We start from the raw sequence: 65,601 nt of genomic DNA, 5'->3' as shown, positions 1-65,601 counted from the left end.
TCAGTCTAGGACACCTTAATGGAAAATTCCTCTTGAGGTCGTTCACAGATTTCGCTCACCTGTGTTCGTCGAAGGGTTCCGGGACAACTGGTTTGGGGATGGGGATTGTTAGATCTATCTAACTCTACTTGGATTCTGTACTTTTTACCCAGACCATTTCCTGATAACTGCACTCCGCCTCGTGTCATCTCGCCTGATATAAGACCGCTCTCCACGCGTTTGCAAATTATGTCCCTCTATTCTATTCACACTGGAATGCTTGGCGATTTCCATCGCTTAGGCCACCAGTCGCTGTGGTGTGAATCTTAAGCCCCGTCTCAGGATGTCCACATTTTCTAAATCTATCCTATGTCTAGTGTCTAGAGCATGCCCTGCCATTGCGAATCTTTGACTAACGCCTGGTATTCCTCTGCGTTTCTCGGTGGTCTGTTAATATAACGCTTATGCTCACCGGGTCTGGTGTGCAATTCCCTAGCTTTCTGACCTATATAAACCTTCGGGCTCATCATGAAGACAAATCCTCCCTCCCTAACCAGTCTATCGTTATTGTTAGTCATTCCCTCTAACCAACAAACAGAAACATCGCACTGAACACCCAGGACTGATCAAGTCAGCTAGTCATAAGAAATCTCACGGATTGATTCTCTGACTGCGTTTAAACCCAATTAACCTTCTTTCTTACTCACTTGGCCTGATGAAGCTTTTGCATCAAAAGCGAAACGTTGCCCTGCAATAAACCGTGTGGGCTGTCGAAGAAATTTCAGCAACCTTGTGAGTATTTTCCTTTATGAAAATCCACCGATTGTTTACCAAACCTCTCTGAAACGTTGACATTCTTGTATTTTCTCCCGTTAGGCTAGTCACACTGCCTGGCATCTGCCATCATTCCTGCATTGAAAAATCTCATTGAGAATGGAGTCAAACAGTCGCAGCACGTGATTGTATGATTTAGATCACGCGATTTATACAGTTCTTGGTCAGCTGTTCCATGTGGTCGATCAAACACCAGTGAAACATATCAAGTGCTCTTGACATTTAACAAATCATAATTCAGCTGCTCAATGCCTACCTTCATCAGCGAAATTTGATAGGGTTTGGGTAGCACTTTGACAAAAATAGAGAGCTAATCAGTCATGTTTTTGGTACTTTAGAGCGACTAACATTGGAGCAAGTTCGTTTTCGCCGGGGTAGTTCCCGCCTATTATTTGGTTACACAATATTGCTGTCCCGTATGGACCACTCTTGAATAACCCTGTTGACCATACCGATCAAAACGTTAGCCTTTTTTGGAAGCTTGGAAACAAACGGATAAGTTGGTAGACTATTCTTTAATCTTTCTTTAAAGAAGATACTGTTTTCCACAGATAGCCACAATTCTTCACTTGCAAACTGGGAAGAACGGAACTTATGTCGCAAAGAATTTAGTTAGCATGAAACAACATCAGAAGCAAGTCTCAACTGAGTTGATAAGGAAAAAGTTTAGCTAACAACATGATGAACAAGAAGCAAACTTCGTTGAGTATGGACACACATGACGGTTGTATATATATACTATCCAGAAAAGAGACGAAAAGATTAGATGCTGAGCAATTTTACCGAGCATTCTACTGGGTCCCGCGTATGATTTTTTAAACCTTCGAAAACTCTAATAGAGTTGGACGAAACCTTTGGTTTCAGCGCTGCCGTTTCTCAGGAAATTTGGGTGCACACTGGGAAAAAAAGTAGTAGCCTAGATGTCAGTGTGACTTCTGTTTCTTCGTTAGGACCAACTGCACCACTAATCACCAATATAAACTGGCAATAATGCAAGGTAGCAATTAATGGTGTCTTATTTTGGATACTATCCACAGGCTTCAAACAGGAGGTAGCGCGAAGTAGCCACTTTGTTCACTTTAAACGGTCCATTCGAAAGGGAGAAGAGATAATGAGGAACTATACTCCTTCGTTTTGATTTGGATTTCAAGCAAAGAAATCTGAATGCTGAGGCTTTTACGCTGCTGATGTTTTTTTGAAATCCATAATTTTTGAATGTGTAGACTGAACATTGTGGAATCATGAACTAGATGAAAATAGTCCGGACTAAGTTGTATCATCCCTTGTTCACTTTTTAAACCATAAATTCTATATACTATCCAGAAAAGAGACGAAAAGATTAGATGCTGAGCAATTTTACCGAGCATTCTACTGGGTCCCGCGTATGATTTTTTAAACCTTCGAAAACTCTAATAGAGTTGGACGAAACCTTTGCCTTCAGCGCTGCCGTTTCTCGGAAAATTTGGGTGCACACTGGGAAAAAAAGTAGTAGCCTAGATGTCAGTGTGACTTCTGTTTCTTCGTTAGGACCAACTGCACCACTAATCACCAATATAAACTGGCAATAATGCAAGGTAGCAATTAATGGTGTCTTATTTAATTTGGGTGCACACTGGGAAAAAAAGTAGCAGCCTAGATGTCAGGGTGACTTCTGTTTCTTCGTTAGGGCCAACTGCACCACTAATCACCAATATAAATTGGCAATGATGCAAGATATCAAGTAATGGTGTCTTATTCTGGATACTATCCACAGGCTTCAAACAGGAGGCGCGCGAAGTAAGCCACTTTGTTCACTTTAAACGGTCCATTCGAAAGGGGGAAGAGATAATGAGGAACTATACTCCTTCGTTTTGATTTGGATTTCAAGCAAAGAAATCTGAATGCTGAGGCTTTTACGCTGCTGATGTTTTTTTGAAATCTATAATTTTTGAATGTGTAGACTGAACATTGTGGAATCATGAACTAGATGAAAATAGTCCGGACTAAGTTGTATCATCCCTTGTTCACTTTTTAAACCATAAATTCTGTATTGCCAATTGGATCTGCTAAGTGCCCTTGTCGTTGTCACGGTCGTAGTCACTGCTCAACTTGTTGTACTAAGACAGCTCCCAAGTCTTGTTTCCATCGGTTAGCTGAGGATACAAATCTGACAATAACAATACAATAAAGCAACAGGAGAATATCTGTAACTAACCGATCACAACTCAACTCACGGCGACTCCGCCTAGGGTAATGGGATCGACAGCGTTCGAAGAGCTTAGGCTATTCGCTAGTATCATCCGTGCAGATGATCGGTGTACATCGAAATATAACGTCCTTATCAGAACTAGATTTGATTTGATGATGGTGGACCAATTGCGGTCTGTTTTTTTTCGTGGCGACTAAAAATTGGCTTACAATCGAACATCACCGGTGGAAATAGATATATTTAGTGCGCATCCAATTAGAAAGGGGGAATGGATTAAATAAACGTGATTGGAAATTTTTTAAAGTGCCATTCTAATCTGTACATAATATGAACGAAAAGGCATATGTGACAGTAAACTAAACTCATCAAACTCCAGCTTCTAGGAGGGTTTCAACGAACACAACTCTCTAAGTGTTCATTTTTACATGCTGTTCGCGTTTAGATGAAAGCCCTACCTTTCTTTGATGAGGGTCACTTTTTCAAAACTTCCGAATGCACTTCTATCCCGTTCCAATTTACGCAAACGTCCTTTTGATATCCATCACACTGCACTGATGCATCGGTGGTGCCGACAAAATCGACTGTTGTTTCATTTGAATGAGACATGACAAATCACGTGTTTTATCCTTAAAATGTTCGCATTTCGCAAAAGGATATTTTAGGTTCAGTGCCACCTTACGGATTCTTGAGATTCCTCACACTACTTCCGTATCCTGACAATAATTCTAAGTTAAGTCAACGCTACCAAATGAGTTAGCTGAACGCAACTATGTCCGACAGTGAAACTTTCTAACGGATTACTCTAGATCCTGTGCGCAAGTAAATGTTGAGGCAAAGGAAATTTTTACTAAGTCGAAAGATTCAGCATAGTGGAAACACCCTCCAGCAAACCTTAGCCCCTGCATGTTCAGTTCCTCCGAACAAGGAGACTTGAATTTTGAATACTGATAATACCATCTGCAACAGCAGAGAAAGAACACAAATAGGACTTTGAGCCGCCATGAGAACAGGTGAAATATCTGTTGTTTGGAGGCTTAACAATTTTTTTCACCCCAAGAAAAATACAATATAGGAGGCCTTATTGTAGAACACTTAAAATTTTCTGAGCCAAGTGAGATATTCTGTTCTACGGGGACCAACAGCAAAGGATGTTAGACTGTATCTAAGTTTTTCACGCCCTATGATCATGTCTGAATAACCTTGGCCAAGTTTCCCGCTCCTAGACGTGTATTCATGAGTATTTTATGGAATATCTGCTGAAGTAGCAAACGTTAGCCTAGCGAAGTTGGTCACTTTTACTTGCAGCCATTTGGGGTAGAGATTAATGCTTCAAACCACAAATGTTCACGAGTCACTGGGAAAGTAGATTCCGTCAACCTTGGTTCAACAAATGGGGGTCTAGCTTTCGAGGCATGCGTTGAGCCGCTATTCCACCAGCACACACTGGACGCCCTTGAAATAACTCTTGAATTTGTAAGCATATTCACTTCTGAACGATGTTATTGGTTCGATTCCTTTACGACCAGATATAGTACTCGCTTAAAAAGCGCTGATAACGGCAAAAGTGGAGGCCCATGCGGTCACGCTTTGATTGGAGATAACTGGGACAGCCGTATCAAACCTAGAGGGGTAATGTTGAGACGATCGCTTTGATAACACAAATTATTCTACGTTATGAACTATATAGACAATACTTAGTCGTGTGCAACATGCACTGTTAGTCATTCAGATGCACTATGATGTCTGTTCCAGGCTTACGTGCGTTTTAGTAGCCAATATATTTTGCGGTGTCGAACCTACCGTAATTTTGATTCAACCATCATCAATCCAATGTTTTAAACATTCCAACTGGGACGAAATTCTCAAGTGAGGTCATAAAACAGTCTCGAAAGAGCTGTTTGAAGCTGTACATAAAAAAGCCCCATGCGTTTTTATTAGTGCGCATATCGAATTGTAAAGCATGTGGTTTGTAACACCGTTTGCTCAAATTACCTTGCTACTTGTCCCATCCAAAGTGGCAGCATAGCTGACGAAATATAACAAAAGATACCAAACTTCGCTCAAAATTATATCCCAAACATTCGTCCTTAATCTGTTTTCCAAAAATCTACCACATCGTCAGCGCAAATCCCCACTTAATATCACTGGAAAGTCATGCTCGTGGGTAGTCATCATGCAACCCTGGATTGCAAGCATTGCAATTACGGAGAGATCTGTAAATGTAACTATGAACTGGAGTAAACATGAAATTACATTTTCTTCCACTCGGGAAATAGTAACGGAAATAAAAGGAGCTGGACGGACAAAACAAGTTGCTTTTGCAGCAGGTTACCACTCGATCCTGCACAGAACTTCACTGGTTCGCCTAAACCCGGCCGAGACATTCCTCACAGATGTCCTGATCGTCTGATTTCGGTCAGCAGCTAATACAACCAGGCAGTTACTCGACAGCGGATGTGCATAAATGTTAAATGAGTCGTACGTCAAGCAGACCACAGTTATCCCGATGGGGATAATGGTTTACCCTGGAACTCTTCTTCCAGCCGACCCACGGTGACTCTCTTTGCAGAAGAATTCCACAGGCTAAGAGTAGCCACTCCAGGTTACCATCCCCCTTCAATGAAACGCAGGTTTGTAAAAAGCATTTTCCAAATATACCAGCAATCTGATTAACTGGTCAAATTTAGTCCTGAATTTTGAGTGAAAACAGACTGGTATTGATCCACACAGGCGCCACTTTAGGCGCCAGTCATTGCCAGATCATATCTTCTGAGAAGGACGACTAGAGAATTGTAATTATTTGTAGGTGACATAGTGCAAGACGACCACACCGCTAGTCAGCCACTTGTATTAGAATGCTATGCTTATGGTATGAAGTCCAGTATCTCCAACCTTTCTTCAGATTTACCCCACCCTTAGCTATTCAGTTCAGATAAGCTTCAGTTGAAGGATGAAATATAGATAAGATTGTTCTTGAAGCATTTCCACGGATGAAGCGAACACAACTTTGACCGATATGCGGACGAGAAGTTGCTCATTTGAATCGATAAAACACTTGACATTTTTGGCACTTTGACAAAAAGCCCAACCATGTTATTGAATAGTACTTTATTCCGGTTTCCTTAGCCAAATGATGGACGAGTTATGTGATGTATTCATCATCACTATTCATCAACACGTGAGCTTGTCTTGATGCTGAATACGAACAGGAATATCTCCTGAGAAAATGAATACGTTGTGAAAAGATTCTCAGGATCACCCTATTGGTTGTCGACATCTGTGCAACGGGCAGCGAACATTTCTCAGGATCACCCTATTGGTTGTCGACATCTGTGCAACGGGTCAGCGTACATGTCAGCGAAACGGGGTTGCAAAGTTGTTTTTTTTTATTTTTAAGAATAAATTCTTGAGTTTTACAAGCAACCTGATCGGCACCTTGAGGCGCACTCAAATGACTGCTATATTTGACACACTGTCAGGTTAATCTGCAACATCAAATTTTGACTGTTTTATGTGAGATTCAAACGTTTTGCTCCGGCAGTTTTAACTTCCATTTAATTTCATCGTTAACACAGATATCGAGGAGATAATTTTTGGTAAGTACTTCTACCAAAGCAGCTGCTGGCACATCAGTCTGCTCAGAGAAGGTACTGCCATTTCACCTATCGCGACCTGACGAATTTTCTGTAAAAAATCACCTGCTTACCAGGTGACTGGCATTCAAGCTCCGCTATGGCGCTCGAGTTGAAGCGGTATTGAACTGTAATCTCTGGTATGGATTCCTAAGTGATGCCTAAACGGGCAATGGTCTCCACAGCTCTAAAACTGGGCCAAATTAGTTCCACAAGTAAAACCGTTATGAGTACGTCATCACATTAGTGTGGCTAATGCTTTCTAGTGGAACACCTGAAATCTGAGACGCGTATTAATAAAAAACGTATATCAACTAGACGCCTGTATTGTACGAGGTCTCGGAATTTCGTGGATGATGACCGCTCATGACCATAAAAAGTCGTATATCTATATTTACCCCAAACTGACTAGTCGGAAGTGAACTCAGTGGGGATTTTTGAAACTTTTCTTTAATAAATAAAAAAATGCTTGTTACACAGGCGATAAATCTTGGGACTCACCAGCTAATTAAAAAGAGACGTTGTGAAACGAGTGATAGAAGTGGTGCATTCTGTCTCTGAATTTGCATGTAGAAACGAAATAACTGAAAGACTGTATCACTGATTGTTCACGCATACTAAGGTTTTCAGTCCACAACATCAAGCTTCCAACCGACACTGGTACACTCTGCTCGGCTCACCGTGAGCGTAGACAGCGGCAGTCAAGAATTGCCAGAAAAACAACCTGTGTGGCTACTACGCTCCCAATCACTGAGATCGTATAAGACCAATGTGGAAGTTTCCAGTAAGTATACAACAAATTCCCCACAAGAGCGGCTGTGGCCGATACGATGAGGACAAGCATTTTGAATGTTTCACACACAGCTCCCGGTATCCATTTGCTGTTGCACATTCCAAATACGTCAATCAAGAATATGAGCCCAAGACCCGAGGTTCCGGCAATCAAAAGAATGAGAACGACCCACATTGGAATCGTTTTGAAACATTGCGTCACCAAATTGCCGCATGGCCAGTCCGGAGTAGCTAAGGCGTAGATCAACAAAGCGATGGACAAAGTAAGGAGGGGAAAATGTAAATGTTTGGCATTGGCGAATCCACCCGCCATTTTAGTCCACCAAACCCAGATAAGGTTTTATATCCTCAATAGTACTTCTCGATTCAGGATCACAAAATGGATGATAATCGCTTGAGAGGTTGGCTGAATATGTGTAATTTGAAACAGTCTGTTAAAGATAGGCGGTGAGGTGCACACATCTATCTAAAATCATACTATCTATAAGTCTTTCTGACTGACCAGGGGTTTATATGCATCACACGGCTTTGGGGTACACAGGTCATCTCTTTCGCCAAGGCGGAGAGTCTTTACTGATGTGTAACTGATGTTGGTGGTGTGCATACCACCATGTCTGTGCTCCTTTAGATTGCCCTTACACGACTTTCGTTGCATACCTGTGTGCATGCTTGTATGTGTACACGTGTACATCCATTACTACAATGGTGTCTACAGAACCACCGTTGTGTGAGTAGGTTTGAGAACTGATTGAAAAGTTTATTGCACACAGTAACGTTGTGCGTGCATTGACGAATCACGGTAAAAGGAGATGAAGTATGCAGGCCAGTATGTCGACAAGTGAAATACTTTCTGTGACTCACATGCACATAGTTTGATAAGAAAGTGAGTAGTCATCGGTGATATCACCGACGCTGTGGAGTAAAGAACACTGATTAGTACCACGCGAAAACGGTGCTCGTACAAACTGACCAATATGATCACGTGCTTACTCCTGACGCATTTTGCAACATTTGTGTTACTTTATCGATGCACTTTTACAAGTGCCCACTTAGCCGACCGGTGGCAAGCAAATTCGGTTCAAGTTATATCTGTCAGCCATCTGCTTATTTGAAATTGCAGTTGATGAGCTTCCTGTAATTTGGGGAAAATACCTGCTGATTAGTAGATACTAATCCTGATTACCACGGGCGCTTTATGTTGGATGAAACATGAGTTCTCGTCCGGGGTGGTCGACAGTTACGTGAACAGTTTCAACATCCTTAAATCGCTGCTTGAGATAAGATTCCATGCCGTATATCCCGGAAGTAAGAAGGTCCACGGCAGCGCCGTAACATTCAGTTACGTCAGCGAAACAATTTTGGTAGGGAGAAAACAAAAGTGGTGCACAAATGAAGGAGGCTAAAACGTAACCCGAAGAGCAACGATTCTTTGTTATGTGAATGAGTGTATTTAAGCAGCAGCGACTCTCGTTAAAGCGCGATCTTTAATAAGAAACCAATACGGAAAGCCTTGCTATAATTTGCATGGGTTCATATGAAAAGAAATCACAAACGGTCGTCACTGTTCATTATTTAATCCGAAAACGACGGTACCTTGTAAAAGATAATGTGAAGCTAAAACCTTTATAATTTCAGAAGTATAGCTATAACAACATTCGTCGGCAGACACGCAGTGGACAGTTGTTGAGGTTTGTTTCCCCCTTTATTCCGCTTGAAGCCTCCACAGACTGCTGCAAACCTGATCACATCATCTGACTGATCGTTTTAACTGTCAACAAATGTCACCAACAGGAAATATCACTATTTCTCACTCGAGATTGAGGTTGTAAACAGTGGAAATCATTTCCTCTTGCCATTGATGTCAAGGTTGCTGCAAGATCGCCATCTTTCCTGTGAAGTGTACTTGACCACGGAAGCCAGAGCCCTCATTGAAATGTCGATGAATTAACCATAATGTTCTCAATCAGCGTTTGCTCACTTTATTTCCGTCCATGTGCAGGTGGCTGAAAGGAATTCGTAGTGGTGCTCGTTTGCAAAAATAAAAGCCCTTAGTGACTGCGGAAAACTAGGAGGGATTAACTTCACTCCAGTGTTAACAGATCCCCTGATGTCATTTGTCATTTTTCAAATTCCGTGATGAACTGACTCCAAAGCATCAAGCGTGAAGTTGGCATGGTAGGGTTTGCGTGAAAAGATCCCGGAGGTCTGTTAACATGATGCGTTCTATGTACCCCCAGACTTGTGGGTGTGTAAGCGTGCTCAACAAATGCCGTCGGACAAATCGAACTGTTGGACAATAATTGTCACCAATAATTCCCATTCAATGTCATGATCGACAAGACAATTAGACGAGGACAATAAGGTCTCTAAACCTCTGGTGTTCAAATGGCTGCTGATGAAAAACTTGTCAATCTGAAATATGCGGACGATTATTCATTCGTCTTCAAAGAACAAGCGAAGGCAACAGAAAAAGTCGGGCTTAAAAACCGCACCATGCCACCGGCCAACGGTTGAACGTGACCATTGGCGCATTATTCAGTGCGGTGGAAATAAGTCTGAAACCAAAGAGCCTGATTCTGCTCAAAAGGCACCTACTGTGAGCAGCTGTATTAGAAGTGAGACAGTCATGTATTACTAACTGCGTCCTCGGGCAGGCCACCTTCCTGCAGCCAAGTGGGTCAGGCCATTGAGTCATTTGCTCCAGGAAGGGTCCCCCCAAAGACCCTAACAACTGCTGACTTGTGGTTAAGACGTTTAGTGGAGGGTATGGGTAGATTTTTCGAACAAATAGCTACACCCTTCCACCGCCTTGCGAGTTAGAGTTTTGAATCAAAGGTTGGAGGTAGAGTATCTCAACTAAACCACTTTCTCCGGCCTGATTAACTGGGAAATATCGTTCGTCCTTGCAGCCCTTCGCTCACCGGTCCTCTCGCACGCTCCCTAGCTACCCATCAAACAATGCAGTGCGATCAACCCAGCTGCATATCTCGTTGCCATTATTCACGTCTAAACCTTGGGTCAGAAAAATAAACCAAAATAATCACTTACCAAACTCAAAAGATCTGATCAACGTTGCAGCCTTCAATGTCCGTACTCTATGTCAAATTGGGCAACAGGTATCCCTTTTTGAGGCCTTACTTCTCTATCTTTCGACGTAGGTTATGTCCCCGAAACACGCATAAAAACCCAACTTTGGTTGTACTCCTCAGATTATTCACAATTCACTCTCCGGGTAGCCAGTGATCCTGGCGCTCCAAAGCTGAAAGCGCCTTACTGAACTGGTTTCCAGTAAATGGTCATCTTTGCACCGTGTGGTTGTCTGGCTCAATTAAGTTCGATGCAGGTCCATGCGGTAAACGATGTTTATCTGTCGTATCAGCGTGCGCTGCAGTTCGGAGACTGAGTATGAGTTTTACCAAGATCTGTCTTGGCTGCTTCGGTCGGCAAGACGGGCGGATATGGTAATGATGGTGGTTGATATGAATGCCCAAGTTGGACGACTAAGTTCGGAAGAAGTACAATTAGGTGGTAGATTTGGAGTCGATGCCCAGTGTACGGGCGAGTGCTTCAGTTTTGTGCTGATCATTGCCTGCTCCTGGCCAGTACGAACACAGTACAACACACACGCTCACATTGATGTACTTGGAGGCCTCCTACCACTAGCCACTTCTGAACTCATTCGGTTCGTGTGGCTAACAGTTACCGATGGAGAGCCTCAGTTAGGGACTGCCATTTCTTTCGGGGTACGCAACTTGACTATGGTCATACAATAGTGCAGGCCCGGTTGCCACTTCACCTTCTGTCAGCATTACGCGTACGAAAGCAGAGCAGTTCCATTCATCAACTGCGACAATTTTCAGTAGCTGAAGAATATCGAGCTGATCTGGCTAGAAAGCCATTGGGAACGTACAGTGATACAGATGACTAATAATTCTTGGAATCTGAATGAAAGCGATGCTCTCGGCTTTCATAACTGTTTGTCCAAGCCATCTGGCCAGACCAAATGAACACAGAACATAGTCGAGATCAGAAGATATTTTTCTGCCAGATAAGCCATACCAGCAACTACCGACTGTGATGGCTCACACAGATCCCTCAAACACCAGATAATCAGGAGCTTGAAGAATGGCAGAGAACGCCGATGCATTTCAAAGACCCAGGCGATGAAGAAAGCTCCCAGTGCAGGCAACAACCGCGTCCTGTTTCAACTGATTTCATGTGAGTTAAACAATATAGCGAAGAAGACGGAACGGCAATTCACCCCCTCAACAGTTGTCTTGAGCAGTGGGCTAAATACTTCAAAGAACAGACCACCTGGTTTCCTCCAACACAAACTCTGGAAGAAATATGCAGGACACCGACATCAACCCACATCAGCGACCGAAATCCAATGTGAGATATTAATCTCCAAGCACCAGACGGTATCTGGGACGAATGGTCTGCACGCCGCACAATTCAAAGTAGGTGGTGATATTCTGGTGAGAAGAAGATTTGGAACGCAAACCTAATACTAGCCAAATGAAGCACGTACACCGTCATTCCGGCTTTCAAAATGAGAGCAAGGACGTCATGTGAAAAACATCCTGGTGTCAGCCAGGTATCCCCGTTCCCTAAGGTACACTCTGACGTTATTTCGCACAGGTCAGTTGATTATCGGGAGAGACAGATTGTTGAGATTCAATCTGCGTTTAGCTCTAGCCCAGGATGCAACAACCACATCTTCACCTTGATACAATTAACCTAACAATGCCATTCCTTTAGACGTTCACGTTGGTAATTTTCCTTGATCTGAAAGCTGCTTTTGAATCTGTTGATTGTCAGCAACTTTAGCGATATCTGGTTATAAAAAATGTGCCTTTCAGATTTACTTAACCTAAATAAGCACTGTTTGGGGTAGGCTTCACAGCTGTAAAGTCTAAAGCTCTGCTACAACAATGGGTGGGATCAAACCCACACCACATGTTTGTAAGTGAGCCAATCGAAGTGGTAGACAAATTTGTTTACCTGGGCAGTTATATGATTTCCGGTGAACTGGCTGGAAATGTGAATACTTGTCGAAACGGGTAACTTTTCCAAGCCTCCGGCACCTACGGCACTGACGCCAGTTTGTTTGTTCAGTGCGGATTTGCAGTGGGGTGGTTTGACCCAAACTGATTTATGTGTCATAAACGTGGCTATCTACGTGCAGAGGACATATTGAAGATGTCAGTATTTGACCGTCGGTGTCTTCAGGGAATTATTCAGGTCTGATGAAATCATTGGATTACTAATACTAAGGTCATCAGATGGTCTTGGGAAGGAAGAACCCTCCCGCTCTACAGGTTACGCTGGTTGGGACATGTAGTCCGCATGCCAGAAGACCGTCTACCCCGCAAAGCTCTCCCACGCAACCCTGTGTTGAATGTAAGCAACCGAGATGTAAACTGTGTATGGCCTGGCAGCGAAGTATGAAAATACTAACCAATAAACTTAGTCGGGTAAATATCTGTCGTCTCCTTGGATGGAAGCCACGAGACTCAACTCACCATTAGTTAGTGGCAGAAATGGTCCAGTCGCGCAGTCGGTGGCGCTCATGCATCAAAGATATTGCCTTTAGTGCGTTGCTAATCAATTTTCGAACTAACTGAATATGTCGTCGCCTTCAAGGCATGCTCCCACTCTTCGGTGATCTTAGCTGTAATCGCTGGAACCAGTGTGGCCATGATACACGGTTTATGGCTGATAAATTGAATCGATTGATCGATTGATAAATGTATCAGGTTAGCTGCGGGCTTTTATGTCGAATAGCTTTGATACGCGGACTCTACGAGAGGCGGAACTGAAATTTCATCAGGCTATTGATAACCGTTGTCTCAATCACATTCCGTGTAGTCTAGTGCCGAAACAATTAGAAAACAAATATTCAGTTGTGCGAGAGAGACTTCAACTGAAATAATATGTCCGGCGTCAAAATCTGAGGTAGTTTGATCACGTGCTCTGCATGCCAAATCGTCTTCTACCAAACGCGTATTCATAGTGGTGGCCCAAGTTTAAAGAGCACAACATTTGGCATTGCGGAAGCGATCAAGAACGTTTGGTTAATGTCGATGCGGCTTGTATTTTTTGCAGAAGTCCGCAGCAAAATATAGCTGCTAAGTCGTTCATTTTCTATGCTTTTGGTTTGCAGTACAGCTTTGAAATAATTCATAGTCGCACAGCAACAAGGCGTTGATAGTCATTAGGGCTGTTTTGCTGATTATGACGGCAATGATGACTGGTAGCCAAATTCTTAACACAGCACTCATAATTCACGATAACTTTGTCTCACTTCTCAGTGAGATATAAAAACAAAGTGGGTGTCTGGATCGCCAACTTTAACAATGAGGATGTGTGGAAGCAAGCTGAATCTACGAACTAAATGAATACACCTTGCTCTGAGACTGGTTCAATGTACAGTCAATGTAAGACTTTTGAAATATTTGTCATGCTTTCTGACAATAACAACACATGACAAGTAACGATAGAAATAGGTTTACTTTCGTTTCCTAGTCACGTGGATTAACAGGCATTTAAAAATGTAAATTGAAGCAGTTTGGTTCGCGTCATTTTGGGGAAGAAAGCATAATTGATAAAAAAAATATTCCCCTCATGACAGACGGAAAGTCCGCCTATATGTTGAAAGGGATTGCCGTCTTTTATAACCACTTAAGTTAAGGATTGTACTGTCACTTCATTCGTCGTGAACCGTAAACTATTCACCCTACATCCGGGAAAATGAGTGTTCAAAAAATGCACATGACCAAAAATATTCCCCTTTATTCATCGTGCTTTAAGCCGCATTCTTCAATTCGTTCCAACAAAATCCGATTGTCGCTTGCTTGCGTGCAACGGATTTGATTATCAGAAATAGTTTCCATAGAAATCCACTACCATTACTACGGACAACAGCAGGCATACCTCGCAATTATTCTTAGAGCGTGTTTGTCCAGCAAACAGAATGTATATCTAGATGCAGGTTATGGGCTATTATTGCAAGTGTTGAGATTAGTTATGCAAATATTCTTGTTGTTGTTCCCTGACCACTGCTGTAGTACGTCGACTAAGCAACTATGTTACGGATATGTTGTGTAGACTCTAGAGTACACTGTCAATTGCAAAATAGTGAGGGGTATATATGTGATGTGTATGGGTTGTATTTGTCTCCCACTAGTGTTCCTTGCAGAAAGATCCGGATCAGTTCACTTGTCCGCCACTCATAGGAACACAAAGTTTAAAAGCCATCTACGCGAGGATCTTGTGTGCTGATAACAATTTTTGCTCAAGTAATCAAGCCTTGGGACATAATATTACTAAACAATGTCTTCGGAGTTCGTGAACGGTTCGGTAAGTGTCCAGTTTTCGAACCCAATTTTAGCTTTACTTAACTCACATATACTTAATCAAAAATTCTATTATTCGTATGTGTAGGATAAATATAAACGATAAATGTATTTCTCTAGAGGGAAATGTTGGTAGCTCAGGTATCGTGGATGGTGGTCGTTGGCTTGTTCGCTGAACTGGGCAATTTGATTGCGAACGTTTCATCACCAATCGAGGTGACATCATCAGTGCATTATTGTGGAGGGTAGTGGTGCGTAGCAGTGGGTTGGTGGTTGTGCTGGATCGTCCGAAGTAGCGCGTAAGAGACAAGGAAGAATTTGGAGACCAGAGATCATCAAAAGAATCTTTTTGTGGTTTTCACTGTCAAAGATTGGTTCTTTCAGTAGGAAGCCTACAAATCTTACAGGGCATTGCGTCTATTCATACTGGATTCTTCATTAAAATAAATCTCCATCCGTTACAGAACTACCGTCTTCTATGTCATAAATAGAAGAGGTTGTGCGGGTCGAGCATCTTTCTCCCCCGCTAGCCAGATTAAAAACGCGCTTTTCCGATTACTTGGATTTTGACCGCCGATTTGTCAAGAAATCTACCAGTGAGACGTGACCAGCGGTCTTCTCACAAGGACTATAGTGTTGACACTGAGTAAGCCCGTAAATTCCATGCATCCTTTTGCATCCCATTACTTCTTGCAGGTATACTTACTGGCTGGAAAACGCAGCTGTAAAATGAAGCTATTTTCATCAAATGCATGGATGGAAGAATGACAATTAATTGATAGTTCTGATAAGTTTACTGTTAGTTGATCAGGTAGTCGTTCATCTGTTCGCCAATTTTGACAAGTAGCTTACAAACGCTTGGTCACAATTCAAGGAGATCTTATCCGTTCGCACACGAGAGCTTCACAAGGTTCGTATGCTCATGTGATTGTCAGTGGTGCTGTAACAAAACCGCATCAGGCCCATGCTGATCCCGACGCAATTACATCATTTTATTTCACTGAATGTGAAGCCGCTAAAAAAGACAGGTCTTGGCTAGTTTTCACTATTCATGCCTTTGGACATCTAAGCTGAATGCGATGTTTACAGACATGTCATTTCTTGTGTTTTTGAGCATTACTTTGTTGCTAAAGTGATCCGTTTCAATGCTGTTTATTTAAAGTACTATCAACAAGTAGAGGAGGAAAATGTGTTGGATTGACTAAGACACAACTGATGGTGAGGTCCCAGAAAAATAAATCAATGGGTATTTTCTGGGCCTGGAAAAACTCTTTTTTCTGGCACAATTCCGACATCGGCGAACTAATTTTCGGACACATGGGCGTCTGTTTATTCTTAATACTGAGCAAGCATGTTTGTTTTGCCATAGATGTCGGGTCGACTTTCTGCCAAGTTGAGTTTTATCACTGCGTGTTATCGCTATAAAAACGGTCCATGCACAATGGAGCCTTCAATTTAGTGGATTCTGCATCGTATTGTACTGCATTGAATTTAATGTTGACTTTATTAATTGGGATCAATGGTAGACTACCCTACCGAAGTAACGATATGGAATTGGAGGATAGCTCTCTGTATCATTTTGCAGTGACCTTTTTATCTAAATATACCTTGAGATATGGAAAAACAGATGACCGACTAATCCAAAAATAGTGTTCTGACACACTATGTGCCACGCGAATCAATGCAGTTTTTCGCACAACTACATGGACAGAACGAGGTCATTGGTCTACAATGGGACTACGATTTGCTTCATCGCCCATACGGTACATTTTATCCGTCAGGCTATCAGACGCATTCGCTATGTGGTCAACCAACTCAAACGTTCCACATGAATGCTCGCCACGTGAAATGAAAATTGAGGGAAACTGATTGGTTGGATGAGTGCTGAGGATTTCCGGCTAGGTTGCGATATAACCATTCAGTTCTAAAAATAGGCCAAAAGTTGGGATTCGTGGACTTCCAACTGTCGGTGAGTGCAATTATGTTAGTATTCTGTTTACTACCGCGTACAAGACTGCCAAGTAGTAACAACCCTGGGTTTGGCTCGATTTGGACGCTAGAAGCAAGGGCTAGAAAGTACTCACCTGATTGCTCAGCACTAATTGCAGAGTTAAGAAGTGAATCTCAACAGTGTTCAAAGGGATCACATCACAATTATCTAATGTCCTTCAAAAATACATTTATTCTAATTGACCCAGGTATATACAAATTGGGGGTTCTTGTGGTGATTCGAAATCATACCGTGTACAGCATCAAACGCTATCGTTGACAACCCCAACTGTTATATTATCACCCTTGCGCTACATCAGACTGTCTCGGTGTGATTCGGTCGACTATTTTGACCCCTTCCCTGTGTCAAAGAGGCTTCATTTCCTACTACAATGGCACAGAGCCTCAATACGCAGTGATTTCAAATGGACGAATAGGAGACCCAGACAATGGTGCAATTTGTTACATCACCCGATCTTTGGGTTTACCGGTTCACTTCGTCTGGCATTACAAATTTTGTGCGACTTTTTGAGTACAGGGAAAATTAGTTGAGCAGGTAAATGCTACAATCCATGTACTGTTCAGCTGCGAACTAATGGTCGGCGTTTCGCACGATTTGGTACTTGAAAATTAGGGTGGGGATTTGCTGGCGAGTAGAGCTGATGTAACGCAGCCAAGGATGGCATGCTTTGTAGAGACTCATTAAATAATGCTACAATCCATGTACTGTTCAGCTGCAAACTAATGGTCGGCGTTTCGCAGGATTTGGTACTTCAAAATTAGGGTATGAATTTGCTGGCGAGTAGGGCTGATGTAACGCAGCCAAGAATGGCATGCCTTGTAGAGACTCAGTAAAGAGGCATTTAGGCATACCTCAAGGGCCGTCGCTTGGAAGTACACATTTGGTAGCGTTGCAAAATCTCACCTGGTCTTTAAACATGAGGGCAGACAAGAAAGGCGCGCGCGCCTGCAGCCAGCTTTTATCTGTAAACCATTAGTCTAGAACTCTGCGTCGTTCTGTCTAGCAGTTGAAGTTGACCCACCACGCTAATCTCGAACTGCATGGATAATGTCTCCTCTACTAGTCTGTCTCAGCATATTCTCACAAAACTGATTAGTTGAGTATTCAAACGTCCTTCCTAAAGGTATAAAAATCGTAGCAAGCGTTGCAAGTAACTAAAATACACTCATATACTGGAATGTACTAAAGTTGCATGAGAAAGTAGGTGTATAATGCAGTCCATATTTGAATCTGTACACCAAAACCCCTGAATGGGGATCTAATCTAAGTGACTGTCGAGCTAAGTGTTAAACTATATACACGGCGACCAGACAACAGGCCTCCATTGTGCTCACTCATATCCATTCCGTGCCCAGTTATTCGGCGATGCGCTTATTCGGTCAGGCTTCAAGTTTTCACGCCTGAATACATTTTATTGAGAAGTGGTCATCATAAGACTGTTCGGTAAATTGTGATACAGGCGAGATATATGACATAATATCCTCTATAGATGAGGGGTACCAAAAACTCTGGTTAGATATGCCACGATCCAAAAACGGAATTAAACACCGCAAATTCGGTTCAAATCACACGAAGGAATCCAAATCAGGAAAATTGATGTTTCCAACTTTTCTGAGTTTTCCTCAGGTTTTTGTCCTTAATTACTCTTAAGTACGGAGGAAATTTTACTGAGTCTTTCTCTATGCTGTGTTTGATAAGATAGCATCTGGCTCAGTAGTGACGTCATATTCTGAGCATTCTTACGTAAATCTGACTGAACAATATATACCGGAATTTCCACAGACAGAACTCTTCCATTTATGTCACTGCGAATGTCGCCGGAAAATTCATTTTATGCAGGTGAATTGGGTGGATTACTTGCGATGACTTTCACTTGTCAATTGAGTAGGCAGAAGCAACCAATAAATCACATTACAGAAGGAGGTTCAGAATGGAATCAATAAATTCACGAGATAATAGCATGGACGGATTTTGGTAGGATGAGAAATCTATGTTATAATAAAATAAACTACAATGGAATTGTCGGAATCTTGTTTTTAAGGAGGAGAAAACATCAAAGGGAATTTGAAATAAATAGAATGAGCCCTAATAAATAGACTTCAAAAAGTATGAAATATTGTGACCGTATCAAGTCAGTTCGCAGCTTTACCAGTTGAGCCATAGAAAATCAGCCGTCACCGACGCGGATTTCCGCAGACGAAGTAAGGCACTTGGACAAAATCGCATGTGGACTTTCAGACACTTTGTCCGGAACATGTGCGGTGTTCCGAATGCCGTCATAAGAAATTGGTTAGCAATTGGGCAAACTTTGGGTATATTCTGGATTCACATACTCACACACTAGAGATACTTGTGTGCCAAGCGCTAGCCTCTGGTCCTAAAAGCTAATAAATTTCGATTAGAAAGTGCCCAATAGTGAGAGTTTTGTGATTCGATGTGAGCCACAATAACGCTTTTAACGCATGCATGCCCTACACTGGCAGCTTAATCATCTACTCATTCATTCTGTAAGCAGTATTTGCTAGCTCCGGTCCTGTCAAACGGCATCTCTCTTTCCACCGACATCATCCACCTCTGGGTCTATACTTAACACATAAACGCAGCTAACCATTTCGACGTAACGCTTAAACTGACAGAAATCTGAAATCATTTATTAAATAAAAAATCACTCTTCCGTGAAATAGGAACACTCACATTTGTTACGGCGGCCATGTTGGTAACATTGTACACGTATGAAAGATTTCGGACAAAAAAACGAACATACAATACTTTTGCTGAAAATATTTAAATCCCCAGAGAATTGGTTGAGGATTTTTTAAGCGGCGTTATCAGTTACAAAGTAGTGTTTTTATAGTGAAATTGTGATCGGATCTCTAGAAACCCAACTACGTTTTAGCATTGTGGGCAATTTTGTTCGAGAAAATAAGTCCCAGTTTTTGAATGTACTGTGAGTCTGACAGGATAACCGTTGTAACGAGGAATTAGTGTTAACCTCACGAGCTCTCCATTTCAGATGTTCGAGACAACAGGATCAGTTTCTGACCTTTGATGATGATGGGGTTCTAACCCAACGACCACCACACATTGGTTGGTTTGATAAAAAATCTATACCAAGGTCAACTTAAGTTTGCCCTCAATAAAGAGATGTGTGCGATGCCTCTTTGTGTGCATAGGGTCATTAAAGGCAGAGAAGTCAGTGGTTCCGTTCCGTATCTCCATCCCTATGGTAAAAACGAATTCTCCTTTATAAACTTTCACCCATTTATTCTCATTCCTAGGATTTGGTGAAATTTTGGAATTACGAAAACCTTCATCGCATTTGCGAATAGGTCATCAGAAGATTATACCGGAGACGCCAATCGAATGATTGTGCGAACTGGCCCTGTAGGTTTATTTCGTAAATTTGAACCAAGAAGAATAAATCTCTAATGATCCGAACCCAAACTTACGCAATTTTACCAGACACAAGGCAGCTTTTTAACTCGCCGATATTGATGGCTATGGAAGGTCTCAGTGCCAATAATGAAAATATCTGCAAGCGATTCATGCTGTTGCATAAAAATTACACAAGATGGTAAACTTTTAGCTCACAAGCCAGTAAGTATTTTCCGGCGATATTGTGAAACTGAGTGGCCGGTTCGTTAGCTTTTATAAACTCATTTTTACTGATACATTTCTGATTGTTAAGTCAATGCAGTACTTCAATTGTTGCTCATAAAGTTTCAAAAGACTAGCGGGTTGTTGTCGCAGGAAGTAAAAACAGCAATCAGGTCAAAAACGGTAGAATACTCGGAAAGTATTTTGAAACAACCAGTTTGTATTTTGTTTTTCTAACCAGTAAGACGTGATAACCATATTCTAATTCCTGAGCATATTCATGAGTTCAAACGACAGAAGTGTCATGTACGCAAGATGGTGGTATCTGATCATCAAAATATTTTTTCTGATTCGGTTTCAATATATACACTACAGTGACTGGCTGTTAACCAATTGAAACCGCACTATACATGCAGATTTGTTCCTGGGAGATGAAATTCTAGCGTTGTTAGTGATCGCGAAATCTTGGGTAAATTGGCAAAACCTTTCCAACAAACATTTGTCTTACTCGTAACCTTTGTTCAAACTCTGGAAAAATGCAGTCAAGCGAAACATTGTGTAAACTAAATTTCGCAAGGTTCTTCTTAAATGAAAAAAATTAGTTAATGAAAAGCTTTGCAAGATTTTTCGCTAGGTGTGACCGTGTAAGGGCACCGTCCTTTATTCTCATGCTTTTAGGCAAGAATCAGGGGTACTTTTTGAAGAACAAGCAAGAAAGAACAGGCGATTCGGCAGAAATATACCCTGACGTATGATTAACCCAAAGAATGAGGCGATGATTTATCCATTAGGTGACAAAAAAACCACTTGATGAATCAAAACGTAGATCGACATGAAACGAATTATTTTGGACAGTTTGGAGGTTGACTGTTTGACCGATGGTGGAAGTGGTACCAGGGACTGTCTAATGGCCCCGAGTGATATAAACTGTCGATCCACTTGACAGACGTTCGGCGAGTCCATGCAAACTTAATCGGACATGTGCAACGTCGGACAAAATCTCACCCGCAGTCGCTCTGGCCAATTAAATTGTCGCAACACTCACAAAGACTAACGAAACCTGCCAGTAGCATCCGCTGTGAATCATCAAGTAAAGCACCCTAAATTGGAAGACTAAGGAACCAAACACAATCAGAACTAATTTGGAACTCCTCCAACCCATCAATGCTTGGTACTTCAAGATTTTGGCAACCACCCCAAACGACAAAAGCCGTTAATTAAAACTCACAACTGATCTAGTGCACTTAAATGAGGATATATTACTGATTGGTTTTCTGTCTGCTGTAAAACCTGGTCAACTTGATGACCTGTTCACTTGGCCTGATGAAGCTTTCTCAAACGCAAAACGTTATCTAATTAAAGACTACTAATTGTTTACCAATCATTTCTGAAAAGAGGAATTTTTAATCGTTTCTAACCATTTTCCAATTGATTTCGAAGTATCTGTTGTGGTTCAGTTGGCAGACCACTCATCCGATAAGCCGAAGTTTTGCGTCCTGATCAAGTACTTTTTCAATGCGTTTGCAATGTGTGTGTTAGAGTTGGCGTTTAAAAAACGGGTTCATACTTTTTAGTTAGATTATGGTGGTCACAGCTTGCACATCCTTCAAGGGTGAATATCGAATTTATCAATGGTTAATTTATTTCCTTATCGATTATCCATATAAGGCTGTCTCGGGTATTTGCTGATGTGGCTCAAACTTTTTAAACAACATAATTGATTTCGACAAAGTTAGGTGTGGAAAAACTCAGCGCATATGTTTGGTACAAAAATCAATCAGCTGATCAACAAATGCCGGTTGTGTTCGGCATCTGTGGGTTTAATCGAAAGTTTATGATCCTACTAACTTCTCACACAAAGTGGTCTGATCATAAAAACATTTGAACTGAAATGATTTGTGCACTGGAGTTTTTTGCTCCCGGTCAGAAGCATGTGTGTGTGCTCACACGCGATGGAATTTAGTGCGGTTTACGAAAAGCTACACTGTCATTCTGAGCAAATATTTACCAAGAATGCCCCAACGTTTAAAATATAGGAGAGTTCAAAATGAGCAAAATACAAGTGTTTGAAGAGACCTTTACAAGCACTCAAAAAAAAAGAGTTACAAGGAAGTTTCACTGCTTTGCACGTTGCATGAGTATGACAAAATCCTTCTGCTGCACAAGATGAGTAGAACATTTGAACACACTGACTGATTACCAAACTTTTGAAATATCTCTGCCTGGAATTCGGACCAAACCATCTCGAAATTGGTATTTCTGTGTTTACTTGCACCACATCATTTGGGACGTAATAACTCTGCATAATGTACGTTCAAATAGTCTGATCTCCAAAAGATTGAGGCCGCAGTGAGAGAATCTTTTGCTGGGAGCATATAGGTAGATATTTGCCAAGTTGGTCAGTGGGATGGCAGAACTTTGGGTTAAAGCAATTTTGAATTTAGGGGATATTACAAACAACAGAATTTGGTATGGGTGCGATAAAAATGTGGTAAAGGAAGAATTAAGTGCTGAAAAATCTTATGTTTCGCTATTTAGCGCATTAATGAGTACATTCCAGAAGTATGTTAGAAAGGTTAGACAACGATCGACAAAACCAAGGCAGTTACTAGGTTGTTGTTCAGGGTTTTCGGTGAAAGTGAACATTTTCGCTTGTTTAGACGTGATTATCCATGGGCATCTGGCATGCCCCGGTTATGTAATGGAGAGAAGCTCCAGTGTAGCTATGACCAAGTAATAACACAGCTGATGAACGTTAATAAAGAGAGGATTTATAATCTAGTGTTTCCAGATAATGTATGAAAACCTACCAAACTAATACAGGGTCACCGAACAAAGTCTGCCTGTTAAGATTCTGCCGTTTTTCGGGTCGTTAGGTGAAAGTGGACTTCGGAAGCGCACCGCAATTAGACTCTAATGTTTCATCATTCCACTTGGATACAGTTCGTATGCATTCACAAATGTCATCAACCCTGGAATAGATGAAGTAACTTACACCTGTTACAGCATCACAATCAGTTAGCACCGATCAGAGTACGACGTTCATCAGCGCCTTATTCAGAGGATATTCAGTGAAGCTTTTTTAGTTATGTACCAATGTATGCGAAATTTTTGGACAGCTTGTTACTGGTCCTACCCATTTTGCGGCATGTCGGTTCGCACTACCTCCTTATTTTCAAATAGCCAACTCATGGTTTGACTAGTATTCTTGTAGTAAGCCGCTTTTGAGAAATGGAGAAGAGGAGTGGAGACCCTCCCACTTGATGAGATAAGTATATATACGGAGCAATAAACAGCTTGATTAATTTGTATACATTTCATATGAAACCATAAAGGAAAAAAGGCAGCTGGTGATGTCAAAGTGCACCAGTCATATGATCATGTGAGTGAACTTGAGTATAGAGCTGATAATTTCTTTGGTATCTCTTTATCTGAGAGTAAAACACCTATAATCTATTTTCTGTGGGGTGTTGCTTCCCTAGAAAAATGACCTGGGCTGCTTAAGAGTTTTCAAATTGCATAGGAAATCACCTTGAATAGAACTGGTTCGTATTACGGTACTTACAGGTCTTCCAGCGTGAGGAACTCAATGGTTACCGTTCAGGCATCTTGATTTTTAAAATCGAATACCATCATTTTTAAACTGGTACCTTCGCACGGAGATGCCTTTGATCATCCTTTCGATAAATAAATGTACTTTGTTGGGTTGAAAGTCATCAGAAATCTTCGGACACAATTAGGTTATTGATGGCGTACAAAATATATGCACAACTTTACTTGTTAAATTTGAAATTTGAAATTTGAAACAGTAGGTGCGGTTAATCTATTACATTAGCGTGGAAACCCGGCACATATTGTGGAATGTTTGCCTTACAACGGTTGCGCAAAAGCGTGAGTTCCTTCAGATGATATTCTCAGAGAGCCTTTGTAAATTCTGAAGTGGAAGGTCAAAATCAAGGAATCACTTATAACGCGTCGCTGAATTTTCCAGGGCGGTAGTGCATAAATCGGCCTTTTTTGACAAGCACACACTTTAAAATTGGGCAGCTAGAGAGTGAAAGCAGAAGCAGGCTGACATGTCGTCCTAGGTGAGTATGCAACAGTGCGCAACTACCTTTTATCCCGATTGTTAGGGGCAATTTTCCTCCAAACGCGTAAAAATTTCTGTTAGATTTATCTGCCGCCCATATGGTCCTCACGTTTTCCCAAAACTGCGACGGTACTAACATCAGCAGGACAGATTGACGTTTATCACAGTGGTGCGTAGAGCGGATACTTAGGTGCGCCTCTGACGAAATGAGTGTTAAAAGTCTTGAATCAGACACATAACAAGTGCCGGTAAAAAGTATCATTCCTAAGTAGGAGTCTAGAATATAGCTGCACAACCCAAACACAAACCTTCGGTCTATTGGTAAAGCCATCTACTGGATTGCATACACAAAAGGTTTTGAAACAGTGCCTTTGGTTACCATGGTTCTGAGCACGCAAGAGTGATGAACTTATACCTCGTAAGCATGTTGCTCACTCTTACATGTATATATATACATTCATATTCCTCACTTTTATGTCTAGCGGTTGAGGAGAGTGAGAAAAGTAATCACAATCCTTGCGTTTATTCTACTGTGCCTGCTGATACGTTTTAAAGTCCCCTTGTTAATAGCAAAACTGTAGGTGGCTCCTGTCTCCATTAAGGCTAGTCAGGTTGGCTTGGTTAGATCGGAGACATGACCCTTCTATTGATTGTTTCATTTCATAATATTTGAACCAAAGATACAACGAGTGGTTTTTAAACCGCACAAGTTTGACCTTAACCGAGATTCCGGTTCCAGCCAATAATCGACTTATTCTTGTAGTAACGAATTACTAATAGTTCTTTAGAAAAGTCTCGACATCTAACAAGTGCTGTCGTCATTTTTGTTGTTCATCAAGTAAGAGCAATTTATTAGTTTTTGTCAGTGTTGTGCGATACGCTGTGTTACCCCAAAAATCGCACCAACCAAGTACGAGATGGCGTTTGTGTATCAAAGTCATTTGAAAGACATCGCCACAAAAGTGATTCGAACACGATTCAGCATCGTTCGTTGGAACCAAACTAGTTACAAGCTGGTATAGACGTAATGCACTAAGTGCATTCGCGGGTTTTGATTGTCATGGAAATTTTTGAATCCAGATTTATGTTCTCACGTTCATAAACCGGCAAATTTATCCCCAAAATGCTAACAACTTCGTGGTGGTCCAAGAGTCTCGGTTCTGATGCTTGTGTTACACTTGTCTGGAAAGGGTCTGGATGAAAAACCTAAGGATTACTCACAACATACTACAAGATATGAATCACAATATTTAAACCAACGAAACGAAAAAATGAAGCTACGCACAAGGTTGTCACAAATTCCCTGACAGCCAACAAAGAGTTTTGAAATTCTTGGTCCTCATCAAGTAGGCGCAGTCCCCGAATTTCTGTCAACCTTATGTTCTACTTGAAGCCAAATTGCGTGAAACAGATTCTGGTTTTGCGGGAAACTCAGCTGAAACCCAGCCAAATCTTTTTTTGATGTTTTTAGTTTGGGTTCAAGTAGAACGTTTGGTTGACGGAAATTCGGGGACTGCTCCTACTTGATGAGCCTTAATAATGGCGAAATCGGTCATGCTGTCGTAGAATTTTTAGCAACCTTATGAGTAGTGTCGCGATGCCCCGAATATTGTACCAATTCAAACATGAGGCGGCCTGGTGCAATACTTCAAGTAGCTTTAAAACCTCATGAACGAGAGATTTAGCTAAGGTCCAGCAGAAAGGATCCATGAGAGGTTAGGCCAGAAATGGATTCACTTCCCCATATAACAAAATCCCCCCATCAAATATTTGTTGGTGCTCCAGATACCAGTTTGCAACTTTGACAAATGGTGTGTGATCAGGTGACTTTTCAAACTGTCCAAATCAGCAGCATCCAGCTGGCTTTCACAACTGTGCTTCGGACACATAATTATACGTCTTGAGGTTTTCAAGAGGCGAATCTCACGAGAGTTGGTTCTGTTATGTACTTTTGTTCAGTACCAAACCATTAATTATGCATAGGTTTCGGAGGCCAAAACTCTACATACTTCTATTCAACGGACGTGTGGTAACGCAGCTGATTGGGTTTAATGACGGTTTTTGTTGTGTTGTTTACAACATCATATAATCTGCAGGCCGGAGAACGGAGCCACGTGATGTGATCCTTCTTTCCTTTGTTAGCAGTGTCCATCAAACCAAAATGTTTTCGTTGATCAAGTATCTAAGAGCAAGTAAATCCCAATTTTTGCATCAGCATTTTTTTCGCAATGATTTCATCTTTTTTACCCAACTGAGGGATTGAAAATATAAATCAACATATTTGTTTGGAATGACGGACTTTTGTCCGGCTGTTCATAGAACTTAAAAATTGGGCTTGATCACTAAAACTAGCTTCTAATGTTGAGTCAGTGTAAAAATAGTAATTACGAATTAAAAACTGCCGTAGAAAAGTGAAAATGCTGACAGTTCTCTGCGGGAAATTGCACAAATGTATGTTGTTTATCAATTAAAGTTCACATCCATTTGAGTGGGTGTCATTTATTGGCGTGGGCTACACTATTTCACGATGTTTTTGGAACAAGTAAGTGTTTTTCCATACTAGGGACATTCATCATTTGCGTAAATAAACCATCTGATTACTTTGGGCACCACACTTTGCATTCAACTTAAGAACATGCTGAGGTACTTGGTCCATTTGTACCTAAAATATTGATTGGTTCCCTTTACCTAACCCCATATTAGATTTCATTAATCTTCGTCCAGAGCGCGAAACGAAAGACACTCTTTTTGCCGTTAGGTTCATTCGACGATTGATCAGAAAACGCAGAAAAGATCCACGTTGCGCACATGCTACGCCTGCCCTCAAGTTGCTTGCCACGAAAAAGCACACATGGTGCATATCGTTTTCATTTCATTCGTGAGTTCAACTTGTAAATCACTCATCAAAGGTGTACATTTAAGGGTGGATAGTTCAAACGTTTGCTTTGTGGCTTGAAATTGCGCTCGCCATCGCAGGACATTAAGAAATTCCAGAGATCAGGGATCACCACAGTCGATATTTTATGCAAACACTGATCATCCACTTGACTTTATGATATAAAAGACGTTTTTGTAAATAACGGGTATAATTTTAACATTTCACACAATACGTTACGCATTTCATGAATACGTTCTTGAAATTCAGTGAGTATTGAATGTAGTTGCGAAGCATTGCTAAGCCGTCCACGACGGTGCTGAACACTTCTTGTTTGCTTACAGATAGTTTACAGATCACCTAATAACCACACGCTTTGTAGATAAGCGCACGCGAAAAAATGGGGGAAGTTGAAACTGGAAAGTGATTCACAGTCTTTTGTACAAAACAGTTAGGGGTAACTTGGACATAAAATCAATCAGTTGCCGCTGAAGGGTGTAGCATTCTTGACGTGTTTCAATGGAGCATTTTTTAAACCAAGGAAGTGGATTAAGCTGTTCCCTTCCTAAAAATGTTACAATTCGGGCAGCAAAAGTCGACGGATGAAACCGGTCTATACTGTTTTTTTACTGATATTTAAGTGCTGACTCTATGCAAATTATTCGATTTTCTTTGACAACACATTGGAGAAGCGAAGTGCACTCTAATATTCGGAAGTCTCCATATCCAGTACAGTTACTGCATATCAGTCAAGTAAACTCATCTCTCAACCAAGCTTGCACTTGCTCCATGAATAAGCGTACCGATGATCATCGCATAAGTAGTATTAGCACCAAAAGAAACTTGCCATTTTGTGCGAGTGATGCGCTCATTTTGGCGTTAAATTCGCGAGCCTCTGTACAGTAATAATTCTGCCAGATAACAAAACAAAATATTGAAACACGGTCGAGATTTGTCCAGCGTTTTACGCTGGTGGAATTTATTCACTGGTGTCAGACACGCTTGTTGTAGTCCTTAACTAAATATGAGCACCGGTGCATAATCTGTAATGTAGGGTACTCAGATGTTTTCAGAGTGTAAGCCATCTGGAAAACTTTTTACGAGGAAAATAAAATGTCTTTTCTTAAGTTGCTGAAATGATAGTGTTTTTCACATGTTAGCCTGCACAATCCTTAGGCGACAAGACGTACACGAAAGCGCTTCCTCTTTGGCTATTTGTAGTGCATTCGAACCTTTACTCTCAAACTAGATAAATTTTTTGTCCTCGACGCTTCGAAAGATTATTTGTCTTCGCAACACTTTCAGCTTAGCGCATTTTTACTTGGAAAAAGACAGCGTTGTTAGTTTTATTTGAAAAGCTCCTCAACCTGAGTAGGATTGCTTGTGAAATCGACTAAGAACCACATAAATGCAAATCAAAGTATTACGGATGTTTTTGTCCTCATTATGAAAAGGTGTTTAAAGAAAGCATAGACGCCTATGACAGAAATGCATATCTGACTTTTGATTGAAGATCAGATGGAATGCCCACCAAACACAAACCTGTGGAGACTTTTCATTTCCCGTCAAAACTGCTACACTTTTTTGAAAAAAAAACACTTGAAATCCAAAAAAATTGACCCTATGGTTACAAAACGTTCAAATCCCTAAAGTTTTCTAACCACTGGATACATATAAGGCCCAGAAGTGTAGGAATTCTAACCAAACTACCACATGACCAGTGTAGAATCGCCATAACGCGCCTAATGATAAGTTGGAAAATGAGTGCTACTCGAACACCCTAAGTTCTAAAACATTTAACTTAAGTTAAATCTCGGGCAATTAACGGAGGAAGTGGATACAAGTGGATACACTTACTCATGAGGGACGACGGCACCCGTACAGCAAATTAAGTTTTCATCGACGAATGTCGTTGTTTATGTCTTTTCAGTAGGAGTAGTAAACGAATTAGCGGAGCCGATGTTCATGGTGCAAAATTCTTACAAGCGGAGCCACACATCTGTGTAATAATCATACCGTTTAATTTTGACGCAAGACAACATTGTAAGATGTGTGAACAAGAGATTACCCTTGTTCTGTCGTGTAAAGCTGAAGTTCTGGTACCAGATCAATAACACAACAGCAGGCTAAACATATGGAAGTGGGAAGAAGTCGGAAAGACGAATCGCACTGGTTGATCCCGTAGAGCCAATATTTAGGAAAGTTATCTGTTGTTGAGCAAAAATCCAATAAAAAGTATATCTAATATTTTATGTGATGGGTTAGGAAACGCTAGATGTAAAGGCATCAACTTAAAACCTTTTGATATATTTGTGTTGGCAAATTCACGATACGATGCGCTTATCCACGGTTTTCGAACCTTACGAACGATCGTTCAAGTCCACTTATATGTAGCGGACTTTTTATGAAAGTGTTGGATGTCTTCGTAGTTTTGTTGATGGATTTCCAGTGCTTTACTTAAACAGTGCCCTTATTCCAGCAACAAAACGCCATATAACCATCTACAACAAAAAATACCAGACACTTTCTCAGAAAAGGTGTTTTTATGCAACCTGTCTGCCAAAAATTGTGGCTTTCGATACCCACCCCTCTGAAAATGACGAAGGCATGCTTATAACGGTAGCCATAAAATGGGCCTGTAGCAGTTGAGCGGATTTTACTGAAGATGTTAAGCAATACCATTAAGTTAATTTACCAAGAGGTCATACGTCTGGCAGATACATCCAAACGTTTTAAAAAGAGCGTGCTTTCGAAAGATTCAATGCTTCCACTTTATTCGAGAATCACGTATGACATGTCAGGTCGAAGCAACCATTTCAACCACTTTGACGTAAGGAACTGAATGTTCTCTTTGTGCACTTCTTCGGTTGCATTTCCATTATATTACTCACAGCTAGGCGTTATGACTACACTTGGCATTTCTAAGCACCAGAGCACGGTGTACAAAGCATGCCAAAATGAGATGTTTTCAGTCATATAAGAGAAAACAAAATACAATGCACCTGAGGGTTAGAAAAACCTCAACCCAGTAGCTTATATTCTGTCTCAATTTCTATAGCGCATGCCGTTTCAATGACCAGATTAAGGGGGATTTTCAGGCAACACTGTTTCTGAATCTCATAAGTAATTGGGTAGTCCTAACGATGTGAGGCTTTATCTCTGGGAACTGTTCAAAGATCGTTTTCTAAACTGACCATCTGAATTTACTCATAAAATACATTAGGTAATGCACAGCAAACGCCAACTAGCCCGGTTGTGATCTAGTGAGATGGCCCATTAACTAAAAACAAAGTTAGTAAGTCAACTGGTTTATGTGAGATGGAACGACAAAGATCACTTCTTCTTTACAGATGTATGTGTCGGCAGAGAAAAAAACTTTCGAAATCTTTCATCTACACCACATAAACTGTAGTCCACTAGTGAATGAGGAGGACTAATCGGTGACAAATCCGGCAAAGCTATTTATAGACTTTATCCGCTAATAATATGGCTACTGAAAAAGTTCCGACAAATTGGTATACAGATGAGTGTATTTCACAAAACAAGTTATTTTTATCTCTGCAGCAAATTTCTCCAGTGGTGCGTTCAGATATTCCCAGACTCGATAGTTTCCTCGGTAACAGCACATAAACGCATCCTAGAGTGTGGTCAAACTTGCCCCACCTGGGAGAATGAACCACTAAAGGGCGTATTCCAAACTCTTCAGGCTACCGGAACTTAGGCACATAAATCCACTTTCGTATAGTGAGCTTTATCCTGTCTAGGTCCTCCAGGTTAACCAATTCACTTTTGCTTTCCTGTTAGCATCACCACTCTCAGTTGAATAAAATTTTTGATTCCTCTGGTTTCTCAATTCCATTTTCGAAAATTCCTCCTCTTGGTCCCTCAAATTAAGGGGATTACATGGTAAACACAACGGAATAACCCTCGCAAGGAGGACGAAAATAGTGCGTTTGCAAAAGCACTTTTTCTGAGTGGGGATGACTTTCTTAAAAAACAGATGGTGAATATCAGCAACTTGAATCTACTTCTTCTTCAGTGAGCATTCGTAGTATTGTTCAATATTCTGTTTGATACGCAAAACAATTTTTGTACTTTTTCTAGCGTACGTTTTCTAGCAGATGACGTGATATTGTGGGACTGTCGCACCCACAGCCGACTAATGGTTCTCATGTTATTTCTATTGTATCAAGAACACTACTCCATCATTCCGCAACTGATTAAAGCCATTAAATTGGAAAAATTTTGGAATTAAGAGACTAGTTGTTCCGATTATTCGGTCAGTAGTTAGAGTTTAGTGAAAGTACAGACAACAGAAAGGCAAGAAAAAAAGATGGAATTGGAGTAAATTACTTTAACAGTATACGTAACGCTGAGATAAACCTTGATAACTGTTTCAAAGGATGAAGACGTTGACTGATGAACGCCACAAGATAGCAAAGTTGGTAGAGAGTTGTAATGTAGCAGAAGAAGCCTTGTGAACACATTCCACGCATCAAACGTCCAGATGTTTATAGGCGTGGCTACGTGGAAGAGAGTAGAAAATGGTACATTACTGAGCCATCCTTTAGCAATCAGCATAGCCTCATCGGAAATTCCGCTTAGATGTAGAATTTCTGACCCAAAATGTCGTTCGAACTTGGGTTGTTGCATTAATAAGACGGTCATTCGGTGATTTCCGAACTGGTACGTTTGGAAATCAAGAATGTACGAGAAATCAATACGGACGGCCAGTTTCGTATTTATTTACGAGCCTGTTTTACCAGAACAGTTGTCAAGCTGCCAGAATGTCGATTACTGGTTTGTTAATTTCGTTATTCAGAAACATAATACATAATTTTAGGTTTGAAAAAAGCCAATGGCGTAGGCCTCAATGGACAGACAAGATGATTAATCAGGAAAGATGAAATCCAGGAGAATATTAAAGACCCGACAAAAGCTTTGTATGAACGTACTTGCTGGTTCAGCTTAGACAAACTTACCAGCTTCTAGCAAAAGTAATATGACCATTAGTCAGCCTTGTTGAATAGTACTGTTGATAAAGCATTCGTTTGAGCTGAAAGGACAAAAGCCGTTGAAATATTAATTGTAACACTTTCCACTAGATGGCCCTTCTTGGAAGCTTATAAGTCAGATTTGATAGAGATCTTCACATAGACGGAAACACGTGTACATCGGTTCAAGTATTCCAGGATGAGACACTACAGAAACAGGTTATTTTAACCCAAGTTTACCCTCGATCCAATCCTGTCGATATAGCCCACATCAAAGTTATTCGAAACGGATAACGGTTTATCTCCTCCAAGCCGTGTCTACACAGTTATCCATCATAGTCCTCCTTCTCATGTCATGGGCCTAAAATTCCTGTCTGAGCTATAATCCGCTCATTTCATTTACCCTTTTACTTCCAGTTTGGGTGGCAACAGCAGTAGACTGCATCAGCATCTTTCTCAGATGAACTATAACCATTTATCTGAACAGCCATTATGTCCGTGTGACAGCTGACATAACCTTAAGACTATGAGGAAAGCCGGGCTTTTCAACTGTACGACGTGACTGGGAAAGGCCAAAATCTAGATAGGTTTATTAAATCAAACCCAAAACTCCCTGGCTTTTTGCGAGGAAATGTGAGCGGAGTATAAATAGTACCAGTGCACAATATCACAGTGTTTTAGAATTAAAGACAATCGACCAATCTCAGCCATCGCGTCTTTATGGTCGATTGTTATATGTTTTCAACACGCAAGTACAAACTACTTTTGAACCTGCAAATGGTAGACTTAAAGGAGAAGTTAAAACTGCATAATTCATAGATTTTGGGGTTTTTATGAGGTGGATGAATAAGATACGGAGTTTTTAAGCCGTCACACTATTGTCGTCACTCTTATTATGCGAGGGACATTTGTAAATTTTCCGTCTAAGGAATGGTATTAGGGTAATTATTGCCTAAAATGAAGATGAAGCAGGCTGCTGAGAGCTCAACCAATAGGTCATATTTGACACGTACTTATTTTGCATCAAATTTAGATTATTATTTTCGGCAATATTCATATGTTTCCCGTGTATAACGTCCTGCAAAAAAATGAGGTTGCACACACTTATCTTGAAATCCCGTCGAAAAATATATCTTTAATTTGAGAATCAAGTCTCTTTTGGGAGGACCGTAAAATTAATAGACACTAATAGCATTGTATCCTAACTTCTCTTCATAGAACGTGTACAATGTATCATTTGTTTGCGCTTACGAGATTTTCTTCACAGGGTGCGCATTTGTTCTTTACTTATTTTCACTTGCCCTAAGGTGCACCGCCTAAAGTCTAGCAGCACGTGTGTTACTTTTCCAGAACCTTTGGCCTTGTCAAAGCCGGGAATCAGTGCCCTCACGAACCATGACTACCTATCCGTACTACAATCCATGGGAAGCACATTGTCGATCGCTTCTGGAAAACCACCATGAATTGGAGGCTCTTTGCATTTGTGATCATGAAAATCACATTCTTGGGGCAGCCTACACCCGTTTGGAATTTGAGGTAGGTTGATCAAATATTCAGCTATTATGCTACAAAAAGTACCTTTAAATTTTATTATTATTATTAATGAACATAATGTGTCAAATAATTTCACTGGAACAAGGTCTCTGTCGATTTTAATTATTATTCTATTGGTGGTTAATCAATGTACGGTACTCACCGGTCGATTCTATTGTTAAAAATACGTTTTAACCGACAATGGAGGCATTTCGGTTGATATGGATGACCTAGGTCAACTAACAGGGGAAGCATACACAATTGCGAAATAGTTTGTAGGTAATTGACGACCCAGCGGAATTTCAACTGAAGATTTTACTCATGGTGCACCTTGCCTGAAGCCGCTAGACAAACGTCATCTCATGTCCTAGTTTGTACGGTATTCAATGCATTTTAGTATGACCTCTCGGTGGAGCATATTAATCATAGGCTTTCTGAAACTTTTCGGCACTGGTCGGCCAGTTTTGTCAAGTAAACAAATCTTTGAGTTCCGTTAAGCATAATTGAATCCAACTTTGACGCATCTCAGCGTAGACGCAGGCAGTGGATCTCCTCACAATGTGACAGGCCTAGCGCAAGAATGCTGGGCGATCAGGTGATTCACTCGAACCTTTTACTTCGCCCTGAGGTTGCTCAACACGCGAAATGGGGAGAAAATCTCATTCGAAAGCAAAAATAAAAATGGAGTGGGTGAATGATAGGAAAGTGCTTTATTAATGCGGAACAGCATAGAGTTTCGTCGTCATCAGCATTACAATCATTACCATGGCGTCAGTGTTCAACACTGACAATTCGCTGCCGTACAACCATGATTTATTTAAAGAAGAGGGTAAAGTTGGATAGGAAACGGACTACCTGCTAACTTATGACAATTATTCCGGGATGCATACACACCCCGAAACTCATTCAGGCCAGCTACACAGAAACTGATAACAAGAACGCGGTTGACAGAGATTAGCCGCGCTGACTTGCAGCGTCTACAATCAGGCGCAGTGGGGATCATGCGGTCCCCATCCTGGAAGTTGAGCAGCACCGACAGCACCCAGACTTTTCGTAATCTCATTCATAGTTGTCTTTCAGATCAACAGTTGGCCACATCGCTACTTCCGCCATCAAATTAGGCACGGAAAACAACACACTCTTTGACAAACGATGAATAGGCATACTCAACATATGTCCCAACTAATGCAGCTTATGTTGCTGGACGCATTCTTTAATAGAAGTACCCGTTCAACAACCAAACTAGCTTTCTTACTGACTCATTAGAAATTCGCTGGTACTAAATCTTACGAGCCAGGGTCTTCAGACTACGATCTCAGTTCCGCTGCTTAAATAGGCCAAGTCTCACATCCATACAGTAAAACAGCCCACACTGTAGCCCGATACTCGCGACACTTGAGATTCAGGGATATACCAGTTTGACACCATGGGTGTTTCAAATTGACAAACACGACCGGAGCCTTTCAGATTCATGCATTAACCTCACCTGTCACACAAAAATCAGCAGTAACGCAGATTCCAGCGTTCGTAAAAGGCCCTAAAAATTCGAGTGCCTTTCCCTGGACTTTAGGTGACGTGTTTAGTGACTGCATTTCTAAGAGCATGACCTTAGATTTTGTGAATGCAGAGTGCATAACAAATGACAGCATGACTTTGGTCAGTCCATCCAAAAACACCCGTCAAGCGAAGAGTTTACACTACGGCGGCGTAATCCATACTGTTTTATGGATCAGAAACGTGGCCAGCAAGCGCAGTGGACACACGAAAGATGTAAGTGTTTGACCGTCAATGTATTAGGGCTGGTTTTTCCAGCCCTGTGCTGAATAAAAGCAATCGACGGGTGGACATTGTATAGCCTGGAAACGAAGTGTGAAAACGATGACCAATAAACTTAGTCGGGTTAGCAACTTCCGCCTCCCTGGATGGGGGCTCCGGGGCTCAGATCAGCAGTGGTTGATGACATGGGCAGGAGAGCGCAGTGAAGAGCGCTCGTGCATCAAAGCTATTCGAACAAACTGAACGTGCCTACGCCTCCATCGCTTGGTTGTATAGTCCCTTTTCCGGTTTTCCGGTGATCGAAACTGTAGCAAGTTGTTCCCATGTACCTATGGTACACGGTTTGTAGCTGATAAATTGAATTGACTTTGATTCGCGGACGGGAACGATATTGTTTGTCTGTTCCAGATGGACAAGGTTTTTACCACAGGCTATTTCAACACTGACCATTTGAGTTCGTCTCATTATCTCATCGACCACGAAACTAAATAGAAATGGGAAGAATTGGAACGCCTAACAGACACTGCTTTATATACGGAGGCTTTTGGAGAGCTGTCCGTCCCGAAGTCTGAGATTACAAGGAACTTATTAAGTTTACAAAATTCCGGGGCATTCCCTAATGGGCCAGTGTTTGAATAATAGGCCTTTCAACCGAGTCGATTGCGCCTTGGAAATCCAGGAATACCGAAATTTAGGTCATTTGTACAAATGATGTTGTCCAAGCGCCTAACGGAATGCGAAGATTTGGCCAAAACTACTCCCATCAGGTCGGAAACACAGTTGCTGCTCTCGAGTCAGTGTTTCATGAGTCACCAAAAGACGAAGGGGCGCAAATGACGCGAGCTCTCTCGTTACAACCGGGGCTAAGCTGATTTCATTGTGGTTACCACACTCAATACGAGTCCTTTTTTTGAAAATAGGCACTATCTTTGAATCCCCCCAGTTATCTGGGACAATCTTCTTTTTCCAAATGCAGGCAAACACATCCGGTTGGAAGTAGATCCGGACCAGGAGCTCAGCAGTGTCTGAGGGACCGCATGCAGTCATGAACCTCCGAGACTCTAGAGGGTTCCTTGTTCATTGTGTGGCAATTGTGGGCTCCGTATGAGTGGCATCTGTTGACCACGATAGCTTCTGTTAGGAGTATTCGACCCACCAGTCGAAGCGTTGTTCTTAATTCAAGATGGTCACTTCATTATGGTCCTTAATGGTGTTGCTAACAAAAGGTTTCCGGGACCAACTTAAACAATATTTTGGGATTACAGTATTTCAAGGCCCATTCCATTTCCTTGACTTTCTCTGTCCACCAGATATCATGGTCGGTTAACACGCTCATTTTCATTTGACGTCTGATAATTCGTCACGCCGAGTTGTATTCGAAATCGATTGGGATATTTCTCCAAAGTTTAAGCAGTGCAACCGTTAAGTCTGATATCCAGTGTTTAATTGAGCTTGATGGCGCCTTGTCACAGGCAATCCTCTCAGCACTGTACAGAAAGGAGGTAATCTCGTTTCAGTATGAATTCACATATGATAGTTGATCATTTAGGAGACACTCTAGGAGACTATTCTGACAAGTTCGTTCAACATCCGGATTTAACAGTCTCCCAGTTGCCTAGCGATTCACCTGAATCCTACTCAACCCTGAAAAACGAAGGGAAAAGCGATCCCGCACGAGTGCTAAGTCAGAATCCACAAAGATGTTCCCAAATCACCGGTGGTAATTTATCGATCCACACCACCGGTGACTGATTTAGATTGGATCGATTTGAGTTTGAGACCGGCACGCCGTTGGAGGGCATCGTGTGGCCAGAAGATTTCGGTTATTTCGGAATTTGGTACTGCATAAAAACAACCTGTGATGAGCACACAGCTGAATCCATTCCCCATACGTACCGACCACGTTGACCACCTAGTTGGGTTTCAGAGGCGCTAACCCTTCCCACTTGTGCATTCAGGTCTCCGGCAACCACAACGAGATTTGAGATAGTTGCTAGCTACAGCATGGCATTTAGGGCATCATAAAACTCGTCTTTGATGGTGCATGAGATCTGGTCAGTTGGGGCGTAAGCAGACACGACAAATAGACATCGATCAACATCCCCCTTGTGAGACTTCTTCACAGATGTTGCTAGACGAACCGCGCAGAGGCGTCTATCAGCGGGTATCCAGCCAAGCAAGGATCCGCTGAGCTGAGACGATGCCAGCTCCTGCTCATCCTGTCGCAACGGCCTCTGGATCGAATGAGGTGCGCATCCGAAAGCGAGTGAAGATTCAATGTGGTGGTTAGCTCAACCACTATGCTTGCATCTTGAATTCTTTTTCTGGAAAACAGTGTAGATTAGTACCAAGCGAGTTCAGTGTGAGAGCAAGAGCAGTCAGTTGTGCTGCTTGCTTCGGAGTTTCGATGGATATACTGGGTGTCGAGGTTTGAAAATGGACTTCGACATGCCTGATGAAGTCGGCAGTGAATGACGCGGAAACGGTGCTTACAAAACCGGTGCGGGACGGATGGTTTCACTGGTCCTAAATGCTGGGTCTACAAGAAGCGAGGTAATAATGGGGTGGGGAGAGGGAGAAGGAAAATTATGTAAGAGAGAAGGGAGGGGTCAGTAGTAGCCTGACTTCGCTTACCCACCCTGCTGTGTGTAGCAAGTAAGGCGAACCAGCTGATAACGCCAAGAGACGGCCGGTGTTGCACGAGTTTATCTGCATATGTGCAATGCATGTTTATGCATGGGCTGAGATACTTCGAGGAAGCCCAAACCTAAACAGAAAAGCGAATAGGGTCCCCAACCAAAGGTATGAGTGACTATGAGTGCAGCGCGTACAATCCACCCGGCATTGGTATATAAAATGTTGAAACACGGCAAGGTCAAATCTCTTCCTGACGGGCATCGATGTTTAGAATCTACCATGCACACTATCCAGAGATATGAGGAAAAGCTTTCGAGAATCAATAAAGTTAACCAACTTTTCGCTCAAGAAACTCGCCTGCAACATTAACTCAACATGTACTCCCCACCGTTCCACGACTACTATGGTTCGAATTATCTTGCTGAGTTCCAATGAAACCAGGCATAATCATGTTCTGCACCGCGTGAGTTTCTGTAATCACAATCTAGAAGCAAGTAAACTAATATCGAATTATAATACCGCCAACAAAACTTACAAAGAAGTCGGTTTCCTGGACCCTAATTCTTATCACCAATAATTTCCTTGACAACAGAACCTCTCTACAGTGGAGTCCTACCAAGTAAAACCACTGGTGATGTTGCTCGGGGCGGCCAAACCTGGGAAGAGTAGTGTCTACTTCCTCGGAGATCACTATCTTGTGGTTCACACGGACAAAGAGTCGATTGCGGCCAAATCGGGAAGGAAAAGTCTTTTTCTGAGGACAACATCTTCGCGTAAGTCTTGCTTGGTGACTACATCAAAGTGATACATTACTCTTAAATTGAATTCTTAAAATTTTAGCTATGCTTCCCGATTGGCACATGCGTTAATCTGCAAGAGCAAACACTTTCCACAACTGGCCATACCGGCGTTTCCTGTCGACACCGATCTAGTGTAGGGCCTCTTGAAACAGATCAACCAATCGGGATAAGCTAAAAGCTTTAATCCGGAATTGATTACCTTGTGTGTTCACAACATAAAAAGCCCGTAAAGAAAGGCCATGAAGCACAGCATGACTGTTTTTGGTGTATTTTGTACTCAACCCAAAAGCTTTCCTTTTTTCCTCCCCAAATTTTGCTGTCATCACACTGTATCCTAGATCAGAATGGTCATAGCTATTATCTCCCTATCAAAACAATTCGGTTCAACACAGAGCAATAACATGCGTCACAGGTCTTGATAGGTAGGCGACTTTGACCTCATACGACGAGTCGGCTTACGAGGAAGTCTGACATCTAGCAGTTAGCTTGTGCTGAATCCTATCGAAAACCTCTGCGAAGCCAGGTTTAATAACAATTACCTACAAACTAGCGTTGGAACCATCTAGCTGACTACCATATGTAAGAAAAAGCGTCATTAAGAACAGTTCAGTATGAATTAAACCTTGTCACTTATCACAAATTACGATCTGCTGTTCAACCAATGTTCAAATAAAATCTTTTACGATTAACACCATGAAAGCTGTGGGAAGCGGTATGGCGCCACACTAGTCAGGTTAGTCGCGTCATTTTCCACCGGTGTTAACCATTTTGACAAAAGTGTTTTTAATTTTCAGAAACACGTAAAGTGTCACAGACCTTAACCGGTGCTTTTTTTAACTATTGTCAGTGAAACTCCGTTCTTGACCGGTTTGAGCGGCGCTCTAAGGCTTGTGGGGTGAACGGTTTTTCGATCAATACTGATGGTGTCCAAAAATAGCTAAGGGTGAACTATGGTTCGGCTTGATAAATCTGGTGATAAACGCGAATCGATTGATTTAGACTTCTTAAGTGTAACAACGCCGCTCGTTTTAAGTGCGGTAGTTCTTGCTTTGCTTTTAGCGGTCGGCTAAAGGGCATCTGAATCGAACGGCAGTGGCATTGTCGTCTTCCTGAAGAGTGAAAATGAATCGGCTTCTCTCTCTAATCTGAGCATGAAGGTTGAGCATATCAGCACAGATTTAACCTAATGTTCACTTTTTGGACATCCGAAGGATACTGTTTTCTGGATAAAAAATAGTACAAAAGTCCTTACTTTGGTATTAGTTTCTCCAGAATATCTATGTTCGTCTGGCGACCAATGTGTTTTCACACCCTAACCAATTATGAATTCATTTTGATGTGATTATTCTCCTGATGTTTCACGTAGAATACGTTGGCAAGCATTCTGTCAGTTTGCATCACTTCCTCAACTTTGACCATGTTTATCACTAACTGGACGAAATTTCAATCAAAAATAACGAAATCTCTTCACAGTGCTGGTCACGAAAGCCAAAAGTCGCCGGTTTGAGGTAAACTTGTCTACATTCTAGAATCGGAATTCTTCAAAAGTAGAATGTGGCTTTCCATACCATGTCAAAACAACGGGATCTAGCAATGCTTGTCTGACGAAACGTTTTGTTTTGTAAGCGGTGAAATTGGAGCTAAACTTATATACTTACTAACTTATATACTCTAACATCTCCTCTCCTTTTTGTTGTTTACATGGAAAATATCTCGTATCAAAAGCTTATGAATAATGGATCATCATCATCATAACGGACAGCATGACATCAGTGTCCAACACCGATGCTTCACTGCTGTAGAATGACTGATAATGGTTGTCGAAGGAAGAAATCCACTTCATTACCACATATTTATTCTAGTTCGGCTGTTGTCGAGGAATTTTCATCAAGTTGCCCAGCTGTTTCGAGCACAAATCTTTGTGGATATGCCGGTAGAGTTGTAGTGATATATTAGTTTATTCGCTATGGTAACCTCACATATTTCACGACCAGGATAGGTTATGTCCATAAACTGTCATGTAATTACCAGTGTATCACTGAACCACATACAAGTGTATAAAATAGCGCGCTACAATGAATTCCATTCATCAGGGACTCGCCATCCACCAAAACCGCCAGTTCGGTTTTTTGAGATTTGGTTTGAAAATGACGTCTTGAGAAAACAAGCACCACTTTCCAATGAACGTCGTTCTAGTGGTGCACCAGTCTAGCAACAAGAACCAGGATGCAAATTCCGGGCACTGTGTTTTTACCATACTTCCATATCGCCCAGGTATCAGTGCGCCAACACGATGGAAACTTAGTTCTCCAAGGTTCCATAACATGGTTGCTGTTTTTCAAATCGGCCCACTTTGTTGGGTCCCTTATGTGTTCCAAAATATCCAAAACAGATTGTGAGACTTTGAAGACTGACCTTAACAAAAGAACAGCCGCAGTGCATTTCCTTCCTCTGCGAAAGGCTTTTGGAAGTGTGCTCAACGTGAGTCCCTGACAAGACGCGATTGCTGTTTGTACATATGCGGCTCCATAATGGGAGCAGATTTCATCTAGGACAAAGCGGTCTTCATGAGAGGAAGCAAATTAAAGAGGATGGCAAAGCACAGTCGCAATGAAACTGCGCGAGGTTCAGTTTTTACCATGCCGTTAACATTTGTTGAGACAAATACTATCGGCTTAATATGCATAGTCTTTCTTCTCCAAATAAAACCACACAAAGCTTTAACTCACAGTGAGCTTTGCTTGCAGCATAGAACACAAAAAAGTCAAGCGGGGCCGTACGTCTAATGAAGGACGACCAGAATTCATATCCCAAACAAAGTTCCAACATTTAGCACAAGTATTGAATGAATGAAAGATCACGAAGATCACGGAGTTATCTGGCAATAGGCACAGACATTTTGAAAATGACCTTCGATGCAGACTCAAAGAGCTCTAAGGCGTGGCATGTCTGAATTTCACAAAACGAGACACCGATTGGAAAGGGGCCCAGTCTCGAGTGGCACAAGTTTCGAAAGTGCATTCCTTATTAGGATCAACCTAGTGGGTTTACAGGGTGTCTTATTTCCTACAGGAAAAAAACTAGAATTGTATCCCAAACAAAGTTCCAACATTTAGCACAAGTATTGAATGAATGAAAGATCACGAAGATCACGGAGTTATCTGGCAATAGGCACAGACATTTTGAAAATGACCTTCGATGCAGACTCAAAGAGCTCTAAGGCGTGGCATGTCTGAATTTCACAAAACGAGACACCGATTGGAAAGGGGCCCAGTCTCGAGTGGCACAAGTTTCGAAAGTGCATTCCTTATTAGGATCAACCTAGTGGGTTTACAGGGTGTCTTATTTCCTACAGGAAAAAAACTAGAATTGTGGTCAATTTTCACCACCTTTCAATCCACACATGGCAGGCATAATCTCATCCTGACGACGGGTAAATCGCTACTCATATAGATAATGGAGCATCGTCGGGTACTTCGTCGTCACATTGGCGGCGTGCTATTAGAAACTCCTCTGACAGATTTGTAAGTTTCCACACTATGAGAGGAACGTACTTGCGCTAGAATTGAAAACAAACACTTATTTGATGATGAAGCCTCACAGATGAATAAGTAGATGGTTCTCTATATTCTAGTATTATTTTCAGGTCAGCGGATGGCTTGCGACGGACCAGCCCTCTTTGGCATGTAGATTATGCTCTATCAGGTTTGCACCATGGTCAAGGGCTTGCAATTAGTACCACAGTAACGCCCCTCCACCAGTAGCCGTCCAGAAGTTCTCAGGCGTCGAGCGGCCAGACCGACCTAGATGCCACATAGTCTTATGTAAACATAAGATCAACTGTTTGCAGTGTATACACAGTGATGTTGGAATTTATATCGCAGACAGCTTTACGCGTTATGCATAGTGACACATTTCAACTACAGCATTAGCTTCCGAGGTAAAACCGGCCCAAAGAAGTTTCAAAAAGTGCTGGCAACTGTATTATTAACACAAGAGTCTCTTATCTAACTAGCTGAAATCCAATGCTTTATTTTATAACGTGAAACTGATAACACCACAAGGAAACTTTTGTTCACCAAAGGTGGAGACATATCCTAAGCACAGGTTTCCTTCGAATCAGGGCGGAATTTGGGGGCATTCGGCTGAGAAACTCCACCTGCATTAACTAGCATTTATTGACCAGACATGAAAACAAATTTGTCATCCTATGTATTCGGGCACACCTTGGCGTGCAGCCATTGTGTGGGCATTTTAGTCACAACGTTAAACTACTCGTTAGTAGTCAGACGTTCAAGTCAAGTAAGAAACTATGGAAAAATAGGACCACTACCGTATATTAATCCTTGATTAGATGCCCAATTTTCAGTATCAGGTGTATATCAGTGGATCCAATAGATTCAATGCCTTTTTCATACGGACACAGATATACACCTTGAATAATGTCAGATCTCTCGTGTGTTGTTATCCTCGTTGGCAAAATATCCTTGGCGCACGGTGAAATGTTGCGGTAACCATTTTTGTTACACCGTCGGTTACACTGTCACGGTACACCAAAAAAGAGGAAATAATGCGCTAGAGTACAGGGAACCTAACCACAACCACCGAACCATCGTTACCCACACTGCACTCCCTAACAGCGCACTGACGATGTCACCTCGATTGGTGATGCAACGTTTGCGATCAAACTGCCCAACTCAGACAACAAACCAACAACCGTACCTAACCAAATTAAACGCAAGAGCAAATGAGTTCCTTTGGCGAGTGGACTGAATTGGACTTTGAATACACTTTTGTTCAGACCTGAGTGCATTACTTGTGCTAAGCTGAGTAGGCAATCCATTGGTTCACTTAAAAATGTTACCTCAGTGCATGTTTTCAGTGTCCAGTTTGCGCGTTATTCCATACGCATTGTAACATCGTAAAATCTCCATTTTTCTTTGCAGTTCACATCATTGGGTTGAATATGGAATCCGATGGTCAGGGCAAACACGATGGTGGTAAAGATGCGATGTGTGCTATTCACGATTATTTCGAGGCGGCGGATTTCTGACAACAAAGGCCGTCATATTTACATTTTTCACGCAGTTCATTCATTTAAATCTCATCTACAGAGACATATAAAATGAGTATTTTTGAAGAAATGCAATACTTTCTTTGAAATAGTTGACTGTTGACTGTTGGTATACACAACTTTCCTCAATCTACCTGGTCACACTTGGCACAAGCTCTTTCATAAAGCAGTAGATTGTTGGCAAATTCATGTTCCAAAGTCCACTGGTCGATAACAGAATAATTGTGAGTAGTCTTTGGACCTCAACAATTGACTAAACGCAGCAGATTAGCCTCCTGTAAATCAGTATTAGCACTTGCTTCACCTATCTCTACGAAACGGATATGAAGTGTTTTTTCCGCTAAAAATGCTTCACCTGTGTCTTCTCACTCCATTTCAAATAAACAAATGTGCCGACACTTTATTTGTACTTTCCGTAAAAGCTTATTCTTACAAGTGGCTTATAAATCACAACTTATCGACCGAATGAATAACCATCAAGAGGAGGCTTTGTTCAATACACTTATAATGGGACTTGTGTTGAAGCTAGGTAAACTAACTTAAATCCGTTTGGAAAATGACAAAACGGAAGCGATATAGCATGCTGCAAACTGAGTTCTACTCAGAATTTAAAAATGAACTCATCGGTTGCATATACATCCACGATTTTGTACCGATTTCATCAAATTATGACTGTGCAATCTGTAATCAAATTGCGTACACACTGGTAATTTTCGTCCAAGCTCCACTACACAAATGGTCTGATCGCGATGACCTTCTGTCCACATGTGATGGATGCCAATAAACAAAAAAAACAGAATCTACAATAATGCGAAATAAAACTAACTGACGCTAAGTTGGAAATGTGGGAGAATGATGTGAACAGTTGAACGATATACCGTCCTGTCAAGATTGTGCGCAATATTGTATGCTGGTCATTTCACCTGAGAAATCTCTTTTTACTAACCAGAATTAATTTCTGAACGGCATTCTGATCGATCACTACACTGCTACTTTGCCGCAGCCATCAACTTGGTTCAACGATGAAGGTCTATTAAACCTAACGTGAACTGCAAATTGCTTAAAGCAAAGGCAACCTTTTGCTGGAATTAAACGATTCGATCCCTTCATCGTTTAGCTGGAAAATCCTATCCTCTTGCTTACTGGTCGGAACAAGAGGCACTCCAAACAATGCTGGTATCTAAAACTATGCCCCAGAACGTCAAATACTTTCGCAACTTATTTAATTTTCACGTCGATATTCTTCTAAATTCGCGCAGAATCCCATCAGGTTTTCAGGATCAATAATTAGTTTTATGCAGCTACCAGAATCGGCCAGAGAATTTGGAAAAAACACTAATTGTGGGGTAGTATAACATGAAGAAGCAGGTTCAAGCGGTCTCTTTCTCAAGGAGTGTATCAAGTCCTCTGTAACCTTGAGTCCGTTATGAGGTAGTGTTGTTGCAGATAATGAAGTAAAAATCTTCATAGAATGAGGTGACTCCTAAAAGCCTATCAGGTATGACAGAAAAACTTCACGTGCTAAAGCGTGCTGGCTTAGAGGTTCATCAAACCTGTAAAATTGATGATAAGTAATTATTACCACTGGGAGCACAGTATTAGTGGTTCATGGAAAAGGTATTTATAAGGTACGTTAGCCCAGCCTCTTGTCTTTAGCAGTTGGGCTTGAGAAGTCCCAGTGGTGAAGACACGAACGCACTGACAGAAAGGTCCGTCGTTCGAACCCACACTCGCCAGCTCAACTGCTCCTGTATAGGGCTGAACAGAGAGAAATTATCTCAACATTCATGCCGTCATTCGAAAGGCACCGCAGCTGTGCACCAAAAGGGTGTTTAGGCTGAATGATTATTTATTGCTTATTTCTGACTCCGCCAGTAATCGAGACGGTGGGATTCTTCATTAGAAAAATGCTGCAATTTAACCTCCTTCGTTACATTAAATCCTTGGAGTGACCAGTTTACAATCCCGACCTCATCGAACTGAAGAAGTGTAGGCTACAGTTGCGCAAGAGGTTTGCAAGGGTATATGTGAATGTTGCTACAAAACTAAGTAACAAGTACATGTGAAAGTTTGATGAAACAGTACGCTGTAGTAGTTAACTTAGACATTCATTCAAAGAAAAATAAACTGTTCTGTGTTTCAGATTGAGCTAGCTGGAAATGAACTGATGGAGGTTCTGTTTCTCTGTAGCTGGCGTCATTTCCTTCATTTCATCTTAGGGTAAATGTCTAATTTTCTTTCCCTTGTTACTGAACTAAAATAGCTTTAGTCCTTCCATCGATTGAGTAGTTACGGTCACACAGTTGCCTCCCGAGTTGACCCTATGCCCTATGTGTTCTCAGGTGAAGGCTCACTGTAATGTGTTTCCTAAGCGCGGTATACTGTTAAAAATACTGCTGTAGCTGTACACTCAAGGTACAGTGTGACGCTATCTAGCTTTAATTTCCTCGGAGTCTTGTATACTGCACCAGACAGTGATTCAAGTCTTTAAATGACCGGTCCATCTACGTAAGATCTTGATCACTCATGAGGCGAAACATTTTGACCAGTGGTTGATAGTACGTTTCGAAGGACGTATCAATACTCAGAATTGCTTCTGTTAAAAAATGGTAGATTTTCTTTGTGATCCCAGCTTTAATTGGCTCAAATGTGCAGCGCTATTAGCAGAATACTTCACCAGTCGGAGCTACGCTTCACAAAATGCACGTCGTCTATAATCAGTTCAGTCCGTAAATGGCATATTTATGAAGTACAGCAAAAGATCAGTGAAAGCATGAGTCAGAAATCCATTCCCCACACGGTTTCACGCAATATCTATAATACAGATAAATTTCTGCCAGTTTCAAGCGTTCTGAGTCAAACACTAGCAGAACTATTCGGGAACACCAGGTGGCATGGGGCATACCGAAAACCATAACTTCATAATGCACAAATTCATTTTCCGAATACCATTTGGTGAGGAAAGACTAAAAAACTAAGTTGTCGTACTGGTAGCCGTTTATCTTAACTACGGTGAACTTACAGTGATGTACTCAATACACTGAGTGAGTAAGCCATAGACACATCAGTGACTAAAACTGCAAATAACATAACTAAGTGTCTTATAAGGGCTATTCAACCACTCTAACCTTACGTTGCGAGTATTTCGCAACTAAAGAGTTCGCCGAATAGTGACATTTCTTGGGATCAACCTCTAAGAGTGTGCTTCTTGAGCACAGCTATTTCTTCCTTCATAGCCTGTAAACAACAGTATCTCTTTCTTTACCATGTATTATGACATCATGTGTACTGATTGTTTTGCCATTGCCATCATTTTAAAGATTTATTTTTGGGAATATGTTCTTGTAGTTAGAACAAAAACGGATGCACAGTTCTGCCCAATCATGTATTTATCCCTCATGTTGCAGGAGAAATCATGAAAAAAGGATACATTGGTAAAAACCCGATAAAATAGGATCTAAGACTCATCTTAAGCTACCAAAACGAGTGAAACTTGGATGCTACCCTAGAAATACAGCTGGCGGCCAGTATGACTCCTTTGCTCCGTGGTGCTACAAAAGATAACAAGAATTGGCGCAACCTCAAAATAGTATTGTTGCCTTCTAGTATGAATTCATTCCGTTGCAAAGAGCAGTATTCCGGCAGTCGGATCGCTTTGAACGCTTCACTCGCCTGCTGGGTAAAAGGAGTTAATCTCGTTGCTGATCATCTGCTCGTCGCCGAAAGGACAAGTGTTAATTCTACTAGCCGGAGGATCACCCATTTGAAATTCCTTGGAGTCTTATGAGAGACGCACTGCTTGTTGTTCTCAATAAGAATAAAAGAGCTATTATAACTTGCCTTTAGTCCTCTTAGCATAGACTGGCTTGAATTACAAGACGAAGTTTCCGTTGAACATTCATTTTTCTCAAGTTTATGGTTTAGACATGTGACCCTATCTGATAATTTATCATCATTGTGTCGTTAATTGATTGTTACCGTTGCTTTCAATCTAGGGGCCCTCAAATGCATTCTTAACTGATTTGGCCACCCTAGACTTTTGGCCTGGAATTTTTTTCTCACTTGAGCAGTGGCACAACCTCAGTGGAAGGGGAAAATATGGCGAAGAAATCAATGAATGAAGGGTCCAAATGCAATGTCAAACAACACACTTGACTGGTAGTAGATCAGGTGGCCCCCGATCTGTTTGCCTATATTGGCAACTGAAATGTGGATATATCCTCACCACTGAGGAAGGGGACTTCAGTGCACTGTTGGTAGGTAATTCCACCGTTCGAGCTTGCACCCACGAAGTTTGCAAAGAGTAGCTTCGACCAGTAACCTGAATAGCTATTGATAATAGTCGCACTTGGAGTGCGCTTGATCCGATCAACCCGTGTGTCACGTTGTGGCTTACATTTCTTGCGTTCGACTGCCGCCCTACATGTTGAAATTGCCTCCACCATTTTCTGCATTTGGTCCACTTTTGATCTGTTTTGCGCCGTGATCACTTTGATTAGTTGATGGTCAGTGCGCTGTTGGTAGGTAATTCCACCGTTCGAGCTTGCACCCACGAAGTTTGCAAAGAGTAGCTTCGACCAGTAACCTGAATAGCTATTGATAATAGTCGCACTTGGAGTGCGCTTGATCCGATCAACCCGTGTGTCACGTTGTGGCTTACATTTCTTGCGTTCGACTGCCGCCCTACATGTTGAAATTGCCTCCACCATTTTCTGCATTTGGTCCACTTTTGATCTGTTTTGCGCCGTGATCACTTTGATTAGTTGATGGCTTGCTTTTCAATTTCATATGTTGTTTTCTTCATTGTGAGTGGTGCATACCCAAATTGTTTCAACCCGGATGTCTCTTTACTTTGGTCTTATTGGTTTCTCCCTTAATTCTTTGTTCGGCTGAGGGTTTGATGGTCCCGGATTTCCTTCGTCCTTATAAGGTAATGGCCGGGGCGATCTCAATGCGCCTGTTCATTGCTCCATCTGTGGTATACCGTGTCTCGAAAATTTGCGTTCTTCCTTTTTTCTTTCTTGTCCTAGTATGCTGCCGTTTTTCTGTGGAATCTTTGTCTTTTCCAGCCCTCGCGTACAGAGACAAGTGAAACTTATTCGTACCTACTAGCTGCGAGTATGTATTCAGTGACTCATGTAGACAGTTTCCTCCCTGTTTTTCCAACGTAACGTTTTTAGAATTCTCGCGTGGGATTTTGTAGGTAATATTTGTGTCTTGCATTGCATTGGTTTTCCTTTTTGGTTTCAACAGTGCTGTTCGTAGCTTGTTGTCTGTAAGCCAGTCTTATGCAATATCCTCGTAGTATTCTTGTGATCATCTCTAAAATTTTTCCGATCTAAAGCAGTGCAATTGTTTTTCTTGTGTTTTTGATGGTCGACTTGCCGAGGTGCGTTTTTTTAGAGATCTTAAGATAAAGTTCCTTGGGCAGCCGTGTGTTCCAATGTTTTTCGATTCACTTGAATAATGTCCCAATGCGTCTGTTTGTGATAATTTGGGCGGTAGTTGTGGCAGTTCAGGATTTGGTCCGTATGCGTAGCTTTTTTGTAGACTTCAGGTTGCATTCGTTCATTTGGTAACCTTGTGACGAGAACATCTAAAATCGCCAGATTGTTTTTGTTTTTCTTTCCCACCGTGAACCCGACTTTCTATAAGACTCCGTTTATCAAATAGATTTTGCATTGCAGCTTGGTCTTCCTAAAGACGACGAAAGTATGGTCTACATGACACATCCACAGTTTTGGATGGATATCTGGTAATACAATTCTCTCCGGTTCCTGCAAGAAGACCTGGGCGATGAACCCGGAGATTGAGGAACCCATCGGCGCTTCCTTCAGTTTTTCGTAGTATCTTCCATTGAACTCAAAGTACGCGGGCAAGCAGAGATTGAACAGTTCGTGGATGTCTCCTTTTCCCAGAGGGTCCGTGACTATTCAATATTTCAGCCGGTGCTGTCTTTTCGGAATGGAGGTCCATAGATGTGAACATTGAACCCAGATGAAATAGGACCGTTGTTTCGTCCCCTTTTTCATTGTCACGTTTTTTAATTTGTCCAACAATTCTTGTGGGTTTTTAAATGGGGTTGCTACCCACTGATGAGATATTTGACGTTTCTCCACAGTTCTTTCGTAACGTTGTGGGTTGGAGTGCCCGAAGTGACAAATGACCCTAGTGGAATGGTTTCATTGTGTACCTTCGGTAATCCACAGATTCTCAGTCTGCTTGAAAACTGCTCAAGAACTGGCTCCACTACCTGAACCAAACTTAATACAGCATCTCATCACTACTACTTGACAAGTGATGGAATTATCCTTTTCGTAAAAGCGACAACATCCTACCGTGTTATCTTCCTGATCAATCATACCCCCTGGTTTTGATGTTCGTGACCACTTTGTCTCCGGTTACCCTAAAATGCTTACCTACTGATTACTTGGGAGTATTGCTTGTGCTACAAACTGACAGAAAATTAGCTTCTAACAGCAAAAATAAGAACAATGCTCTAACATAGTGAAGAGATAAGGAAAGTTGGTATTTGGTGGCCCTGATAAAAAAGAGCACGTGTGACAACAGTTAACAATAATAAACATATTCGTGTGATTACAAAATAAAAATTTATCGGTATCAGTGATGGTCTTTGTCGGATGAACCTCCTAGAGAGGTAGGTAAAGTCTGTCTTGCAACATAGTGGCAATGTCTTTGAAGCAATTTAGGCCTACAATATAGTTCATCCTCTTGTGAAATGTGTTTTAAGGTTGAGTTTCGAATGATAATTCTAAAACTGCAAGTTCAGATCACTATTTGGCGGCACGGTTAGATTGAGATAGTTCGTCTGCGAAGCTAAATTTAGCGACCGATGGAAATTTTGATACGGTACCTTGCTAACGAACGAGTCAACTAACCGGGGATCATGGAGAAAACGATGCTCATATAGCCGAGTAATCAGGCAGTTTTCTTCGAAACACAAATCGTAACATGCTTTTTTTATGGACTGGTGCACTGATATTCTGTTCCATGTATTAAATCCTCACCGTTCTCCCCTGTTCGATTGGAATGCCGTATGTCGGACCTAGGGCTGTACAATTCAACCATCTGTTTGGGGGCGGGATAATTACTCCCGCTGAAATCGTGATTGCGAAATCCATCTGGTTATATGTAACGTAAATTTTCTAATAATTTTTGTTTACTCGCAGGTTCTATTTATATATATGCAACGCAATTAGTCAGTTTCGGTTTATCACCTGTTCTTCTCGTTTAATAACCCATTTCTGATAAGTTACAACTCTCCATGAATTTGGTCAATAAAAGGTGGAGATTTGCGCGGAGGTTACTCCTTTAACACTCTCTAATAATTAGCCCTCGAAATACACCTTTATTATAAGAAAAGGTGATAAATAATGGTGAATGTAGTCATTTTTATCACAGTAATGCATGTATCACATAAATAATGCACACGCAATCACACGTGAACTTGAAACCGAAATAAAAAGAGTATTCTTCTCACTGTTTACACAGATGTGATTCAGAACAGAGTTGCTCTGTTTTCTCTGTCTGAATGAGCAAAATTTAATACTCGCAATTAGTCTTTCATTGTTTCTTTGGGGGTTTATATCTCTTGATTGTCAGCGCAGTCTCTCAAGGAGGTGGCTTGTTTGTGAACCCTTCGGCAGCGGCACGCATATTAGGTTTTCTTTCCGTCCGAATAGTAAGAACAACTATCAAAAACGTTCCACAGGCCAGCAAAAATGGGATAAGGAGCAAGACAACTTGGGTCACTTTACTGAGCACAATCACGGCAAAAATTCGAGAGATCACCTCGATATCGATTATGCCAGCCCAGTCAGAAAAACCTATTTCCCGTGTGCTCCTTGGATCACCATGAACGCAGATCAGACGTTCGTAATTTGTTCCGGTTGGCCTTGTTTTATGCATAACTTCAGTAATCACTAAGTTTTGCGCTTGGTCCAATCGGATTCGTCCCCTTGTTTTACGCATTATTTCCGTTGCCCCAATGGGTTTCAACTTAGTCATCAGATAACGTGATGGCGAGCCATACTCAGAGATAATACTTTCGGACACAGCCTCGTGGGTTAAATTGACCATTTCAGTATCATTGAAGGTCGATTGAAACCAACTTATTGGGCCACGTACAGGTCCACGGATTGGGCACTGGATGACGAGCTTCTCACCTTCGTTTACGCGCAGCTGCACCCGGGTGGGGTAACGGTAAGTTGTTTGTCTTTTGCTGTTAATTGTACAGTGTACAGAAAGAAAGTGAAATCAGTAAGCGGAAATCCAGTTTGTTTACCACGCGGCCAACGCAGTCATACTTAGGCAAAAAGTACCCGCGTGTAATTAATTGTGTCGCCTTTTTTAATTCATGTACACTGGTTGTGGAAATTCACCTATGGTTCATGATCACTGAAACCTGCAACTGAAGTTAGTTTATGCTTTCTTCCTGTTTTCAGAAAACAGGAACACTGTGCACTTAATGGGGCTTTAAATAGAGTTGAATTCATGAAATTCCGGTTAAGGGCTGAGTACCGTTATCAGACACTCCTGTCCGGCATATGAAGGACTATCTTCGGAATGTCTTCGAAAGCTTACTAATGCTACGAACAGATCAATTCATTTTGCTGTAGCATCGTTATTTTACTCCAGTTGATGTCATTATTTTTTAACCTAGTGATCTATGTTTCATTAGTTAAAGAGTCAAACTGGTAGCCTTGAAAACTAATAACTTCCTGTAAATTAGTTTGTTGTCAAAGTGAATGATAATTGGATATGATCAAATAGGACAGCCACTAGCAATGAACTCCACAGTAGGGGACATTTCCAGTCTGGAGTTCCTTATGGCTGTCCCACTCGAATATTCACCGCAAACTAGGGTGATACCTGACTCCACGTGGACAGTGGGTAAGATTGGCCAAACATCCAAACATCATACCGAAAATTATGTTCTACACGTGCTTCCTGAAGTTGAAATTTGTTTTCCAAAACTGATTTGTGAATAAGATCAAAATAAGACATAGGTTGCCTAGATGGGGAAGGTTTGCGTCAGAGCACACAGCTGCTACGAAACAAGCATAAAGTCAACTCAGGTAAGACGCCTCAATTGCGGAAGAAGTCTGACAGTATCATACTCTAGAAGCCGAAAAGTAAAAATATTATTACATAAGGGTATGTTGTGAATGTCTTTAGACAAGCTACATTATATCTCCCATGTCCAACCTTAGCCATAAGTCTCTAATCGTAGGGGTTGGTTACCACCATTTTACCTTATTGTAAAGCAGGACGTTTTGTCTCATCATGAACAAAATTTGGTTTGTACTTACTGATCCAGGTGACTTCATCTAGTTGCACCCAAGATTAGGACGCCTCCGTGCTCACTACTTGATTTGAGGTAGATATCATTGTCTTCGCGAAGGGGAGACTACGTCTAGAAAACCGAATAATGTTGATGTGTTGATTACACAAAGCACTTGTTTCACTCACAGACTTCCGATTACTCGACTCTATGTGTATGTATGTATGTTACAACGCACGGTATTTTGCACCTTCTAAACAATAAGTTTGCTGCTTATGTTTCCTCATCCTTACCCGATCCTAATTCCATCCCGGTCTTTTCCTCCAGATAATCAGCGATAAGAATAACAACACCGAAAACTTGAGGGTGGAACAAGATGCTCACTTTTGTGCGGTTTGAGGACAGGTATACACACATTTTCTTTGTTGTATCTCACTTGGGCGAAATTTTAACACTTGTGGACCGTAGAGCAACACAGCATCTTTAATCAGGTGTGATCTACAAGGAAGCCCCTTATCTGAATACGCACGCAAAGTGTCATCGATCTGTAACGCTAAAGAATGCGGCCGAATTGAATGAAATAGGTCCAGTACACGAACACGACAAATACCAACACGCATTTGGATCCCATCTCCACCAGGTTCCGTTGAGCGTGGGAGTTGATCTGCCGCTGTACATGGTACACAGTCTGTCCACGGTAGCCAATCAGTGAAGACCCGCATATTGTATTCCGGTAGGTTCTGTGGATCCAGCGATTGTGGTCTTCCGTCCCCATTTTTGAGCAGTAATTCAGTGGAGTGGTTCTCAGCTGATATTTCTGCTTCCAGCTGTTGCATTGCAAACTCGTCATATTTTGTTGGTAAAGTTACTTGGCGGAACGGTTCGTCCAGAGCATTTACCACAGTGACGGCCCATTCCTTCAATCGTTTTCCATTCCAGTAGCAATAGTATACACCTGTGTCTTCTGTACGCGTCTGCCTGATGTAGACTGTATCGGCTGTCAGCTGAATGCGAGAATTAGTGCGCTCCAACCCCGAAGGTCTCAGAACTTTTGCTTGTTCGCCTTCTCTGGCTAACATCATATAGAGATTTAGATTTGGCGATAATGGTGGCGGGGTGAATTCCGCTGAGGAGTTTTCTACTGTGGAAGGCGTCACACGTTCAGAAAAATCCGATCGTAACATTGCATCCACTTCATCTGGATAATACTGCGCTCCAGGCCACAGCCGTTCATGCAGTCTAATTTTCGGCGACACGCAGGGAGGAAAAGATCCACGTTAGCAACATTTATATCATAGCTAATTATTTTGCCAGCGATTCATCTAATAGAATATTCTACAGACAAGGTACCTGCAAATTGCCAACCAAATAACTTACCAATCACTTACCTGTATTGAAGAGTTTTGAGGGTTTATATGTTTAAAAAGAAAACTGAAGTCGTCTTCGTCATTTGTACAACGGAAAGCTGACTTTTTCTGGCATACATGTTAGCAATTATTTCGTGGAACTTATGCAGGCTACTCCGGATGACCTTCCAGTATGAACCGTTGGGTTACTTCCCCGGTGGCACACACTTCAATCCACTGTGTAAGGGACTGTTGGTTCCCAAGTATATCACCGGTTTCTACTGCTTCAAAATGTAAACGTTCACATTTGACTCCAAGCTACAATGTTACTAACTGACGAGGAGACAAGAAAAGTATGTACGAAGCATAATGTGTGGGGAACGACATTCAGTTCGCAAGACTGTGTACTTTCTCAGCTTTCCATTGATTCGGACCACCTGTCCAATAAATGCATGGATAATGGTAGTTCGGTATAAAGATTAATGAAAGTTCGCCTTGCGTAACAACGAAAGGAAGGGGCTCTGATGAGGCCAGCCTCAATTAAATTCAAAAGGAAGCCTTTTTCATGACTGCATATGTCTTCTATATCATGGATAAACGAGGTTTCCGAAAACTAGTGATTGTCGTTTCTGTAATTTATCCGCACTTGTTACTCTTTGACATTATAGAAGATACCGTCCCCCATAAGTATACAACCCGGCACTATATCTCACACCTTTTGACATGAATCGTGATTGGGAGCTCTACTAATCAGTCTGATGATCAGACGATCAGCTAGGAAAACAATTCATTTGTTAATTATGCTTTAGAGTCGAAATACCATTATGTCGGGACTCTATAATCTGCAGTGAATGGCTACCCTAATGGGTCTCATCCTAGGTGTCAGCTGTCTCTCTGTCCAACAGAGCCACACTGCTTTCTCCTCCCGAGAGGATGAACATCTAAACCAAGATGGCCTTCAAAGGTTCTGAGTACAATATCCAACCGTTTCGACTGTCGATTTGGAACAATACATTATCTCAATTATATTGCCAGGAAATAGGATTTTCTGCCCACTTTTATTTGCTTTGTGCGGAGATTTTGACTGGCAGGAGGAACTACTCATTTTCGCCCGGGAGCTCAGCTTAAACAAAACGAACTCCTCAACTCCGACGAACTCGCTATTTGGTTGAGTTCGCCCGCTAGCACTCTTCTATTCATTATTGAAACGATTTTTGCTGTAAACAAGAAAAAATAATGGTAAGCATTGATATCTCTCCAATTAGGTCGCCAATGGTTTAAATGTAGACAACTCGTTAAATAAACAGCCAGGACTAGTTAGTAAATGGTTGACTGCTAAAGAACCGAGCGCATGGTTTCATATCACCATCACCATCATCATCATCATCATCGACAGCATGACATCAGTGTTCAACACCAATGCCTCACTGCCGTAATAGTTTCATATAGTTGTCTGAAGACCCACTAACATATAGGGTCGTGTCAAGTGATTATAGCGGACTCGAAATTCATATGACTATAGTGTTTTTGACCGAATAGTACTGGATCCCTCCAGCTCCAGTGCAACCGCTTCACGTATGCTCAAGCAACGCCGGTAGGTCGATAGTGTAAGTGTATGCTGTAGAAAAGCAACTCTTTCGAATGGATCACGCAACCGTCATCAACCGACCTTTGAACTGTTGTCGGGTTTGGTGGTAATCCAATGAGTAGCCTGCTCACGTGTCATTTTAGAAAGTCGTGTTTCGCACCAACATGTTCCACTAAACAGCATCAAAAGAGCAAATACAAAATCTCATTTCTGGTACTCTTTCCTTGAGGGTTATTTAGATAAAGATGTGGTTGTATACCAAGAGCTCAAGCATTGTTCCAGGAATTGAGTTATACGGCGGCTGACTGTGCTTGCCAGATGCTTACCCCTATAGGGAACGATCAAGTAAACGGGCCTCTTTTTAAGGTCAAGGCGGGTAGCCGGGTGGAAAATTGAGGCATGAGCTGTGTTCTCTGACTGACGGTAATTAGAATCTGGGCTCACTTAACAACAAATTGAATTGTTAATCAGCCGCCCAATCGGGGTGAAGTTTAGTCAGAAGTATAGGGAAAACTGTAGATTTCGGTACAAAACAGTACGCTGTTTATGTTACTTAGATTTATTAGGAGGCTACTCATCCCAGAGATCAAACTCGCCGTCTCCAAAACAACCTGATCTGCCAACGTTTTCTTTCAAAGCGAAAAGTGAGACCTATTCTTGATTATAAATTTCCCTTCACATTACTGTTGGCTCTGAGCACGTTCACTGTCCGTCTTGTCGTAATGGCAAAAGCTTGCAGGAGTTGTTTGTCGCTTTCTTCGTTAAATTTTCTAATATAAGACATTAAAAAACATATTTAAATTTGGACATATTTTGATTTAATCATCCGTTGAAAATACACGAAATTTGACCTACACACAGGCCAACAGGCCCTTGCTTCTCATCATGATTTCGAAAGACAGCATCCAGGAAGCTACAAAGCTGACGAATTTAATCGGCAAATTTTATCTTCCCTGTAGTCAGTTTACTCCTAAGGATCAATATCAATATCTCCACTATTGGAGAGTTATCGGCCTCCTTCATCTGGAATTATACCTCCATTTAATTGGACTCTATACCAAAAGTTGACCTCTGAATCTCTTCCACTTGCAATACTTTATCAATGTTTGTAAAGTCTTTTGGACCTGGACAGACTGAAAATCTTTAATTATTCGCGTGCAATTTCATCCGCGTCGTTTCCCAGTACAACGATCTGTGAGATGAACCAGTGTATGGTCTGATTGGTCTAACATCCGAAAATTTAAGCATCAGTTTCGGCCTTGATTAAAATTACTTGGAAGAACGTCAGTTTTTGGGCTTTTTTGATGGAAACATGAGGACTTTATTTGCCTGCGTTTGTTAAATATATAAATGCACTAAATTGTTCTATCTAGTTCACCATGCTAAAGCATACCCACAAAAGTAGTATTCATATGGAGACTTAGTGTAAAGCCAACGGCAACTCAATCGACTTGGTGAGAGCTTTTGCGCTAATTCATGGCGCAGTTTTTCGCGCTAATTTTTTCATAACAACACCCAAATCAATGGAATAGCGAGTTACTTGCAAGCGCATCTGTCTAGACCAATGTATTCGCTGCATATTTCTTACTGATTCGGGCAATGGGTTAAATATGAGGGCGATATAGCCCAATGGTTAGAGCGCGAATTTTCTCACCGAAAGGTCTGTGGTTCAAGCCTGACCTCTACCTCTTAACTCTTCCTATGTAGGCTTATGCAACCTGGCAGTGCTTCCTTCGGGTGGCATGGCAGCTAGACACAAAAAGGGTGTTACAGATGTACTATTTCGATGGGCTAAATTCCCTTATGCGATTCTAACGACACCAGCCTACGAGCAACAGTTCGGTTGATCAAGTAAAATGGATTTCCGTTCACAGAACGCTTTATCAGTTACTACCGCATCACACGATCACCCCTGCATCTGTGGACACCGTTTATGCTTGGTGCACGTCATTGTGCGCAATCCAGTAAAAAAAATGGCGCAGCCTCAGTACCTTCGTGCAATCAAACTTCTACGCAATGATTTTCGTCCTTTCGGTTCCCTGATCACCGTGCTTGTCCGTAGATTCGGTTCGTTCATTTCGAGTTATTCGATTAGTTTGCTCGCAATCGGGTGCGTATTTCTACGCGTCGGTTTGTTGAGCTTGTGACCAACCGTCATCTTTCCAAGACTTGACTTGGTTGCCTGGTATTTCTACATGCAAAACTTTTACTTTTTCTAGATTGATTCTTCGTGTGTGGAAACTAGACAAAGTACAGAGTGTTCTTTAATGCCTTCATGTGAATAGGTTTCATTCGAATTGTGCAGTTGATTAGTTGTACCAGGTTGCGTCTCGCACCACCGTCAGTCTTGTCCAGTTTAATGCGTTAATGCTGCTCGTAGACCATTTTCTTATAAGCGTCTGTGCGCCGATCGCTACACAATTCAGTCAGAGTCTTGTACCTTCTTTGTTTGATCAACGCGTTTTAGAAAAGTGACGTACAGGTGTGCCTCTTACATCCTCTGTAGCTGCTGCTGATTCTGCATTTCCATTCAGTGGAAACATCTGAGTGTCAAGTTCGCTTATAGTCGTTTTAATTCCTGGTTGGACTGGGGGTTAAATTATCTGTCATTGCCTTCATGAGTTGTGCGCCATCATTATTGACATCCATTTTTTACAAAGAGACAATACTGCTAACCTGGGAAATTACAAGAACCCGCCTCAACTTTTGGGCAACTACTGTTATTTGGCATGTTTCCCTAAGGTGGGATAATGCACACAAAACAATTACAGGATCAGAATATGCTGCCACCAAGCAACTTCTGTCAAAAAAATCTAATTAGTTTACTGTCGAAATCATTGTCACAGCTATTGACCACTGGCTTACTCATCAGCTGACTTACAAACCAGGTTGAACTAAACCTGACTTTTTCACCTCTCGTTATATGAGGCACCGCTGGCATTGGTTAGGAAGACCAGTTATCTAAAATATCCACTGTATACATCTTTGTACACTATTCATCGGCAGTTTAAACCAAACAAAAGCTACCCAGATTTTCACGACGTCCTTTAACAATCCTACTCTTCTTGTGGCAAGACGTTACTGGTCGGCATACTGCTACAGTGAGCACATTAAGCCCATTTTTACCGGTTGCCTCATCACATTTGCTGTTGCTTGAAATATTCGTTGTCAAAGACAGGCAAATACATTCCATCACTTTTGGCTGCTTCAACTCAGATCACTTCAGCAGGGTGGTGTTAATCACTCTGTGGAAGCAAGGTTCTACACTTGAACTTTGTCTGGCATGCGGTAAACTTTCTCTTGTCTGTGTAACTTTGCACTGAGGGCTACCATCAAAATATGCGTTGTAAATAAAATGCTTTACAAAATTGGCCACTGACTGCAGTCCTCATCCAGGATCGGAGGCGGAATGATTAATCATTATTGAAAATAAAAAAGGCAGAGCACGCTGGAGACCTCTGGAGAAAATCATCTGCTCTTTGGCCCAACATTCTGGAGACCACTGGCTTAACCAGGCAATGTACTTTCAAAAAACTCGCTGGATTATTCAGTGGACTCATTTTAAATGCAAAGCTATTGCCCAACGTGGAATGTTACGAGGATATTCTAGGAACTGTGGATGTGAAAATCCGTTCACTAGAAGCCGCTGTTGGACAAACAGTACCACGCATAACTCTGAGGAGATACTTCAGACCAAAAGTGACAGTCTTACCCGCTAGAACTAATCGTAATCCAATATCAGCTATATGATGCTGCAAGAGTTATAACGTATATGTTCTAAGTATACTGCTTGCGGATTAACGACAACTGGAAACCCAGTAAATTTTCAGGGTGGAAGTCGGCTTTGTACTTCCATCAAATTTTGGTTTCGTGATATTGTCTCGAGAAGCACTGTAGGGCATACTCATCCTTCTTGGAAATCATCAACACTGTGCGGCTCACAAAACTCTAGGTCTCAAACTTGCGCGTCTTCTCCCATTGCTTGAACAAGTAACCGTCCATCCACGAACGGCTAAACAGTTGTGTGACTACTTCAAGATGTAGTGTCACTGATCCCTCAATCATGGAACCCACATCAAGTGTTGAAACGGTAACCAGCTCTCCGATTGATTGGAATGAGGAGGAAGCCCCTTCCGTCTTTTAAAATTATTCTTTCTCTGAGCTAGTTGTTGGCTAATGATAGCGTGGAGGGATTTGACTGTTTTCAGCAGAGATCATCTCTTTTCAGCGAACTTAGATATTCTGGAAAGCATTAAGATGAATTATTGAGAGTTCATTCAGGCCCCCTTTAATAACTTAAGAAATAACGAACCACCTAATAAAACTTGGTTTTCTTCTAACAGTTATTGGAATTTGGTGTCATTCTTGTGCGCTTCACAAAAGATTATTTTTATTTTGATAAACTGTATGACAACTCACTAAAGAAACCTGAGTAGACAAAAAACTGTAAAACTAATAAGATGCCGGCTTTATTGCTGATTGCATTAAATTGCTATGCTCAAAGGGATGTTCCAAGACTAAATCCCATTTCTATCGAATATGATATATTCTGAGAGGGGTCAAAGAGTTCGTTTTCCACTGACGTTCATTAACGGCCAGCTCACTTAAAAGTCTCACAGCATGTGACCTAGCAGGATATTGACAACAAAGAACCACTGCAAATTTTCGTATACTGAATCTTATAAGCTGGCTGGTTTGTTCCGACTGACTTCAAATGAAAGACCTTGAATTGGTGCCTTGAATTTTATTTGTAAAAGTGCACCTTAGAGGTCTCCACAATGTTGGTTCGTATCCGCACTTTTTGAGATAGTCTGGAACTTTCCCCGAACTAAATAGCATTTGGGCCATTTTGTCCTGGAAATGTCTTTTTCAATGAATTAGTCCACTGATATTGTAAATCTCTGGCTAATATTTATAACCTTCAAATGCTCATTGGCTCATTGGACGTGGAAGACTGGGATGAGAACAGAGAGCTAGAGAATGCATTCACAACATTTCTTGGTGTTTAACGCTTTAGCATGAATTTTGTCTTGATTCATAATTCGCTCAACCTCCGGAGGCTTTCCAATAAACATAAAGTGCGTTATTTTAAAAATTAAAAGGCCAAACTTCCGGTGCTATGACAAATCAGATAATGTTATACAATGGTAGAAGCCACGAGTGGGTCTCTATAGTGGTTCGGTTAATTGGAAAAATGAACAAATCTCTGGTTTTCACAAAAAAAGTGACAGAATAAAAGTAAGATAAGTACCTTATAATGCAGTATCCCATTGAATAAACATAGTTGAAGCGCTGATTCACTTGAGTTTGATGCTCTTGTGGCATGGGGAAACGTAGTAACTGTAAATATCTGTACACCTCTATTTCACACTGCAGTCTCAAAAAGTAGTCAAACGATAACTTTTTACAAGGATCGGCAGCATCTGAGGACATTTGCAATTACAGATTACCAATATACCCCATTGATTTTCGTCTTTCCGTGTCCAAACATCCTTTTAATTGTTTATATGGAAACTTTGTTCAGCTCAGCTGAAAACTATCCAAGAGGAAAAATCAGAAGGGATTGTACATACAGATATGCAGAACCAACCACCAAATAAGTTACCCCGTGGTGCCATCAAATAAGGAATAAACCTTATTTGCTGGTCGTGTGTCAGATTGAAAATCAAATGGATGTAGACATTCAAAGAGATGATTTTTGATCCAGAACTTTTAGAGACAAATATATATTATATTTTCGAATTCTCACAGGCACCTCCATGTACGTGATATACTACATGATACAAAGAATTGCCAACAAAATATCAAGCCGAATGGGATCGGAATCCAAGCGCGTTCGTTGGTGGTAACTGTCGGTGTATCTACTAGTAACCACTTGGACGAATTCTGAGTCCTCATTATGTCCCTCTGATTTCGAGAAGGGAAGTATTCCCTTAGATAGAAACACCAATTAGGTTTTAATTTTAAAACAAGTTGGTAGGCAACTGACTTGTACTACACATCATGAGTTTAGTGCCAAGTAACCACCACCCATACTTGGTTCACTGTTGCCGTGGTAGCTTGCCGATTCCACAATTTATTATTCAATCACACCCAAACCTGAACTCGTAGCTAACTGGATACCAAGCTCGAAATGACTAAGTGCTTGAGTTACCGGAATGTAGTTTGTAGTTTGGACCTGATCCAAGCCTCCTGATTTTCTCCGTGGTTTCTTCCGCACCCTGGCCGTAAAACATTTCTTGTGTTCCTCTGAAGTTCAAACGCCACTAAGTAACAAAAGACGCCAAGTCTGAATTTTCTAATTTGAAACTATCGAATGCTCTTAATTTGGTTGTTTTGCGTAGCATTGGGATAATTTTTAAACCGGCATTGATGTGAGGCTGCAAAATTACTGCAAAAAACACGACGTCTTTCTAGCAAAGACGCAGCACAATTTTCAACGCCTCTTACAGTTTGCCTAGGTAACAAATTATTGGGATCCTTAAAATGATGGCTTTGAGTCCGTCCTTCAATTAAAATCTTTGATGTTGTCTTTTTAAATTATGATTAAACGCTGCACTTGACCTTGAACCCAATGAGTGACTTTGGAAGCTCCGTGGCTGTGATCCTACAAACCAGATTATGTTAGCTTGTATAGTCAGTTCCAATTCTAGGTTATTGTTTGGATACACTTGGAAGCAAAGTTGAATGGAACTGTTACCTTTAAATGTTCCATCAATCAATGTTCTTCATCATCCCTATAGTGCCATATTTGATAGGTCAGTGTTTTCCGTTATTTTGATCCAGAATGTTTTACGTCAGTTAGAATAATTTCCTAAATGATGAAATATCTATACCTGGCTTCAAACGAGCATGAAAATTTCACAGATATTATCCGAAAACGCTGCAATTAGTTGCTGCTCGAAACCAATGCAACAGTTGTGGTTAGTTACTTGTCAACGAATTAACCGTTGACCACGGCAGGCCCTGAGGGAACCCACCGAAACAGCTGCATTAATAATAATTATAAAAGATAATAGGAGCAAAAAATAAAGTTAACACATATAAGGGCATTTTCCCTAATTAACAATGACTTGGAGAGATGTACTACCTAAACCCAATTTTTCTTCATACTACTAGTCATTAACGTTGTTAAAATATATATGACGGGAAAAGCCGTGAAGTATTAAGGGGTATGCCATGGTCTGTTTATATTCTGCTTAGTTCCCCTTAGTATGCCCCTCCGATTGAAAGTGCAATAGACGGGTGGAGCAATCACGCATTTCGTCAGTAGTTTGTTACGCATCAGGGATGGATAAGTTTCAGACACTCCTTTTGAAAGAACCATTTCCTAAATATGCATAGCAGCTAACGGTTTTATCCAACAAGTTCCTACTGACGAAAATTATGCTGGGGGTCTTTGGGAGGGTTAATTTCAGATGGCTTCCTAATTAAAATGATGGCTTTGAGTCCGTCCTTCAATTAAAATCTTTGATGTTGTCTTTTTAAATTATGATTAAACGCTGCACTTGACCTTGAACCCAATGAGTGACTTTGGAAGCTCCGTGGCTGTGATCCTACAAACCAGATTATGTTAGCTTGTATAGTCAGTTCCAATTCTAGGTTATTGTTTGGATACACTTGGAAGCAAAGTTGAATGGAACTGTTACCTTTAAATGTTCCATCAATCAATGTTCCTCATCAGCCCTATAGTACCATATTTGATAGGTCAGTGTTTTCCGTTATATTGATCCAGAATTTTTTACGTCAATTAGAATAATTTCCTGAATGATGAAATGTCTATAACTGGCTTCGAACAAGCATGAAAATTTCACAGATATTATCCGAAAACGCTGCAATTAGTTGCTGCTCGAAACCAATGCAACAGTTGTGGTTAGTTACTTGTCAACGAATTAACCGTTGACCACGGCAGGCCCTGAGGGAACCCACCGAAACAGCTGCATTAATAATAATTATAAAAGATAATAGGAGCAAAAAATAAAGTTAACACATATAAGGGCATTTTCCCTAATTAACAATGACTTGGAGAGATGTACTACCTAAACCCAATTTTTCTTCATACTACTAGTCATTAACGTTGTTAAAATATATATGACGGGAAAAGCCGTGAAGTATTAAGGGGTATGCCATGGTCTGTTTATATTCTGCTTAGTTCCCCTTAGTATGCCCCTCCGATTGAAAGTGCAATAGACGGGTGGAGCAATCACGCATTTCGTCAGTAGTCTGTTACGCATCAGGGATGGATAAGTTTCAGACACTCCTTTTGAAAGAACCATTTCCTAAATATGCATAGCAGCTAACGGTTTTATCCAACAAGTTCCTACTGACGAAAATTATGCTGCGGGTCTTTGGGAGGGTTAATTTCAGATTGCTTATCAATGACTACTATAAATATGGTGTTTAACTAGCAACAGGTCCATGACTAATAAAACTATGAGAAATAATTAAACCTAGTCAGGGCACAATTCAACAAATAGAACCAAAATCTTGCCAAGGTCAAAAGGAATGCATGTGTTATTTCTCCCACACCAAAATAGGTCTGGGTAACTCAGCGGTTAACGTGCAAACTTACTGACAGGAAGGTGCGCGATTTAAACCGGATATCTTTATCCCGATTGCTTGTGTAATCTGTGGACTTGTGCAACCTGAAACTATCTTGCTCTTCTTGCTTCCTTCGGGTAGCGCGGCAGCTAGACGTCAAAAGGGTGGTACAGCTGAACCATATGTTATTCTTTCACCACCGGATTCCTGAGGGCTATTGAAAATCTGGCACAAGCCCTCAACTCAAGACTTCCACTGGTGCAAACTTTACAGATGTTGGAAATTTATTTAAGTTGTATGGTGAATAACGAACAAAATAATCTGGAGGCTTGTCCTTGTGTGTCTCTATAACACCAATTATTAGCTTCAAGTGACACTAAGGATTTTGATTAAAACTCATCTTTGTTATGACTTTCTATCTTGTGAATTAGAGTAAAATATGATATAGGCAACAGAATCGAAATCCAGATTCAACATTTTACCTAAAATACCGCAAAAACTTCCGTCTAGCCTTTCTTTGTAGATGATTCTAAACTAAATATAACGAACGAACCTTAGAGCTCGAAAATCGGATGTCGGTTTCATATGGTACTTTATGAAAAAGCTAAACGTCCAAGAAAATCACAAATATTAGCAGCATCCTGCAGCATTC

The 65,601-nt window shown here is 41.3% G+C and overlaps 2 protein-coding genes across 2 annotated transcripts in view; one reads left to right on the top strand and one right to left on the bottom strand.

The window, feature by feature from the left end:
* Window positions 1–33,745: 33,745 nt before the first annotated feature.
* T265_05506 (hypothetical protein) lies at window positions 33,746–44,149 on the top strand (the record flags this gene model as incomplete). Its single annotated transcript, XM_009170528.1, has 3 exons — window positions 33,746–33,886; window positions 38,889–39,069; window positions 44,043–44,149. The coding sequence occupies 3 exons, from the start codon at window positions 33,746–33,748 to the stop codon at window positions 44,147–44,149; spliced, it is 429 nt and encodes a 142-aa protein (XP_009168792.1).
* Window positions 44,150–51,566: 7,417 nt separating this feature from the next.
* Window positions 51,567–65,601, bottom strand: part of T265_13795 (hypothetical protein) — a gene marked incomplete at both ends in the record, with an annotated part of 15,374 nt that continues 1,339 nt past the window's right edge. Inside the window, 2 exons of the mRNA XM_009170543.1 lie at window positions 51,567–52,412; window positions 53,859–54,713. Coding sequence (XP_009168807.1) covers window positions 51,803–52,412; window positions 53,859–54,713 — 1,465 coding nt within the window. The remainder of the gene's footprint in view (window positions 52,413–53,858; window positions 54,714–65,601) is intronic.

Source organism: Opisthorchis viverrini (genome assembly GCF_000715545.1).
Source record: "Opisthorchis viverrini unplaced genomic scaffold opera_v5_110, whole genome shotgun sequence".
In the NCBI taxonomy this organism is placed as follows: Eukaryota; Metazoa; Platyhelminthes; class Trematoda; order Opisthorchiida; family Opisthorchiidae; genus Opisthorchis; species Opisthorchis viverrini.
This window is presented reverse-complemented; position numbering and strand designations above follow the sequence as displayed.